The sequence below is a fragment of the Lissotriton helveticus genome, chromosome 2_1, assembly GCF_964261635.1.
Source record: "Lissotriton helveticus chromosome 2_1, aLisHel1.1, whole genome shotgun sequence".
Classification (NCBI taxonomy): domain Eukaryota; kingdom Metazoa; phylum Chordata; class Amphibia; order Caudata; family Salamandridae; genus Lissotriton; species Lissotriton helveticus.
Genome location: NC_136059.1, coordinates 1,999,709,667 through 1,999,781,755, shown reverse-complemented (window position 1 = coordinate 1,999,781,755; position 72,089 = coordinate 1,999,709,667).

Here is a 72,089-nt window from a genome sequence, read left to right as displayed (position 1 = left end):
CACCCTCCATATCTTTTAAGGAGTCAAACCTATTGAAGAGTGATAAAGGGTGCAGTGACCTATGATATGGGTTTGGTCCGTAATGTCCTCTCTGGCGAAAGATGGGGACAGGGTTTTGACATCCGTTGTTCCTGGCCCCTCGGTAGAAATATTCAAGGCCCAGAGATTGGATATCCCCCACTCGGCAAAATCTGGGTTCCCTCGGGATGTGGTCCACGGCCCAGGAATCTCTAAAATTGACCAGAATGCAATCCCCCTCAAGGTCTTTAGGGTTATTGCCCACCCAGTGCACCCTTCTAACTACCAAGATCTCTGTTCTTGAGGATGGGGGAAGGGTCCTATTCCTATCTAGCCAGAAGACCACCTTGTTCCTTAATTCCCTATCTGATTCTGAGTTACCTGCCCCCAGGGATGGCACACCCACTAGGACTATTGTGTATGGTGCTGCCTCTGGCGGGAGGTTTGGGGTGAGGAGATGGTCTTTACTACTTTCCTTAGTCTGTGGAGGATGCCTATTTGGCCTTCTATCTGCCGGTAATCTATTACTAAAAAGGGGCTGAGATGCACGTGCCTGATTCGTTGCCTTCCCACCCTGGCTAGATATACCTTCAAATTGGGTTTGGGGGTGGGTGTGTTTGATTTTTTTTTTGCTTCCAATTTTCTTTTGGGTTCTTCAGCTACCACCCCTACCGTTGTGGTACAAGCACCCGGGTTCTTTTTGATCCCCGATGTTTTGGAGTTAGCATTACCCCTAGCCAGATCAATTAATAGGAGTGAGTTTTCGCCTACCTGCTTTTCAATCCGGTCTAACTTGGAGCTGATCATCCTAGTTCTCTCTAGTAGTGGTAGCATGAGGGATTTCATTAAGAACTCAATTTTCCCCATGAGATCAACTTCGGGGACTGTTAAGCAAAGTGAGGGGATAGGAGAAACTGTATCAGGTTCGGGGAAGATAGAAGGTGGGAAAGCGTCATTTAGTGCTAGATCTGACGACTTCTTTTGCTGTTTAGGATGGTGACCAACCAAAGAGCTACCCCTTCTTTTTCTAGTATTGATTTTTACTCTATCAGGGGAACCCTGGGGTGACATGCAAGCCGCTTGGGTTTGAGGCCCAGAAGAGTTATGCAAACCAGCGATGTCAGTGCTGGGGGACAAACTCAGTGAGGATAAATTCAGGCTGGAACTATCAGATACATCCCCAACATCCACCAGCCTAATTTCATGCAGTACATTGTTAGCTGGCACGGGAGAAACCGTCGTAGCTATACGGCCTAAAGAAGAACGTTTCCCCATAATTAAATCCAAGGAGAGTCGTTTTTCTGCAAAGGCAATCTCCTTCTCTAGTATGGTGGTTGCTCTCTTAAAAAAATGGTCCAAGGTGCCAGTAACCACCCCACCAGAAGTGGGGATTGCACATGGCGGTTCTTCCCAGAGCGCAAGGACATGCTTTCAATAGTAACAACCCGCCCACAGTTTTACAAGGTAGTCACACACTCGCAGCAGTGATCCTTCACAGTCTATACTGCCCGTGAATAACTACCAATACCAGATAATTAGACAAAAAGAATGGGGCGGGCCCGGCCTTGTTCGTCCTTGGGCGGCCTTAGCCTTAGACGGCCCGCCCTTTGCCCGGGCTTCGCCCGGCGCCCACCCGCGCGCGTCCCGCGGTAGCGTTATGGATATTCCTTATATGGAAGAGGAGGAGGGGCGGGAAGAGGCACCAGGTGCGCGCGATGTCAGAAGCGCAAAGAAGCCTGGGCCTCGCAGTCCCGCTCCCCAGTGTCCAAAAGAAATTACCAGCGTCAGTGCAGGGTCCGGTTTTCAATTCACCAGCAATCCCACAGATGAAAGGAAGAGCTTTAAAACGCCTGGTACAGGGAGATCCTTCACAGCGACTTCGAGCGGCTCCCGCGGAGCGGGGGCCGCGAGTTATATTTCAAGTCCAGCAGGTCAGCAGGGAGGAGGGGCAGGAAGAGGCACCAGGTGCGCGCGATGTCAGAAGCGCAAAGAAGCCTGGGCCTCGCAGTCCCGCTCCCCAGTGTCCAAAAGAAATTACCAGCGTCAGTGCAGGGTCCGGTTTTCAATTCACCAGCAGTCCCACAGATCAAAGGAAGAGCTTTAAAACACCTGGTACAGGGAGATCCTTCACAGCGACTTCGAGTGGCACCCTCTTCTATTGAAACAGTCTCTGTGCAGGAATATAATAAACGATTTTCTCAACCTTAACGGTATCCAGTTTTTTTTCCCCCTCTTTTGCATGTGTTGTATGTGACTCTGCGCACAGTCTAACCCAATGCTGCCAAAGTCCCTGCTGAAGTCCAACGTCAACCCTCCTCACCTCGTATTAACTTGCCTTAACTCCTCGCCTCCAAGCCTCTAACTCCTTCCAGAATCCATTTGCTGCTCTCTGCTTGCAGCATTACTCCTTGCTATCCACAATAAATGCCTTAATGAGGAGGCTCCATGTAGAGGCAGGCGGGCGAGCAGGCTCAGCTCGGCACTCCCCCAAACGGCTGATCGTGACAGCACAACCAGGGGCACCACACACACACCCGAGCAGCCTCGCCTCAGGGCTGTGAGCAGCGCTGCTCCAATCGCCAAATCACCAAATCCGCTTTGTCTGCGAAGCGGGACCCGCCGCGATCAGCATGAAGAACTCCACCTCCTGCATTAGCTCCGCCGGAGACCAAACGCCGTCGCTCAGCTAAGTTCATGCTGCCATTACACGCACCATTTTTCTCATTACAGACAGAAGCTTCCCTTCTAAGAACAGGAGCAAGATCAGATCCTCATCACTTGGACGGAGTCAGCAATGATTCAGCACCACAAACAAGACTTGAAGTTCCAACCCGGTGAGGGCTCGCCAACAATTAATGTGTGAAATCACTAAGCACTTTTCATGTTTCGATCCACCATTTATGTTTATGTTGTATGATGAACTTGATTTTAATAAATGTTTTTACTTTTAATAAAGCTTTAAAACTTTGAAAGACTCTGTGGTTTTTGGTCATGAGTGAGTGAGCAAAAAGGTTTGCAATTTGCAAGCATGAGGCCGTGGCTCTGAGAGGTCGGGGCTCTGACTCTGTACTCTTATGTCCTGGGTTGTATAATCATTGGGGATTAATCATCGATGAATTTGGTAGCTAAATGACCCTGACACACTAGCTATTCAGTAAGGAGATTGGGGGTTTAAATTCTGTTATGACTGAGGTATGTGGAAAGTCTAACTGCGCCTATTATAATTGATAAACAATGCACTATTTCGTGTCCATAGTTCTGTTTGTGCAGAATAGTCCCTGCAACTGTAGTAGTATGGATTGTCCTCCTATCCAATCAGAAAGTAAATTAGTATCTTATTCTTTCTTGGTGGCCATTGACATTTTATTGTTGGTAATTGTCAAAGCATAAACATTTAGAAGACTTCCAAAGACATTGTGGACAACCCAGAGGACTGCACTCAGTACATAGAGCTATTGCTGAATAGAATGGGAGTTTTGGTTAACACCTTTTGCCAACTGTGCAAGCTTAGTTAGCTACACAGACAGACTAATATTAATCTAGTAGTACCACAGGGAGTCATAGTAGAGGCAGGATAAGAATTTAGAAACAGTCTACAAGAAGATCAAAGACGATTTAGAAAAAATCGAATGAGGAACGTTAGGAAAAAATAGGTGCTGTAAAAGATAGGGAAGTATAATTATTAATATTAACAGGAAAACGTACTGGGGCCAGCAGAGGAGCTCTCGCCGGACCGATCCTGGCCTTCCTGATCTTGTCCCTTCTGCCGGCGCCGCTTCCTCCTCCTGTGTCTCTTTGCCCCTGGGGGGTGCTGATGTACAACATGAAAGAAAGACACAAACATGGATGATTGTTGTCAACCAAATCAAACATTTAAAAAAAACAATAACAAATTATTTCGGGGAAATGGATAACAATTGCACTAAATTTATTGACCTATCTGATGTGGTCCACTAGGATATTAGTATTGCTGAATTCGCGGACCGTCTACTTGGAAAGTTATGTAACTCACTAAACCAACTACAAAAAGGTTCGACTAGGACTGGCAGGCAGCACTCCGCAGCACGCGAAGTGACAGACACAGTCCATAGTGATTGCAGACCAGTGAGAACACTAAAAAGTTTCCTACTAAATAACCAGTCATAATATACTCAAACTTTCAATCCACCACCACTATCTCTTCTTAGTGGCAGGAGTACAAAGGAAGGAATGGACTTGAGTCTCTAGGGGCACATTTACAAGCCCCTTGCGGCTCTTTTGCTCCGTCGTTGTGTGACTTTTGTGACGCAGCGGCAGCGCAAAAGAGGCGCCATGGTGCGGGGTATATTAACAACGTGACGCATCTGGAAGATGCATCACGTTGTAAAGCCCTGCGCCATCAGGGGGCGTTCCGGCGCAAGGGAGGGCACCTCCTAAAAGTGACTGAGTGAAATCTACAAGATTTCACTCAGTCACTTTTAGGCCAAAGCTGCGTCAAAACCCTGCGCCTGCTTGAAGCAGACGTACGGCTTGACGCAGCATTGGGGAGATAGGGCACCCCAGAGCATTGCTGGAGCTGCGTCGTGCTTGCGACGCAACTCCAGCAATGCGCCGCCTTTACAGCAGAGATGCGTGACGCATCTGTGTCGTTTTTACCCCATGGTGCGCCGCATTGTAAATGCTGCGCACCACGGGTGGTGGAGGCGTGGCGCACAATTACTGGCGCATCCCTGCTAATTTGCAGGGATGCGCCAGTAATTGTAAATCTGCCCCTTAGTGCCTAGCATTACGCAGTTCTGTAAAGTACACTCATACATAATCACTCAGGCCAATGAAATGAGCACAAAATCAAAAACAAGTAAGCATCGTAGCACCGCCACTGAGCAGGCGAGCAGTGCACCTGCAATGCAATCACAGAAGATTTTGAAACATAATTTACCTACAATGTAATCAGCAGCATTATTGCTCTTCGGAAAAAACAAACATTTGCAATATGATAACACAGAGCAGGAGAAAACAGAGTAGTGATTAAATAGCTACTACTACTCACCAAGCCCAGGGATCTCTATGCCTAGCAGGTGGAGCAGGTCGTGTTCACGGTCCAGGATATCGGACCACCGGTGTGTGGCCTGGCTGTAGGTGCGCCGGACCCGAGACTGCCGATACATGGCCCGGCACACCTTCCCCCACAGCTGCCGACGCTCCCGGAGCCTGTACCCGCCAGCGATCCTGCCGCCTGCCGCTGGACATAAAAAAATCAGTGCGGCCACCTCCTCCACGCTAAAGATCTCCTGGGCCACGACTTGTCCCCCCCTTAAATGGCCCGCATGGGAGCCGGGTGCAGAGTGCGGGACACTTGCCCTTGCTATTCCCGGCTCCCTTTGGCATGGTCTGGACAGCTGAAGAAAAAAAAATAGAAAAGAATAGGGAAAAAGTAAAGAAAAGAGTTTAAAAAAGTAACGAAAAGTTGAAAAAAACACAAAATATAGATGTAGAAAAATAAAGGGATAGATAATGAGTAAAAAAGATCAAAAACAAGTTCAAAGAAGCAAAGGATTGGAAACATTAGGAGAGGATAGGAAAAGCATGCCCAGAACCATATCAATGAATGAAAAACAAGATGGCTGCGCCCATTGAGGACCGCGTGGGTAAGTTTGCGCGATATTTCCCCCACGAGCACGCACTTACACACGCAAACTCGTAATAGCGCGCCGCACACAACGCGAGATTGCCAATAGCGCCGGGAAATGGAAATACGCAACGCGCACAAGATGGCCGCGCCCATGTATGACCGCATGGGTAACTTTGCGGTCGGTGCGCTGCAAGCGGCCCGCGAATACGCAAAAAATCCCTTCAAACTCGCAAAAAAATCCACAAATTCGCACAAATTCACAAATTTTGCCGATTGCGAATTCGATTTCGCGCAAATTCGTGGACCGCGAATTCGCAAATTTCGCCCATACTTAGTTTCTAGGCAGATTTAAATACAAGACCACAATAACGTTTTTAAATGAGGCCACAGTACTTTGGTATAAAAGAGTTCTTTCAAAATGCTTAGTTTGGGGTCCTGTGCGCTTCGCACTGACTGGCCACCCGTTCGTGGCAGTTCGTTCTTTAAAATGAGCTTAATCAAACATTGCAGACCCTGGGGGCCGAGGCGCACACAGACTCAGTTTGAGTCGTACAGTACCATTAGGGATGGAGTTCGTCATGTACAGATGCGGCCACAGGTGAAGGCGTGCCCGGGACGGGGTCGGCGGCTTTCCACTGGCAGTCCGGCTCGTAGGAGGCCTTGAGGTGCGAGGCGTGTGAGCGGGACTGTGGGGAGAGGTGCGGATGATCCGGGGCTGTAGGAGTTCACGGGGCGAGGCATCTGTTAGGCGTACGAGGCGTACTTCTTTAGTACGCATTGATGGTTGAGCCGTCCCTTAGGGTCTACAGGGGCGCGGCGTTCAAAGGCAGGCAGGCGCGGCACGGGCTTCTAGTACGGACCGTACTGGAGGCTCTTCAGTGTGCGGCGCGGCCCTTCAGATGCAGGAGTGCGAAGCGGGGCGGCTGGGTATGTCTCGAACGTACGGGCCGTCCGGGGCTTCAGTCAGCACTTTGATCCGATTCCGGCGGGAGGGGTGAGGTGAGCACAGTGCGCTCCAAAAGCGGGCGAGGTGACAGAGTGCGGGCGGCCCAGTGAGGGGTAGGGAGAGGGGCTCGAACTCGAGCGGGGCTCACACAAGGCAGGGACGGCCAGGCACCAACGTCACGGCCCAAGGAGGGGGCGAGGCGTACCAGAGATCATGGCTCCGGCGAGGGAGGAACACAGCAGACCAGCAGCAGACAGCGAAGGCAGGATAAGAGCCCAATGGTCCTGGGGCTCAGTTCAGGGGGCAAGCTCGCTTCCAAGCCCTTGGAGACCGTTTCTTTGAAAAGGGTTTCTTCTCCTTTGGCAGCAAGGCAACCACTGCAGGCCAGTCCCCCAGGATAGGGACAGCCTTCCTCCTTCAGCTTTCTTGGTTCCTTCTCCTCAGGCAGAGGGTTCTTCTTGGTTCAAAGCAGGATCTGATTTCTTAGGAGCAGGGCTCCTACATTTATACCACAAATCCTTTGTTCTTGCAGGCCAGGGGGGCCTTTGCCTAATCCAGTCCAGGCCCTGAGCACTTCGTTTTGCATACTCTGGCTTCTCCTTTCAGGGAGCAGGGCAGGGACATCAGCCGCTCGGCAGGAGGAGGAGCTAGCATTGTGGTGAAAAGTACAGTCCAAGAGTACTCTGTTGACAGACTTCCCGTCTCTCTTCACAAGGTGCAGGGCAGAGACATCCGACGCTCCCCAGGGGGCGGAGCCAGCATTGAGGTGGCAGAGCACAGCCCTATTCAGAGTCAAGGGGCACTCCCCCCAACCATCCTGATGTAATCCCTTTATTCACCACCTGTCAGCCCCAGCCCTATCACTCACAGAAACCAGACAGTAGATACACATCCTAGCAGAGGCGGGCTGAAATGGTTAGGCAAGCAAATACTAACTTTCTAAAAGTAGAATTTGCAAACACAGGATATTAAAATAAACTTTACTAAAGGAAGTATTTTATTATTCTGAATTCAGGCATACTAAACTTGACTTCCTACCATGTTCCCTGAGCCTGCTGGGATTATAGAGTGTAATAATTCCAGCAGCCCATTCTGGCCTATGAGAACAGGTAGCCTTACAATAGTGAAAAACGAAAATGGCTGTAATTCACTATTATGACATGCCACACACACCAGGGCTTGTCCTACCTTATGCTTACAATGCACCCTGCCCTTGGGCCTACCATAGGGGTGACTAATATGAACTTAAGGGAAGGTTTAGGACTGGCAAGTAGGTGCACTTGCGCAGCCAGCATGACAGTACCAGACTGCACGCAGGTTCTGCAATGGCAGACCTTAGACACATTTTAAAGGGCTGCTTCTGTGGGTGGCACAACCAGTGCTGCAGGCCCACTAGCAGCGCATTTGTATTTACAAGCCCTGGCACTCCTGGTGCACTTTACTGGGGTCTGACAGTAAACCAAAATAAGCCAAACATGGAATCCAATCAATAAATACATTTTAATAGGGAGCACTTGCACTGTGGCACTGATTGGCAGTGGCACAGTGCCCTGAGCAGCTAACACCAGCAAAACATATGAGGCACATCAGCAAAAAGTGGAAGGGAGACTCACGCCAAGGTGCCAGGTCTAACACGTGTCCCCTCCAGCTGAAATGTGGGAAGAACTACCCTACCCCAGGGAGTTCCTCATCACTAAGGCGGAAAAACCTGGACAGACCGTCAGCATTGGCGTGATCTGTGCCAGGGCGATGCTCCACCGTGAAGTCCAGACCCGGTAGGGAAATGGACCACCTCAACAGCTTTGGGTTCTCACCCTTCATTTGCATCAACCATCTGAGGGGCCTGTGGTCTGTCTGAACCCGGAAGTGAGACCCAAACAAGTAGGGTCTTAGCTTCTTCAAAGCCCAGACCACAGCAAATGCTTCTCGCTCAATTGCACTCCACCTCTGTTCCTGTGGAAGTAACCTCCTACTGATGAAGGCTACAGGTTGGTCCCAGCCCTCCTCAGTCATCTGTGAGAGAACAGCCCCTACACCATGCTCTGAAGCATCTGTTTTCACTAGGAACTCTTTGGAGAAGTCAGGAGCCAGGAGCACGGGCGCTGTGCACATGGCAGTCTTCAGGGTGTCAAAAGCTTTCTGACAGGTGTCAGTCCAGATCACTTTCCTTGACTGCTTCTTGGAAGTCAGCTCTGTCAAGGGTGCAACAATGTTGCCATACCTTTTGACAAACCTCCTGTAGTACCCAGTGAGTCCTAAAAAGGCCCTCACCTCTGTCTGGGTCTTTGGGGGCTCCCAAGTCAGGATGGTTTCAATCTTGGGTTGGAGAGGCGCCACCTGGCCGCTCCCCTCTTGGTGTCACAAGTACACCACGGAACCCTACCTGATCTGGCACTTACTCACCTTGATCGTGAGGCCTGCCTTGCATAGTGCCATCAACACTTCCCAGAGGTGATGCAGATGTTCTTCCCATGTGACACTGAACACTGCTATGTCCTCCAGGTAGGCGGCACTGAATTCCTCCAGCCCAACCAACACCTGGTTGACCAACCTCTGGAAGGTGGCAGGGGCATTCTTCATCCCAAATGGCATAACCCGGAATTGGAAATGCCCATCTGGTGTGGAGAATGCTGACCTCTCTTTGGCCCCATCAGTCAAGGCGATCTGCCAGTACCCAGGCGTTAGATCAAATGTGCTGAGGTACCGGGCAACCCCTAACCGATCAATGAGCTCATCAGCTCTAGGGATGGGGTGCGCGTCAGTCTTGGTGACTGAATTGAGTCCTCTGTAGTCCACACAGAACCAGAGTTCGGGTGCGGCACCCGGCGCGGCAGCCTTTGGGACCAAGACCACTGGGCTGGCCCAAGGACTGCTGGAAGACTCAATCACCCCAAGAGCAAGCATCTTTGAGACCTCCTCTTTGATGCAGGCCCTGACCCTGTCAGTCACCCTGTAAGCCCTGTGCTTCACAGGTGAACTGTCCCCTGTATCCACATCATGGATGCACCAATCAGTGATACTAGGGACCAGGGAAAACAGGTCAGAGAACTGTCCCAGCAACTGGCGGCAGTCATTCTGTTGTTCAGGGGTCAGGGTGGGTGAGAGGGTAACTCCATCCACTGACCCATCTTGATCTGTGGCTACCAGGAGGTCAGGAAGAGGCTCTGTCTCCTCCTCCATTCCATCATCTGTTGCCAAGAGCATGCCCACTTCGGACCTCTCCAAGTGGGGCCTAAGGCGGTTGACATGTAGGACCCTCAAGGGGTTCCTGGGAGACTGCAAGTCCACCAAGTTGGTGACAGGACTCTTGCGCTCCACAACCTCAAAGGGGCCTGTCCACTTATCCTGAAGTGCACGAGGCTCCACTGGGGCCAAGACCCACACCTTCTGACCAGGCTGAAGCTCAACCAGAGTGGCATTCTGGTCATACCACCGCTTCATTTTCTCCCGGCTGGCTTCCAGGTTTGCCTCAGCAAGTTTCCTGAAACGACTAGTCTGGTTCCTAAAGGCCAGCATGTAGCTATGTACATTCTGGGGAGGTTTCCTGGGAGATTGCTCCCAGCCTTCTTTGACCAGACTTAGAGGTCCTCTCACTGGGTGGCCATAAGGGAGCTCAAAGGGACTGAACCCTAGAGACTTCTGTGGCACCTCACGGTATGCAAAGAGAAGGCATGGTAAGAGGACGTCCCACTTATGCCTCATGGGTTCCTCAAGACCCATAATCATGCCTTTTAGGGTTCGGTTGAATCTCTTAACCAACCCATTGCCTTCTGGGTGGTAAGGTGTGGTGAATTTGTAGGTTACACCACATTCTTGCCAAAGGGATTTCATATATTTTGATATGAAATTGGTGCCCCTGTCAGACACCACCTCTAGAGGGAATCCCACTCTGAAGAAAATTCCCATCAGTGCCTGTCCCACCACGGGGGCCGTCACTGTCCTCAGAGGGATGGCTTCAGGGTACCGGGTGGCATGATACACCAGGACCAGGATAAACCTGTTGCCCATGGCTGTCCTGGGGTCCAGTGGCCCCATAATATCAATTCCCACTTGCTGGAAGGGGGTACTGACCACAGAGAATGACTGGAGAGGAGCCTTCTGCTTCCTCCCACTCTTACCACTTGCCTGGCAAGTCTGGCAGGTCCTACAGTGAGCATATGAGTTTCTGTGCATTTGAGGCCAATAGAAGTGGGTGACAAGCATTTCATAGGTCTTGTCCTGCCCCAAATGCCCTGCTAATGGCACAACCAAAGGAAATGATGGACGGAGCTTTGACAATACAAGCACTCACCCCTAGTCAACTGATCTGGGTTCAATCCATCACCATTCTTTAGCCCACTCTGTCACCCCCGTCCATCACCACCCCCTTTTGTACCACTCTGCTAATGGCACATCATGAACCAGCCCTAGTAGGAAGGCTCTGAACTTCTGGGGTACCACCAGCGCACGGGCTGGCCCTGGTTCAGCAACCTTAGGCTCTGAATACAGGAGGTCATTCTCCCAGTAAATGAAATGTGACCCTGACTGATCACCATTGGCCTGGTCTGCAGCCTGCTGCCGCAGACCCATGAGAGAAGGGCATTCGTTCTGCTCCCTGCAGAATTCTTCCCTGGAGGGGCCTCCTTCCTGCTGCCAATGGGTCAGCTCAGGCAGGTCCCCCACTTCAGCTATCTGTTCCCCGGTAGGCTCCAGGGCATCTCCCTCAAGGTCTGCTTCCTCCTGGGCCGTGGGAACTTCAGGGGCTGGTTTCCCGCACCTCCTGTGCCTTCTCCCTAAGGCCAGTTCCTGGGCCTCTCTCTCAGGCTCCAGGACCTCTTGGGCACCCCTACTGGCTGCCATTGACCGGGTGGTCATGCATGCCCAGTCAGGTAAACCCACCATCCTCCGGTGAGTTGTCTTCTCCACCTTTTCCCAAGGGGAGCTCTCCAAGTCATTCCCTAGCAAACAGTCTACAGGCATGGAAGTTCTCACAGCAACCTGAAGAGTACCAGAGACCCCCCCCTCTCAAAGGGAACCTGAGCCATTGGACACTGGCTCTCAGAGTTGTCAGCGTTGACAACCCGGCAGTATGCATGGGTTACAACCTGCTCTTGAGACACCAGGTGCTGCCAGACTGCAGTCACACTGGCTCCTGTGTCTCTAAGAGCCTCCACCTTCTTTTCATTGATGGTCACCACCTGCCCATATTTCTTAGTGTTTGAGGGCAGGTAGTTCTCAGGGACCATCGCACTGTCTCCTAGAGAGACCAAGGTCATCTGAACGGGTCCCACCCACCTTGGACTTCTACCTCCTCCCCAAAGGCTACACTAGCCATCTGCCGGGGCGGAGCACCAGTGGGTGCTGGTTTACCAAACAGGCGACACGTGAGATCATTGGCAAAATGACCCAGTTCACCACACTTGTAACACTTGATGGGCCCTCTTTGAACAGGGGTACCTGTCGGGGCCCCGGTCTGTTTCTGGGGTGGGGGAGGCTGAGAACCTTTCCCTCGGTTCCCTTGGGGACTACTTTGGGGCCTCTTCTGAAACTCCCTCTGTTTATCCTTGTCCCCCCACCCTTCTGCTGGGGACCCTGCCCACCCTTGGCAGTCTCCCACTTGACCCTTGTGGACCCTGGTGCTGACCCAGTGGTCCGCCTCCTCAGCAAGCTTCCTAGAGTTAGTCAGCTTGCTATCAATCAGGTGCTGGCGTAGCTCAGGAAAACAATTACTAGACAAGTGCTCCCATGCAATTAAATCAAAGAGACCTTGAAAATCATTCACTTAGCTACCCTTCACCCAACCATCCTGTGCTCTGCAAAAAAAGTCACATATTCAACATAGGTGCTCCCAGGAATCTTTGTACACCCCCTGAACCTCTGTCTGTACAATTCAGGAGTTAACCCATACCTGGTCATCAAAGCTTCCTTAATGTGGGGATAAGAGGTATAAACTTCAGAGGGAAAACCTAGCAGTGTGTCCCGCCCCTCACTAAGGAACCGCCCCCACAACCCCGCTCCCCAATCTCACTCAGTGACCCGGTGGGAAGACATGGCTACCTCATAGGCCTTGAACCACTGCCCTATGTCATCATTTTTAAAATACTCCTTCACCACATCCTTGGGCAGGTACACCCTTGACTCTACCTGCACTGGCGTTGTGCTGCCACCACAGGGAGTAGGTACTCTCAGATCCATCTCCCTCATTTTCATCTCATGCTCCATCTGAATTCTTCTTTCTTCCAGAGCCATCTTTTTACTTTCCAGCTCCAATTGCCCATTGATTTTCAATCTTGACAACTCCATTTTGTGTGCCCTGGCTTCCTTTCTGTCTGCCAAAATCAACAATGCTCTCTGGTGGTTCTACTTCCACCGCGTTCTCTGGTGCCCTTGATTCTTTCCAGGCCCTCGGCGCCTTTATGAAATGGACCTTAATTTTATATCCTGATTGGGAGATTCTGAACTTTGAGCAGAAACCTTTCAACTGCTCCGCCTTGTAGCTCTCAAGTCCTTCTTCTCCCCAATCTTTGTTATCCATTCCAGAGATTACAGAGGCTGCCTTTTCCGCAGGGAGTGAACCAGGCATGATTTCTTAGCAAATAAAATGGAGCTCTCTCAGTAAAAATAAAAAAAATCAATGTCTGTGGCTGTGTTATTGGTCTGAACTCACTACGTGGTGATCAATAATTACTGTGCATCAATCATAAATGCAAATTCGAAATCTTCACTGCTGCCTCCAATGTTAGATTTGGGGGTCTCTGGTTGGCACAGGTATGCACTTGTGACAAACAGGGACCCTCTCCTCTAGTCAGGGCAAGGGACTTACTCTAGAGCAGGGGTCTCCAACCAGTCGATCGCGAGCTACTGGTAGCTCGCCTATAGCCTTTGAGTAGCTCACGATCCGACTTCTCCTTTTAGCCAGCCAGGTTTTATCCCATCTTTATTGTTTTGCTTAATTTAAGGCCTCTTTTCAGTGCTTGTCCGCCCTCGCTCAAACCAGCTGCGAAGATCGGCTGACCTGAAGTTAGGCGGGGTGAAGCAGGTGACGTCATTGCCAAAAGCCCAACACAAGCAGCATTAGACTTCCCACCAGAAACCAAGCTCTCAGCCTTCTGCAGCTAGGAACGGAACTTTCATCCTTCACGGCCTGTCTGGATGGAGCAGCAGAAAGGCGGAGTGGCAGCTTTGACACCGGAGCCTTATTACAAGGCCCAGGACTTTGGTTTGAATAGCATGTAGGTGGTGCGGTTCTCAACACAAGAGCACAACCAGTGTAAACCTGGCAATGCCATAACTTCCTACACATGAGAGGTACTCATTAGAAAGAAAATATTTGCGTAAAACGCTGGGAGAAATGTAAAATGGGAGAGGATTTTTTTTTTAAGTGTAACGCTGCTTTCATTTAATCATTGTGGTTAGTACGGCCTAGTCTCAATGATTAAATTAAAGTAGTGTGAGTAGGCCCTTCACTGAAATCTTCATCTTGCTCATGTATTTGCTCCTCACTAATTGTTGAGTTGCCTTTTTTAATATATTCTATTGGAATGAATCACCAGTGCCACGTCGGAGCTTTTTATTTAATGTATAGTTTTAGTTGTACCAGTTGTATAGGCGTATTGAGCATGGAACAGCCTGACTTTTCTTTCTTTTTTTATATATTTCTTTTTATTAAAACAAGGCATCAATAAATACACCAGTGCATGGTACAGGAGAGGGTCAATCATCGTCAACATTCAATACAAAAATTCTTGGTCGGGGGGGGGGGAGCCATACATCAATATCATAAACGCTTAATCAATCGGGTCATGGAGAAGTTGGATCATCAAGAACTACACTTGCAGGTGGTTCACCAATATTCCCTCTGTATTCATTCCAGGGGCCCCAGATATTATTCCACTTCCGAGGACGACCCCTTGCCAGGTAAACAGTTTTTTCACGGAACATACACCAATCCATACTTTCTTTCCATCCCTCTATCGTTGGCGGCCTATCAGAACCCCACAGTTGTGCTACATTTCACTTAGCGATCATGGTCCCTAACGTAACCCACTGGGTCTGTGCAGTATTTAAATCCAAGGGCTCCCAGATATTTACCAGGCATCTCCTAACCTCCGGCAAAAGAGCCACCCCTATAACTTCATTCATAACATTGTAAACAGAGTCCCAATAATTCACCATGTGTCGACATTCCCAGATGATATGAAGGAACGTCCCCAAGAGGCAGTATCCCCGCTTACATAAACCCTCCTCCGCTAGGCCCATTTTAATCAAACGTGGACCCGTGACATAAACTCTGTGGAGTATCTTAAACTGGACAAGTCTCAATCTTGCCGGGATTGCGACCTCCTTTGGAGAGGAGATCGCCGATTGCCAGTCCTCATCATCAATTTCAAGGCCATCTCGGGTCCACTTCTCCCTCAGATCTACCAAAAGATCAACTCTGTGATTGATCCGTTTTTTAGACACCAGGGAAATGTTGCTATCGGGCATATGTCCATCTAGTATACGGTCCTCCAAGGGGGATGCCTCCGGTATCCTCTCCCCCTCGAGGAAGACCGATCGCAGTGCATGTCTGACCTGCGCATGACGAAAATACTCTGTACCACTCAGCTCATATTCCTTTTGTAGGTCAGCAAATGACTTAACTTTCCCTTCACCCAGAGATCACCTACAGTGGTTATTCCAATCAGTTCCCACTTATCAAAACCCTTCGTGTTCCATAGTTTGCCAAATCTATCAGAACCAAAGAGTGGGGCAGCCAAAGTCAAGCGGTCTTTCCAACCAAGCGAAGTAGTAACATCATGCCATATGCGCACCGCCACCCTAGTCGGCCCCGTCAGGGTTTTATCAACTGATTTAGTGTACAGTGCTCTGTTATAGTTGCCACCTGGAAGCACCCACCTATCCATGGCATAGCCGGGATCAGTCGCAGATCCATACGTACCATGATTTATAGCCCCTAGCTGCGACGCCCAATAATATCTCTTAATGTCGGGGAGGGCAATTCCTCCGTCATACCACGGAAGCGTTAGTTTGGCCAACGCTATACGTGGCCTGCCGTCCCAGAGTAGTTTACGCTGCAAACCCTCCACTTCGCGGAAATAGCTTGCCGGTGCCACATCTAAGGTGTTTTGGAGGGCATAAAGGAAACGCGTCAGGGACATCATTTTAAAAAGGGCCACTCATCCCAACATCGTAAGTGGAAGTCTCTGCCACCCAACCACATCACTTTTCAGCCGAGCTAATGGAGGAAGAAGGTTTCGCTCAAACCGGATCATAGGATCCATGGAAATATAAACACCAAGATATTTGAACCCTTCCTTTACGATTTGAATGGGGCAGTTCCGAGGCAAAAGTGGGGCGTCAACATGTAAAACATACAAATACGATTTCGTCCAATTTATAATCAATCCCGAATTTCTGCCATACGACGCCAACACATCACAGAGGACAATTAGAGACTTCCTCGGAGAGGACAGATAAAGCAAGATATCGTCAGCGTATAAAGAGATCCGATCCTCAAACTGTGGAGACCAACGAATACCCCTAATCGAGGGCTCCCAGCGGAGCCAAGCCGCTAATGGCTCGAGAGCCACGAAAACAGAAGTGGGGAGAGCGGGCAGCCCTGCCTAGTGCCCCGCCCAAGACAAAATGGTGCCGAGACACGACCATTAACGACTACCTGCGCGAGTGGCTCAGTATACAATAGACGTACCCAGCTAATGAACTCCGGGCCAAAACCAAACTTAGCTAAAACAGCCCACAAATACGGCCATTCCACCGTATCAAAAGCCATTGTCACATCGAGTGACGCCACAATAGCAGGCTCATGCAGGGTATGGGCCCTCGCAAGAACCCCATGCAGTCGCCTCAAATTCAAGGCAGTATTCCGATGTGGGATAAATCCAGATTGATCGGGATGGATGAGTTCACCAATGACTTTTATCAACCTATTGGACAGTATCTTAGCCAGTATCTTAGGGATATATGACGTTAAAACGCATGTTTTTACAACGCATACCGTTACAACGGGACTTTTACAACGCCAATACTATTACCACGCATGTATTTACAATGCATTTTTTTACAACGCAGGTACCTTTACAACGCATACCATTACAACGTAAGTATTGGTAAGTATATATATTTTTTTTAATTGTATATTATTTAAAATTAATATAATGTAATGTAATTGTATTTAATTTAATTTAATTTAATTTAATTTCATTTAATTAATTTAATTTAAATTTAATTTTATTTTATTTTTACCCTGTACCCCTTTACCCAAAAACCCAAAACTGACCCTGAACCCTAAAAATACCCCTTTACCCAAAAACCCAAAACTGACCCTGAACCCTAAAAATACCCCTTTACCCAAAAACCCAAAACTGACCCTAAACCCTAAAAATACCCCTTTACCCAAAAACTGAAAACTGACCCTAAACCCTAAAAATACCCCTTTACCCAAAAACTGAAAACTGACCCTGAACCCTAAAAATACCCCTTTACCCAAAAACTGAAAACTGACCCTGAACCCTAAAAATACCCCTTTACCCAAAAACTGAAAACTGACCCTGAACCCTAAAAATACCCCTTTACCAAAAAACTGAAAACTGACCCTGAACCCTAAAAATACCCCTTTACCCAAAAACTGAAAACTGACCCTGAACCCTAAAAATACCCCTTTACCCAAAAACAGAAAACTGACCCTGAACCCTAAAAATACCCCTTTACCCAAAAACCCAAAACTGACCCTGAACCCTAAAAATACCCCATTACCCAAAAACCCAAAACTGACCCTGAACCCTAAAAATACCCCTTTACCCAAAAACCTAAAACTGACCCTGAACCCTAAAAATACCCCTTTACCCAAAAACCCAAAACTGACCCTGAACCCTAAAAATACCCCATTACCCAAAAACCCAAAACTGACCCTGAACCCTAAAAATACCCCTTTACCCAAAAACCTAAAACTGACCCTGAACCCTAAAAATACCCCTTTACCCAAAAACCCAAAACTGACCCTAAACCCTAAAAATACCCCTTTACCCAAAAACCCAAAACTGACCCTAAACCCTAAAAATACCCCTTTAAAAAAAACCTAACATATAACATTTTAAATATAATTATATACTTACCAATACTTACGTTGTAATGGTATGCGTTGTAAAAGTACCTGCGTTGTAAAAACATGCGTTGTAAATAAATGCGTGGTAATGGTATTTGCGTTGTAAAAGTTCCGTTGTAATGGTAGTGCGTTGTAAAAAATGCGTTGTAATGTGTGTTTACCGTATCTTAGGCTCTGCGTTCAACAATGAGATCGGTCTGTACGAAGCACAGCTAGTTCTAGACTTCCCTTCATTATGGATCACCACGATCGATGCCCGTCTCTGATCACGGGGGAGAACACCACACTCTCGGGACTCCAAAAACATATCTCTCAAATAGGGGGCGACTCTATCGGGACGGAGCTTGTATAATTGGATAGGGAGACCATTGGGACCCATCGCTTTTCCGGTATTCAAGGATCGCACTGCCAAAGCTACCTCATCGGCGGTAAGTTTACCGTCCATAAGGTCTCGATCCTCCGCCGACAGACACGGAAGCTTAATATCCCTCAATAGTAGACACGAATCTTCCTCCGGTCTATCTGAGACGGACGTATAAATGTTTTGGAAGTATTCCGCAAAGCGGTTTACTATCTCCTGCGGGTCGGTCAGACAAGTCCCATCCGTAGCTTCAACTTCTGGGACAACCCGATCTGCTCTATCTTTCTTGTCTAGCCAGGCTATCAACTTACCGGCCTTATCACCTAGATCATACAGACGCCCCTGTTGCTCACGACCGAGAGCCCTCGCGCTATCAGTGACCAACGTCCTATACTCAAGCTGCTTAAGCTGTAAAACATGCAATCTGGCACGGGTCACCTCCTGCTCCAATTCTGCTTCTATATTAGTTATTTCGGACTCAATTCTCACTATGTCCTCCTCCTTCCGTCTTTTAACACCCGCGATCAGGGATAAAGCCTGACCCCTGACTACAGTTTTGAACGCCTCCCACAACTAAATCGACGACGAGACCGATCCCTCATTATCTCGAAAATAATGCTCAAACGCTATTGTCAAATCTTTCCGAATTTTGGGATCACGCAAATACCAGGAGTTAATGGGGCCACTCTACCATTGGAACCGGTAGCAAAGTCGAAACTAAGCCAATGAGGAGAATGATCAGATATACCTCTGGCCAAATGTCATACTTCAACAATAGATGAGGCCTAGGCCGCAGGCACCAGACCATAGTCAATCCTAGAAAGACTCCCATGAGCACCAGAATGAAAAGTGTATTGCCGTTGAGTAGGATGAAATAATCTCCAACTATCCACCAACTCCAGTGTCTCCACGAAGCCTGGAAGCCATCTTTGAGCTCGCCTCAAATCCCGTGACGGAAATCTATCCAAGGTGCCAGAGACTACCGTATTAAAGTCTCCCCCCAAAATCAACAATCCACTAGGAAGGTCCAGTACAACCTTACCCAGCTCAAGAAAGGTTGTGTTCTGCAGACCCGGGGGGACATAAACCGAGACCAAAGAGAGGGTACGCCCCTCCCAACGTCCCGAAACCGCAGAATATCGTCCCCTTTCATCCGCGACGACCGAGTCAACAACAATTGGGAGAGAATCCCTAAGCAGGATCCCAACACCCCCGGACCCAGAAGTAAAACCCGCATGCGCCAGAAGCCGATATCCCTTCCTATTCATTGCCTTACACACATTGCCAACCAAGTGAGTTTCCTGCAGGAGGACCACATCTGGGGAGTGTCTCTTAAGGAATTGTATGACCACATTACGCTTGATCTTGTCCCCCAACCCATTGACATTCCAACTCATTACCCTCAACCCTCTACCCCCATCATAAAACAAAAAGGAGACCCAACCCTCCTCTGAGCCCAGCACCGCACAGGAGTACGCTTGAAATACCATGCCTTGTGAAAACTCAAACAGAACACCAAAAAACAACAGTTCCCCCTCACCTCCCCCCAAACATCCCGTTACGCTACCCCCCACCCTGTACCCCTGCTTATGACTTTCAAGCCTCCCCAACTCGCAGTGTGCCTCTCGCCCCCACATCTAGACTAAACTACAAAGTCAGAGGAGGAAAGAGGCCTACCGATAGCCCGTTTAACCCCTTAATGTATCATGCTAGGTGTGAAACAAAACAGTACAGACAAAAGGAAACCTTTCCCCCAGTGTCCCCGGGTCCCAGAACCACAGTCATCATTCTTGTTCTTGCGCACTCCCATCTTCTCCTCCACTCTGCTTCTGGGGTTCCTGCCGGGCCTTCAAAGTGTTTAACCAGTCTGCAGCCATCTCCGGCTCATCAAAAAAATAAGTTCTATCTTCATGTTCAATCCTCAGTTTAGCCGGGTAAAGCATAGAGTATTTAAGTCCCATATCTCGAAGCCTTCTCTTCACCCCCATAAAGTTCAGTCTTTGCTTCTGGACTGTTTGTGTAAAGTCAGGAAAGAAACTGATGGACGAGTTTTCATACTTCAAGGATCCTCCCGATCTGGAAGCCTGAAGGATAGCGTCTCTGTCTCTGAAGTTGAAGATTCTGGCTATCAAGGGCCAAGGCGGGGCACCGACACGCGGTCGTTCTCCCGGAATTCTGTGGGCCCGTTCGACGGTAACAAATTTGCTCAAGCCTTTAGGGCCAAGATGGTTGGTTATGAGACCCTCCATGAAGAGATCAGCTGCCTGTCCTTCCGCATTTTCCGGGACCCAATAATACGAACATTATTCCTCTGTGCTCTCCCTTCAAAATCCTCCAGTCGACTGACAACACGGTCATTAGAGGCTTTCAGATTCCGCACTTCGGATTGTAGCTCCGTAACATCGTCCGTGAGACTAGCCTTTTTAATGTCCAAGGATTTCACTTTCTCACTAGCCTTTGTGAGATCAGCCCGAATGAAGTTGACCTCGATGGACACCGTATCCAGTTTATGAGCCAGGGTCTCCATCTTCTGTCCAAGCGAGGACTACAGGGGCACAGGATCAAGTTTTGCAATGGTGACACAAGACCTTGTGGACCCTGGACAGATCATACTTGGTGAACTTTACCAAGGGACCAATGCTAGCAATGTCAGGACCAACCATGCCCTGACAGTTGTTGGTTTCTCCTGGGAGGGGTAACTGGATACCCTCTGGGCGCAAGTTTGTAAATTACGTCTGCAATTAATATTTTTTCTTCATGTGTATCCAAAAATATTTTTGAGACAGTTCCTTTGTGATCCCTAGTATGTCGACTGGTGGGTCCCCACAAAGGTAACTCTTCTGTTTCTTGGGCTTCTCTGGTTGCTCCAGATGTGCCCTGACTCCCCACCGAGTGGTGAGTCCCTTAGACCTTGCTGGTCTGCACCAAAGCCAATCTTTGCTTTCTGCGTGGGTTGCTTTTGCCAAGGCTTGTTGGGTCCACTCCGGATACCGACAAAGCAGCACTCGACATCCTTTGTGGGACAGCTTGACTCCAGCTCCTGGTTGTCGTTGACACCTCCTGGTCCTCGTGGCTGAAGAGCCAAGCTTCACTTTCTTCATCTGAAAGCACCCTACATCGGTGGGCATCCGCTCATCGCCTTCCCGGTCAATGGCAAGTGACACAGACTCTGTCCCATCTGCTTTCAGGTTCTTCAGATCTCCGATCCACCCATGGATCCACCCGGACACTTTAGACTTGGTCTCCAGCAGCACTTTGCAGCAGATCGCCATTGAAATCGATGGCGAAACCCGACACCAAAAGACACCTATGCACCTGGCTTTCCTGGGTGAGGTAACTCGAGTACTCCGGAGCTCCCGTGGGTATTGACTCTAGAACTGCCTAGTTCTAAAGGGGTTTGCTCCAGGTCCTCTTCTAAGTGTCCTTAAAATGTTTAATTCCAACCGCGACATAGAAGTTAATGGTGATTAGCGGCTGTGTTTAGACACTGCACGCATCCCCGTGGGTCCCCTGTGTCACTACCTTGGGTGGTTCCTGGTGGCCCCAGTGGTTCTAAAGGCTCTAGGCCTTGTATCTATGTCAGTAGTGGTTCTTATACCACTTTCCTAATATATGGTTTGGTACGCCCTTAGGGCTCAACGTATATTGTGCTAATTTACTGTGTGTTAAATAGGTTTACTAAGTGTACATTTGCCTCTAGCCTCATAAAAAGACTGGAGGGATGTGTTTAATGCCTTAATGGTGGCTGCGATTTTGCGGAAGTGCGGCACTTCCGCAAAACTGGCGGGCGGCGTCGGCCATTGGCCGACGGCAGCACTCGGGAGGTAGTGCTGCCGTCGGCCAATGGCCGACGGCAGCACGGAATGGGTTAAAATAAATGCATATATTTTATGTATGTATACCTTGTGTGGTTATCCTTTCATTTGGTTATTCATGAGATTATAGACTGGTAAAACAAGCTGCTTTACATTCCTTCAAGACTTAGCTTGAAGGCTGCTCTCCACAGCTACCACTAGCATAGCTTTCTATATAGGTTGTCTTTAAAGATACCATCAATAAGGGTCGTTTGGACTGGTGCAAGGTGCCCACTAGAATAGTGGACAGCATATGCCAGGCCAAGGTCTCACAATAGGGATCTTTTATGACCTCTTGCCCATGAGAACAAACTGGTGTCAGTTAGGAAGGTAGGATGAGAAGAAGTTGAGGGCATTACCAGTTAATCCGATTTGAGACTCCAGGGTGCATATGAGGTTGGGATGGTTTACCGTATTAAAGGGAGCTGAGAGGTTTAGCAATATGGGTGATGGGTGTGGTCGAGGGCATTCTCTGTGATGTGTATGGTAGCAGTCTTCATGCTGCCACATGATCCGAAGACAAAATGGTAGTTTTGAAGTGGATGGTTAGCATTGATGTGGTCTACATTTTGGGAAGGCAGGGTGATTAGACTTTAGCCATTGCCTGGAAGTGTCCAAATTTTCTGTCACAGGAACCAGGGACAAAAAGCCTTTGTGAGAAAAAGTGCAGAGGTCCATCAAGTCTCACCACTCTGGATTTCCCTTAGTCAATAGGCAACAGAAATGCAGAGGATTGACAGGGTTCCCTTGTTGTTTGCTGACCCAGAACCCAAATAGAGCAACTATTAACCCTGCATGTGAGGGGAAATTGGGATTTCTTTGGGGATTGTTTTGAACTATGAGCTAGCACAGAGGGGGTGAGCCTTCCATTTTGCCTCCCCCCTGAGGGCAGACATACTATCTATTGTTAAGGGGTGGAGTCTGATACCAGGATGGTCCAGCAAGCCACCTCATTTCTTTTGTTACTTTTTTCTCTGGTAGTTTGGGGGACTTACAGCCTTCCTGGATGAGCAGATAAGAGTGTTTACCACTTATATGCTCATCGGCGGGTGTCAGAAAGCCCATCAGATCATAAGGAAACAAAATGGACAACACAATGCAATGCCGGGTCGCCCATCCTTGACCTGCATTGCATCCCCAACCCCCAAGCACCAGACAGTGTTTCTACCACCCAGGGGAAGCAGTGTGTTTTGGCTTGTGGATGGATTCACTCGATTTTATTTACGTTGTATGAGATTGATTAAAAAATGATTTGTATTATTACACTTTTGAGCTCTATTTTGTACACATTTTTAATGGAATAAGTGTTTCCTTGGATGTCCTACTGCCTATGGAGAACTTCTCCTTCAAAATCATGAGTAATTTTATCTTTTATTTATGTATTTGTTTGTTAGGAATTTGTATTGCATTGTGTTTGTTTATATTTTGCTATTTTGTTATCATGTGTTGTCATGTATTCCTATAGGTTCTGAATCGATCCCCCTATTCCTGGCCCTATTCTGGTTAAACTAACTATCAAGTTAACTAACAGTCAGCCCATGAGGCAAGAAAAGCCCCCATGATGCAGATACCGTTATCTGACGCAGTCACACTACGGCACAGGAACGTGTTATCTGATTAGGTCATAACGCTTGAGATCTAATTAGACAAGCGACATTCCTCCAGCCCCTGATAAGGCATACGACGTTCTCATAACAAATCAAACCTATGACAACCTGGAAAATCCGTGCGGCCATTGTTTTGATTTCACAGAGAACTTCAGTAAAAGAATGTGCTAACGAGCAAGTCGTATGACATCTTTATTGACGTATCTATGTCCATCCTTACGTCAATCTCGGCACCTTTAAGGTATAAATATTGCCGATCTTGCCCTATGCAAACACACGCGTGGTGACGAGACGGAGCAGCCATACTTGCCGAAGCCAAGAGCAGAGCAGACCCCGCTGGCAGCAGCCCCGCCTTCCTGACGCGCTGAGAGACGCGCTGCTATCTCCTGCCGAGAGACCCAGCACCGGCGCTTTCGGGCAGCCCTCGCAGGCGGCCTGGAATATCGAGAGCAGAGAAAGAGATACCATTCCTCATTTCATCCTAACTTCCAGGTACAGAACTGAATAACCCCTCACAGAGAATTCTTTAGTTATTCACTTGGCAAAAACAAACTTAACTTAAACTGTAACTTTCTATTCCCGCCCACGCATTAGACTTAGGTCAGGTACACGGGGTAGGCGTATTTAGAAACACCAGTTGAGTACGTTTAGTCAAATGTATATGTGTATGTAACATATTTTAATCATTTTAAACATCATATGGCTCAGAAACCATATCAATGTTTTTACAGTATTATTTTATACTATTGCTTTTAATGTATGCACTTTACTTAACTATAAGTATTGCAATAATATCGATCCATTTCTCTTGTACGAGAAAAGAGACTGATCAATAAATAACACCTTTTTATTGAACACGCCCGTCTCTTCCTTTTCTCTACAATCTGATGAGACTAAGAATGCACGTACTGACTGAGTAAAATAATTGCCTTGTGCTCACACGACTCTGGAGATACACTCTTGATTAGGGGAGAGCAAAGTTGTCATGTTCTATGGTTGTCAGAAACTAAATCCCTTCTTGTCTAATCAGGGGAGTTAATTCTTTCCTGAACATTCGAGAAAGTTTCTAGCGAACTCTGAGCTACGCTGGCAAACCCAAAACTTAAGTCTAGTATCGACAGTAGTAGACCTAGTTAACGTCTGGCCTAGGCCTTTACTGCTGTAGGTATTATTCCAATGCGCAGAGCCTATTGGGAAGATAGGAACTACACTACATGGCGCCCAACGCGTTTGGAAAGGGCGATAAAACTAACGTAAGACATTTAGAGTAACTCAGTCGTGCTTTCTCACTCAGACCCCTTTTCCCAAATTCTCCAAAGACGTCTGGAGTGGGTGAAAGGTAATATCCTCCAAAACCTCGCAGGAGGGAACTCCTATGTATGGTTCTTGGTACAGTCAACGTTGAAGGATACACTGTTCCGAAATATTGTGCATCTAATCTTTGTTCCATTAGAAACCTGATCTGCAAACAAACATAATACCATCCTGTCGGTAAAATGGGAGACAGTGATGAAGAAAGAGAGGCAGTTAGATTAGCAGCTGAAATAGCAGCAGCAGATACTGCACTAAAGGATGCAGACGCGGATATAATACTCATTCCGGTCAGCAAAAGGAGATCTATAACCTTAAAACTTATAGAAAATGGACTGACACCTAGAGGTGGCACAGTCATATTCGTAATTGAGGCACACGAATATCGGCAGACAGAGGTATACTATACATGGATACATTTTCCAGCAGCAAATGCTGTAACAAAGTACTTCCACTATTACAAAATAGAGGTACCACCTGACATTTACACTCCTTTCGAGGAGGTGGAAGTACCACTCAAATTCCAAGAGCATTTGCTCTTATTTGATGGCGCCCTAATACATAACAATCACATTACAAGGCTCGGTCCTTTAGGTAGACCAGGAGCAACGTGGCCGGTCTTAGCCGGATACACACCACACCCAGACATCGAAGGGATGTCTACTGGAGAGCTGTTAATACAGCTAAAACAATTACTAAAAATTCATAGACAATTAGTCCAGTATGTAATGCGGACTTCAACAATTCAGCCAGCGATTAAACTTCCACAGCTGACCCCTCACCAGGGGAACACAAATAAAATTACACCACAGAACATCCAATCCTGCCTAGGTAAAGTTCCGGTCTAAACGGGAACAGATACCATTCTGGTTGGCACAGAAAATCACCCAAATAGAGGCGGTGTTTCCTGACACCACCCCGCTAGAAAAACACAGGATTCTGACTATATGTCTCCCAATGGGAATCGCACCACACATAGAGGACTGTGACACTTGGGGTACAGTCTTTGCTTCAATCTACACAAAAACGCACGGTGTTCCATCCATTTCGGTAATACCAGATGTGCTAAAACAAATTCAAGATGAATACGGTCCAGAACCAGCTTTAACTCTTGGTATGAAATTACTGAAAGACTTCAAGCAGGTCTCGGCTATATTATTAGCCAATATAAAAGGTGAAGCAGCAAACGTGGCGATCCGCCAAAGGTTAAAAGAGACAGATATAGCAGACCAACCAGCTGAAATTGCCAGAATCATAGAAAAATGCTATGAGGAACTAGGTAGAGATAGTTTAGGGGGAATACCAGTAAAACCGCAACTGACTGAAAGTCCAGAAAAAATATTTTTTAATAATTCACCAAAAAAGAACTGGGATGGAAACAAACAATCCAATCCAAAAGAAAAGAAATTCCAGTCCCGAGGAAGGTCTCCTAGGCGAAGGGAGAAATCTCCGAACCAGAGACACAGGTCACCCCAGAGTGACCCCTCTGGGAAAAGATATAACCTTAGAAATAGGGATAATATTAAAAAACCTGATAGATATCAAGACATTGATACACGTCCCTCTCAATCTTTTCAGAATTCCTCACAGAAATCGGAAAGAAGAGGACGATCAGAACAAAGAGAAGAGCACGCCAAGTCCAAAGACAAGGAACCTGCTCAGCTAAAAAAGAAATTACAATTTCCAAAAAAGAAGGTAGCCAGTATCAAGGTAGTTAACAATGCCGAGAATACTGAGGACACAACTGAAAAACGGAGAGTGGGCTCAGACAATGCTAGACAGCGCAGCAGAAGTGAGCATAGCTCGCAAAGTCCTTATGAATCATCTGGAGACAGTGGACACAAATGAATATCTTCAAGTGGAAACTGCAGACACCAGAGTTAGCAAACCCCACAAGATATACGAGATAACATTACGTATAGAGGGAGATAAGACTAGGAAAATAAGGGGACTATTTTGGGATAATCTCTCTAAGGGCTATGATATCCTTCTAGCTGAAAAAGACTGGCCACCAGAGTTTGTTAGGGAGTGCCCTCATGGCGAAGAAATAATTATGCCTGCCTTCTCGAATCAAATCCCGATTCATAAAAAATATACACTTGCCAGAAAGTGGGCAGTGGCTCTAGCACCTGCTTTATATAAAAATCATGTAGGATGGGATGAGGACTCCCCTCCTCACAAAATCCAGTTAAAATCACAACCTACTGCACAAAGGCAGTACCCAATTAAGCAAGAAGCTAAAAAACAGGTAAATGAAATACTAGATCAGCTAGAATACCAGGGGGTGATTGAAACTTGCACCTCACAAATGAACAATCCTTTGTTTCCGGTCTCCAAACCAGACAATACATATCGTCTAGTTTTGGATTACCGACACCTTAACACATGTTGCAAAACCTTTGCAGTGCAAAACTCACACAGTGCTGCACTAATGAATAACATAGTGCGCAAAAAATACAAAACAACCTTGGACATCTCCAATGGATTCTTTTGTCAAAACATAGCACCAGAGAGCAGATATTTAACTGCATTCTCGGTAAATGGCACTCAAAAACAATTCTGTCGGTTAGCCCAGGGGTACAAGAACAGCCCGGGGGTATTCTCAGCGAGAGTAACAGAATTACTACAACTATATGATGATGAAGCATTATCTTATGTCGATGACATTTACTTAACAGATGATGACTTGGAGACTCACTTGAAAAGAGTGAACACCATAAGACTTGGGTTCGCAGCAGAGGGTTACAAATTCAACTTTAAAAAATCCAGAATTGCCCATCTGACAGTCCTATTCTTAGGATATGAATTATCAAGTGAAGGCAAAAGCCTGGCTGACAATTTCCTAGAGAAATGTGCCGTAATCCAAGCTCCTAAAACACTAAAAAACCTACAGTCAATTCTAGGCTTCCTAAATTTCGGAAGAACATACATTGCAAATTACGCAGAAAGGGTCAAACCCCTTTATGATCTAATTAAACCAGACTTTAAAAGATCCAATTGGACTCAAACACACACAGAAATTTTGAGATCCTTACAAACAGACATGCTAATTAAAACAAAATTAGAAACACGTGATAACACACGCAATCTTGTGATTCGAGTCATCCCAGGGAGATGCGGATTCACATACCTGACCTCTAATGAGGGAGAAAAGGTACCAATTGCATTCAAATCACACTTGTACACAGAAGCTGAACAGAAATTCAGTAATACAGGAAAAATCATTCGTGCAGTTCAAACCGCAATAGCTAGAGAAAAAGACATAGCTGACGGTAGACATATCACAGTCAGAACAGCAGAATCAGCCTTTGAGGCACTAACAACACCGTGTAATTTACCAACAACAACATTGAATCCGGAATGGATACAATGGGTGAATTCAATCACAACGGACAAAGTATACTACTACTTTGATCCAGAACTAGAAGTAGTAAAAAATCTAAAGTATGAAAAGACGTATCCTCTGCCAATCGACATTCTGCCTCTACGACATTACGCCTGTGTAATCTATACAGACGGACATGCTCAACCCCCCGTTTGGGGAGAACAAGCATACAACCCCACATGTGAGATTACAAAAGAAGTGTGGCGCGGAGGTAAACTAAAACCTCTATTAACAAAATCACACTCAGTAGAAACTAATTCAGAACAACAAACTGAAATAATAGCATTGAAAATGGCGCTAGATAATGCGGATCGCGAATTCCCGACACTTATAGTGTCAGATTCATATTACTGCATCAAATCATATAACAGCGATTTGCAGGCATGGATTCAAAACGGTTACAAAGATGACACAGATGCACCAATAAAGCAGAAACTGCTCTGGGAACAAATAGCTCTTTTACAAAAAGAACTACCAAAGACTCACGTGACACACTCACTGAGTCATCAGCGTGATGGCGTTCACGTTGTAGGGAATTCATTGGCTGAAGCAGCCGCAGCGGCAGCCACTAAATCGGCTCCCGTAGTTCGAAAAAAGCGCACATTAAAATACATTGACGGTGAAACAGTGCTGGCGGTGAAAACGTCATCAAAAGGCGACTGCTCAGCGTTGCCGATCAACTATCCACTCAATTATACATACATAATCGATGCAAACTCCGTCCCTTTTGCTCGAATCCCTGGAGTGGGGGATAGAGTGATTCCAAACATGGACAGGAGAAACTTGTTAATCGCAGACGCACATATGGGCGAGGGTCTCAGACACCTTAAATTAAAAGATTCTCTGGAAGAATTACAATCACGGTACTGGTGGCCAGGCATGAGCCTGCATCACACCATGTTGGTAAAAAACTGCCCAAACTGCAACAGAGATCGCAGTGGGGAGAGAAACAGTTAAATACTTCGTCGTATCAAGGCAGATAATATCACCAGTAAAAAGCAGGGCTTGCGATTAACATATACAGGCTAGTTTCCACTTATAATGTCGATCCTCAGCACTCGGCTGACGTCCGGACTGTTATACAAAGATTTGCGAGTCTAAATGGCATATACGCTAAGAGCATGTTACGTTTGACCATTGTCTTCACTCTAGCCCTCCGGCCGGGGGGGAAACATGGCCAAATGAGCACAGCCCAGCGGGAATCTTCTCACTTCCTTCCTGAGGGTACGGGATGGTGTAAAGAAAAAACCAAGGCAGAAAGCAATCTATAATGGAAAGGATATTAGGTTCGGGAGCTGGGTGGGTCAAACATCTAATAAGTGTCCAACGTAGTCTAAATAACTTGCCAAGAAATTCTCTGAAGGGATTCAGTCCGTACGAATTATTATTTGGAACTAGAATGATTATCTCTGACCTCGACAGTCAGACTTCAGTGGTTAAAGAAAAAAGCTTTGATGTCAAAGACCGTTTGGCTATTTTGCAGGACTTAAACAAAACAAGAAAAGACCTGAGCAACATACAGTTGAAACAACAGCCAACAACCACTGAAGAATCACCACCTGTCCCAGCAAGACCTGTCTGGATTCCAAAAGTCGGGGATCTAGTCAGGGAGAAGATCGCGGTAAAGAAGGAATTTGGGCCTTCTTACAGAAAAGCAGTTCCTGTCTTGTCTGTCAACGGGACAAGATCAGTTGTACTACCGCCACTTGCTGGTAAAAAGGAGAACCGAGTTGTATCCATCGACCTGGTAAAACCACAACATGTGGCCGATAACAAACAGTAGGCCAAGTGGACTCCCAATAAGTAGCAGAACACCAAGGTTTGCTACCAGTACAGAGGTCCTAACGAAGAGGCTCATCACATTCGAAACGCCTACAGAAGAACAACAAGGACTATGCAACAATGCAATAGAACTAAGACCTCTGAAAACCCAAATAAAAACATTTAGCAGAGACACACCAATCTATAATGAAGTACCAAGTGAAAATGCAAGAAACAAAAATCCTGAAGCAATTGGAACAATTGACAGAACTGCATCCGGCTACTTCATAAACTTCGATGATTCCTCTGAAAGCCTCAGTGAATCAAAGACACAGCCATCATCAAAAACCTTTAAAGAAAAAGCTAATGAACTTTTGAACCAACTGAAAGAAACATATCTGATTTCTCCATGGATTGAATTTTGGGTGGGTTTTGGTGCATTTATCCTCATACTTTGGCTCATCATGGTATTAACTTTGGGACGCTTCATTGAGGGAAAATATGCTAAAATGGACACAGCAAGTCAGAACATCAACTTGATCCTCAAACCACACACATCTTCACACGTCGAGAAAAGAGAACTTTCTTCAGCCAACTTCACAGCCAATCCGATACCTGGTGGGGTAGCCTGGGACAACACTGACTATGAAATTTATGGTCCGGTCGAAATCCTGAAATATCCACACCAAATTAAGATCTCCTTGAGTGACTTTGTAAAACCAAACTCATTTGCTGATGATTGGGACTTCGAAAGCATTAATAACATGATGTCTGATTTAGTAATGTCTGCTAAATTTACCAAACATGATTATTTGCAGGGTTCTACAAATTATGACAGTATGTATTGCTATAACCACTATGGTAATCACTTTTTACATAGATCTGCACAACCTAGAAATGTGTTAAATTATAATCAATGGGAACATTGTGCGACACCTCCAAAAGGGAGCTCAAGAACCATTTACGACAAATATTCATATTTTTCAGGTTTTAACACAAGTAATGCTGAAACATTTTATTTTAAATTATCAAACAAGACAGGGATGAAAACCATGATAACCAACACAAAATTGTTATATTCAGACTCATTTTTTGAACAAATGAATACTTTTGGATTTGATTATTGGGACAAAAATGTTGATTTGAAAAGTGTTTGGGGTACAAAAGAATGGCAAGTACAGGGTTTAGAAGCTTTGTTTAGAGCTTGCATGATCCCAGAACAAATGATATTTTTAAATGACACTGTTCAACAAACCACCTGTCTTGGCCTAGCCAAAATCAAAGATTTAAATAAACCGTCTATTCCAAAGCCAACAATGTTTAGCAATAGCTCTGATACGGATGAAGAGATAGACGTAAACCATATATTAAACCAAAACAGAACACATCCTGATTGGAAACAATGGTTGATCTGGCCCACAGATACAAATAACTGTCAAGACAGATTCCTGAATAAAACACAGGGGTTCAAAATGACCAGGCCAGACCCTAGATATCCCCAAAGACATCACCCAGGGATAATAACAACCTACAGTGTGGGCAAATTATGCCTTCAATGGCTACAAACTTCCACACTGCCTGAAATTAAGCAACACCTAACTTTACTTACTGATGGTGCTGACTTGCGTGATTTCATTTTGGGACCACGCAAACAGCGTCAGAAGCGTTTCATAGCAGCCTCTGTATATGCAGCATACAATGAGGCCTGGAAGGTTAATCAAATTGAAACAGCAGAGAGAATACGGGAAATTGACCGTATTTTTTGGGAAAAATCACTTTCTGTAGTGGACAATGGGTTAATGACTCTGTCCTCCAGAATTTTTTCATTGGACAGCATTGTGTCTTCAGCAATCGATATATTATCGCAAGACTTACTGTTATTACAACATGGTCAGTCACAATTGCGTTCTATTGTACAGCTTGGCTGGACGTTACAAAATCTTCGTTCAGGCTATGTGCCTTGGCGTTTAATCAACACAACGTCACTATTCGAAATCTTTAACCTTACTGATAGACAAATCGGTATGGCGCAAAAGGGTGCTGATTATACAATCTTGAGCATTGAAAAACTAGAAAGATTACCAATGACAATGTCAGAACGACCTGTCAGTGAATGGATAATACACGGAATCATAAATATTCCAATCTCAACCTTCAGGTTTCAATACTGCCAAAAATATATACAGGCTGGCATGTACGAGAGATTGGGAAAGGGGTACCTTAAAACAACTTGGAACCTGCCCTATTCACATGCATGTGTCAGTAATAAAGGACAGAAAGTGTTTCTTAGTGGCAACAATTGTGCTATGTCACTAAGCGGCACGCTTCTGTGTAACGGAATTAGTTTGCATGGAGCCTGTGAAGGGAATTCATACAACCTTTCATGTCACCAGCAAGGCGCACCTGCAACTGAAATAGAACCATTCTTTCAAAGACTCTATAATGGGAGTTACGTTCTTATTGTAGACCGCAGATGTTGTAGTCTTACGCCCGGGACTCCTTATCTAGTAACTACGACTGCGAAGGTCAAGTGCTGTGGACGTTCTTTGTTCCCCAGCTCCTTTCCAGACAGGGAGGCAAGGGCATGGCCCAATTTGAAAATTACTTCTATTCGAATAGATACTTTAAGCAGAATGAAAACAGTGCTTCTTCAGACGCCTACAAGGCTCACGTCATCAAAAGAAACGTATGATCTACAAGTCGCAAGGACGACTGCAGAGATACATACATTATTATCAACTAATTCACCCGTACATTTCGTGGAAATCCTGAGCGAAATCTTAAATATTTCTGATACCACTGGGGTCTCAAAGGTATTTAAGACAGTATTTTCGATGGCATTAACACCATTCAAAGCCATACTGGGTATTTTTCCAGATTTCGTCCATTCGATTTTTGGCGGACTTCCCCTGATCCTGGGACTAATTGCAGGAATCCTATTTTTAGTCCTTATTTTTCGTTATGGCAACCCATGTCACAGATCAAACTCTCGCGACAATGGAAGATACAATCCTAGCCATTGGATACCGGGACCGGATATCAAAAATCCTGGGACTCTCCCGGCTTAGAGACCTGAACATGACTTGGTTTCTATCATTTCGACCAATGTGGTAAAGGTGTGTTTTACCTGTATTAAGGTGTCTGCTATGCGGAGAAGAATGCGTGTTAGACACCTGTCTGACGCTACAATCGGATGCGCCAGTGGATGCAGATACATTGTTGGTTCCTACCAAGGTTCACGCTTTGTGCTGCCCTCAAAGGCTGCCAATCCTGATGACGGCATTCGTGGAGTCTTCACCACTACGATTGAAGAGTAGTGAAGTTCAAGGTGAAAGCAGCATCGATCAGGTACGACCTTCTGTCAGCAATGCGAATCAGAATGTCAATGGAGACAATCATGCGCACGAATGCATGGTTACACCTATTTCCGACTTAGTGGAACTTTCCCATGAAGCTGTTGACAGAAAGCCTTAATGATATGATGTTCTCTCCAGAACAGAAATAGAGACTTTTGAGCAAGCTCGCACACGGCGTTCCCTGAATTCGGCCTTCAACTTTGAAAATAAAGTCACATGAACAATTTTTCCCACCAGTTCACGGACAGCAATTTTTTTAGCAGCCCCAAATTAATTTATACAAAAAATTTCGGGACACTTATCTTCTGCTTAAAGTAAGAAACTATTCCTAGAGAACTAAGATTTCTATTTTTAGATACTTTATAAACTTTAGTTGCCCGCTGGTATGTTCACAAATATTTTATTATGTGATGAAATGGTCTCGAACTTTCTTTCTGTATAGCCGTATTAAGAGCCATTTCATGTGTATTTCTCATATACCATATAAGCAATAATGTATACAAATGCGTGTTTACTTTGGCATTTAATTCATAGCTTGAGTGCATACGATACATATGACTGCAATTTTTCAGTATATTTGAACGTTTCAAAATGCATTTATGTATTTTGGGGTGGTAAGGTATACACTATACTCTATAGTATGTTGTACTATGTTATACTATGCATAGATTAGTAAATATGACCATAGTTAGCGTGGAGTGGGTGTCATGTATTCCTATAGGTTCTGAATCGATCCCCCTATTCCTGGCCCTATTCTGGTTAAACTAACTATCAAGTTAACTAACAGTCAGCCCATGAGGCAAGAAAAGCCCCCATGATGCAGATACCGTTATCTGACGCAGTCACACTACGGCACAGGAACGTGTTATCTGATTAGGTCATAACGCTTGAGATCTAATTAGACAAGCGACATTCCTCCAGCCCCTGATAAGGCATACGACGTTCTCATAACAAATCAAACCTATGACAACCTGGAAAATCCGTGCGGCCATTGTTTTGATTTCACAGAGAACTTCAGTAAAAGAATGTGCTAACGAGCAAGTCGTATGACATCTTTATTGACGTATCTATGTCCATCCTTACGTCAATCTCGGCACCTTTAAGGTATAAATATTGCCGATCTTGCCCTATGCAAACACACGCGTGGTGACGAGACGGAGCAGCCATACTTGCCGAAGCCAAGAGCAGAGCAGACCCCGCTGGCAGCAGCCCCGCCTTCCTGACGCGCTGAGAGACGCGCTGCTATCTCCTGCCGAGAGACCCAGCACCGGCGCTTTCGGGCAGCCCTCGCAGGCAGCCTGGAATATCGAGAGCAGAGAAAGAGATACCATTCCTCATTTCATCCTAACTTCCAGGTACAGAACTGAATAACCCCTCACAGAGAATTCTTTAGTTATTCACTTGGCAAAAACAAACTTAACTTAAACTGTAACTTTCTATTCCCGCCCACGCATTAGACTTAGGTCAGGTACACGGGGTAGGCGTATTTAGAAACACCAGTTGAGTACGTTTAGTCAAATGTATATGTGTATGTAACATATTTTAATCATTTTAAACATCATATGGCTCAGAAACCATATCAATGTTTTTACAGTATTATTTTATACTATTGCTTTTAATGTATGCACTTTACTTAACTATAAGTATTGCAATAATATCGATCCATTTCTCTTGTACGAGAAAAGAGACTGATCAATAAATAACACCTTTTTATTGAACACGCCCGTCTCTTCCTTTTCTCTACAATCTGATGAGACTAAGAATGCACGTACTGACTGAGTAAAATAATTGCCTTGTGCTCACACGACTCTGGAGATACACTCTTGATTAGGGGAGAGCAAAGTTGTCATGTTCTATGGTTGTCAGAAACTAAATCCCTTCTTGTCTAATCAGGGGAGTTAATTCTTTCCTGAACATTCGAGAAAGTTTCTAGCGAACTCTGAGCTACGCTGGCAAACCCAAAACTTAAGTCTAGTATCGACAGTAGTAGACCTAGTTAACGTCTGGCCTAGGCCTTTACTGCTTTAGGTATTATTCCAATGCGCAGAGCCTATTGGGAAGATAGGAACTACACTACAGTGTAATATTATTTTGTTATATTATGTACTGTTTTAGATCCATTGCTGCCTAATCTTATTGTCAGTTAGTTTTTAAATTTTTAGAAAGTAGTTTCATAAATAATCATTATTAAGATTTTTTAATAATTCTGAAAGATTTATTGTATTATGTATTCAGCATGATAAAAATGTATAAGATTGTATACACTTGGTTGTTTAATTTTTTAAGTGAGGTTTTATTTTGATTTCATTTCTGGTGATTTTTTGCAGTAGTGTTTTCGTTATTATTTACAGGTAGTTACTTGTAAGGATTTGTGCCACCCTTCCTCTGCTTTATTAGTTTTTTCTCCTTGAGAGATGGTGCTGTAGTGGACAGTCTGTAGACATTCTGCCATGCAATGTGAAATGTCGGTTGGCACCTGCATTTAACCAACATTTAAAGGGTTTATTAGTAATGAGAGTTTGTTTTATTTCATGTATGTGAGTATTGGCTTACTTCTGTGAATGGGAAGTAGGCTGGTGCTATTAATTTATTTACTTTATATGCAAATTCTGCATTTGTGACATATTCCATACTAAGGGGCCGATTCCGATTCCGGAAAAAATGCCCTCCTAATGCTATTCATAGGCTTACCTTCCAACCGAATCGTATTCGGAGCTTTTTCCTACAAACTAGAAAGTACGATGCGTTTTCATGGAAAATTCTGACCGAATCGTCGGGTCTGATTCGTGCACTATGTCAGAACCTAACAGGCTCAGGGAACATGGAAATCGAGTCGTACGGAGGCTCAGCCTACAAAATTTCCAGACATGCAAGTACGATGCATTTTTCATACGCGTCGTACAGGGCAAAAGTTCCAGCGCCTCACAGCATTCGGACAAAGCGTATTTAAGCTCCGAATTGCACCATAATGCGTTCAAGGGAGACAAGACGGAGTCTGCCGCATCGTGTATGTGCCAGGCTGTGTAGAATCGTTCGTGTTCGTGTCTAATGGGTTGTGTTAATGCTGGACTATGTGGCATCGTTCACATCGGAGTTTGTCATGTCGTGTTGATGCTTGGCTACATGGAGTAATTTGAGTACGAGTCTATCGCGTCAGGCTCCTTTCCGGCCTTCAATATTTTTTACGAACGATTCGGTTGGCAATTACATGATTTGCATCGTACTTGCTCATTCGGTTGGCGGGTGTACGATTCGGTCAGAAAAAATGACGGGTACGAGTTGGGTGACACGATTTCCTGCCTGAATCGGAATCGGCCCCTAAGTGTAGATTTTTGTAGGTCCGTCCATATACTTTGATTGAAGTGGTAATAGCCCCTTTGTATTGCTGTGCGTGTTCATAAACGTTTAGGATAGTTGAAAACGTAGCTTGTGCAAAATCAATATTATATTTTTATGCATTGTAATTGTTTGGTTTTTGTATGATTATCATTTAGAGTTCATTATAGTTTGTACTTTGCTTGTCTGGCAGCAATGCATATAGTAAAGGGACATGTGTATTATGGTATCTAATGTTCTGTATAGTATATAATTATGTAAATGTTGGTGGGCAAAAATGTAAATCTTCCACTAATCATTCAAGTGTTGCACTGTGTTAGGAATCTCAGTTAGAGTATGTCCTTGGTGCTCTTGGTATTTCTCTAATAATTATGTATTAGTTGTCTTAGATGTTCTATGGGAGGAAGTTGGCAACTCATTTCTTTAGGAACTGGGAATCATAGTTTTTAGTATAGGTTCTATGGGTTCTTGTGACACGCATGCTTAAACATACACACGCTCTCTCTCCCATAAACATACTGTCTCTCACAAGCATACATTACAACATGCATTTAAAATCATTTTTACGTAAATCAGCTGCCAGTAAGGCCCCATTCCAGCTCCTTGTGCTCCATTTTTAAATTTTGAATTAAATATACTTAATTGTACTGAAAATGAACTTATTTCACTAATAAAAGACAAATCGAATTAAAAAAACTTGAAGGCGTATGCAGAACTGCTGGGACTTCCTGTGTGGGACTACAGGATGGGTCAGATGAGGGTGTTATTTTGTCTGACACCCTCACTGCAAAACAGCAATCTGACTAAAGGCACGTTCTGAGTTAGTTTACTTAGCTCTTTTCCTTGACCTCTGGTCTGACAACATGCTGTACCTCTGATGTGGGCAATGGTGACCAGCTCTCTGTCAAAAATAAGATTTTCATGTTTTCAGACCAAGTTAAGGCTTGAATTAAGACTGAGGGCAGAAGGAGGTTAGAGCTTGGGGTTAGTGAACAATCTTACAGTACCGGGACCAGCTCAGTGGTACTTGTTCTCAAGCCTCATTCCAAAGGTGGCAAACATGAAAATAAGTTTTGTGTGGATTACAGGGCCTTAAATGCAGTTACCAAAACTGATACTCACTCCATTCCAAAAGCAGATAAATTAATTAACAAGTTGGGTGTAGCCAAGTTGTTGAGTACCTTTGACCTAACATCAGGGTGCTGGTAGATTGGCCTCACCTAGGGAGCAAAGGAGAAATCAGCGTTTTCGTCCACTGAAGGCCACTATCAATTCAAAGTGATGCCTTTTGGATCAAAAAATGCACGTACCATCTTCCAGTGGTTGGTGAATTGAGTCCTTTCAGCCCTGGATGACTTTCGTGCAGCATATCAGATGAAATAGCTGTCTTTAGCTCCACCTGGGAGGATCACCTGGCCCACCTCAAAGAAGTGTTACAGAACCTGCATCAGGGAGACCTAACTATTAAGGTCAGTAAGTGCCAGATAGGACAGAGATTCAAGCTATCCTGGCTGATGAGGAGTGAAACCCTAAATAAACGGCCCTAGGAGGTTTGTTTCCGGTCCAGGAAAGACCTGGCTTGGCAGTTGGGCTGGACTTTTCCCATGAGGCACAGGGTCAAGACTGATTTGCATATGGCCAGGTCTAAACTGGGGTGGCATGGTGATCAAAAGAATGATGGATTTGACCCAGATCTCTTGATTGGGGGTGACTGTTTTGATTTGTTCTGCATTCCGTCCATCAATTGTGTGTCTTATACATGTAATGGTGACACATATGGCAAAAGGTATGTCCTGAGCAAAAAGTACATACTACACAGGCTCTCATTCACCCATACACATATATCCTAGTCTGGCAACCGAACCCTTTACTCGATGCTGCATCAAGAGGAAACTCCACCCAACCTTCGACTTACGTCAGCAACCACACTATTGTTCTCTTTTTACATCTTTTTCTACTACAGCACCATTTCAGTGATAAAAGCAGCTCCCCCAGAACTCTCGTACAGTGAAAGGATAGCCAGCACAACTCTGTACCTGGGTTACGTGGACCAGGTCAAATTTAACTGACTGTCATGGCTTGGTCCTGGGACCCACATCACCTTTACCGTGCAATGGTACAACCCAACTCTACCTGCAAGTGACCATTGTCACTAGTGGTTTTACCATTGACCGAAATGTAAGATTATCACTAAATTATTTTGCACGGATTTTCTATTATTTCACAAATCTTTAAGTCTGTGTTGACTTACACTATTCCATTCATTTTGGTGTATAAATTCAGATAACAATGCACTCTGTTTTTATAAATTGGTGTTGGATTTCTCTCAATTAGTGTCAATTAGTTATTGTCTAAGTTGATACTCTGAAATACTCAACACATGTTCCTCTAGTAAAGCCTGACTGCACTTTGCCAAGCTACCAGGACTGAGCTAAGGATTTATTGTGTGAATCCAAGGACCATCTTTGGGGTATCATGATAGTATTACATAGTGAGGACTAACCCCAACACCACATAATACTCCACTTTCCTACACCGTGCCTCTAGAACTTTGATTTTGGGTTTCCCTTTGCATATATCCAACATTATTTTGGTTTGGCTTGAGACAGTGTTGGTGGTAATTGTTATGATGAGGATTTTTACCAATTTTTTTTCATGTCTCTCTTTGAATAGCTATTTGTCAACCAGGTATCATAGAGATCTAGATATGTTGATAGACCTGACAGATTTGACATGGTAGTACTTGGATCCATCAGTCGAGGAGACAGAGTCATGGATGATCATTTCCATGACCTTGTAAGCATGAAAAGGTCATCATGTATCCGGTAAACATTGCTCAGTAGAAAATAGGTACAAATTGCAACTGTCCTGTAATAATAAGAGTAATTTTCCAAAAGCATGATTTCAAAAGGGCACATAATCGTGGCGCTTTTTCCACATGTATAACTACTGTCCTATAAATAAGTCTAAACGGGTAGCAGTCACCATTCTTAAATGTGTCTATTATCATAATATTTGTGAACCACTCATACTAAACACTGTGACATGGCTGCCCTAATTTAGAGGATGCCTCCACATATCATGCACCTCACCCAAAACCTGCTAGGTAGGTCACTCTACATACAATCAACACCAAGATCAACCGCTTATTCTGAAGGGGGCACCCAGGACCCTGGTCCCAATCAGAGAACCTTTTGCCCCCATGGACTAGTGCTGATTTGCATATGTTTGGGCACTTTTCGTAATAGCACGAGGAAGCTACAAAATGACAGAATTGACTGTGGTCCATGATAATTACCAGTGTCGGTGATTAATTCATGCGTTTCATTCATCACTTTTCTGCTGTCAATGATAAAAATCAGCAGAAATTTTAGGAACTGAGCGAGTGGAGGTGATGTGAGAATGTTGTACTGGGATTTCAGGGCAGCCGTTTCAGTATGGAAATCAGCAGCAGAGTCCAAATCACCTGACTGCTAGTCTGAGGATAACAGTGCACCTGCCTGCTTCAAGATGAAGTTATGGGGAAGGAAATAAGGAGATGGTCTCAGCCCCTGGAGGCTGTCAAATTTCAGACTTCTTAGGGGCATGTAAACCCACTCTGCTGCTTTGTACTAGGTCATTTTAAAATCTTCTGACTCTCTGGCACTATTAGCATTCCACCTATTTAAATTATTCACAGAGCACAAGCATGGTAATTTAAATGTCAAGTATGGTTCCGACTATATAATGACTACTTTGATGCGCACATTACACAAGTTTGTTCCATTGGGGCCAAATGGAATCACAGCTATAGGGTTGGCACTGACAGTTGATATGTCATATAATGCATATTTGTAGAATGCACAGTCATATCGGAGGGTATCCTAGAGTTGGGCAGGTGTGTGTCTAGCCACACCTAAGGTCTATTGAGACTACTCGAAAAGCCAGATCTTCAGCCTCTTGTGAAATTCAAGAAGTGAGCGGGAGGTTTTATGTGTAGCTGCAGATTATTACGTGCTTTAGGAGCAATGTAGCAGAAGACTAGACCACAAGATTTGAATTTCAATATACGTAGGAGTTATACAAGTAGAAGTCCAGACAACCGGAGGTGTCTGGAAGGTTTGTGAAAGCAGATGCAATTTTGAAGGTATGTTGGGCCAGTTTTAAATAGTGCCTTCCCAATTTGGGTGAGAAGGTTCAATTGTGCTTGTTTGTGAAGGAGGATCCACAGGATACACAGCTCCACATGAACATCATCCAATGGAGCAATAGACCTGATCCCAGTCATTGCAGCATCTGATCACAGAGTACAACAGTACACCACAATAAGATAAACACTTCATGAGACCATAGGAAAGTGCCCAATAACCTACAGGATGGTACAAAAGGAAAGTGGTCACAGTGAAAATTACTTCAGCTTGAAATACAACCATTGAGCGAGGACAGGTGATGTATCTCATTCCGAAGTCATTTTCACTGTGACCACTTTCCTTTTGTACCGTACCTCACCCAGGTCCAGTGGATTTTTGGGTCCCCCCATTGTTTTGTAACTCCAATAACCTGCAGGAAGCAGCCCAAAACCGAAGCTTCCAGAAAATGGGTGTGGTCAAAACTCCCAATTCAAGTAGGAAAAACCTACATTTATCCTCAGGATAAGTTACAATTACCCACAACCCCCAAATTGTGACGCAAAGTAGCCCTTCACAGCGCATTGCGCATGTGTATGTCAAAAGATACCATCCGCATCGATATAACTACACACACACGCAAACACATGTTTAGGGGAAGTAGAGTATTAAAGGGCCAACAACACCCATAAAATTATATTTAGGAAAAAAGAGTCATCCACACACCCATGAAGACCACCCCACTAAAACACTCACCTCTGTCATGGCAAGGGGGGAGGACCAAGTGACTCACAAAAATAAAACTCAGTTGCTCTATGACTAAATGTTTACTGTTTCCGAAAATGACTCCCCAACTGGGGCCAACTTCCACTATCCCAATAAAAGTTTGCACAAAATGAATGAGCCAAATGTTCCTCAAAAAGGACAGGCACAGAAATTTCAAGACCGAATAATGATGTATGTTGTTCTAGAAGCTAACCTACAACCCACAAATCTTATCCAACAGGTCCGCAATGGAGCCTCACGTGCACCACTTTTGCTGATTCCCGCCATCTCTTCAGGAGCAACATCAGAAAATCCAAAAGAGGTCCGCTGGTTCAAGCCAAAAAAAGACCACAGACTATTTTTTACAGACTTTTTTTATGACCGGACTTTCTACTCTGTGCTAAGCAACGACACTCCCCGGATGTCAGAAAGCTGCAGACAAGCCCTCTAGACACCACCCCAAGACCTGCAATGTACCAAAAGATATGCGTTATTGCACCTTTGTACACCATCTGATTAGTATGGGTGTGGCGCATCCATGCTTAGCGAGAAATCTGCCTAGTCACATGGAGCCTACCTCAACATTTCTACAGTGCTTGCTTAGACACCTCTCCCACCTCACTTACACTTACACTGAACACAACTCTAGTATTCCACACGCACTACACAGTGCACTCTTAACCAACACATGGTATTAGCACATTATCAGCGCGGGTGTCCAGACATTGGCTAGGTTGTGCTATGTCTGCTCAGTGATAACCCAAGCAGTGGGTGCAGACGGACTTTATCTTTCACAAGAAATAGCTCCCGAAAAAGCAAAATGTCTCATCCACCTATACCTATCCAGGATTAGGGCCAACGTACAACCTAGTAGAGTAGATCCCTACAGAGTAGTAGCAAAAGGCACCCAGTGCGAGACAAACCTCACTGCACTGTACCTTGTCACCATACTTAGCGATATTCAAACAGAACTAGACCGAATGCGCAGGCTGTGCACCATAAGTAAGGACACTGTTTGCCGCCGGGAGTTTCCAGAAAAGAGGTTCTTGGAGGTAGCAAAACCACCTCTCCAGTGCACAAACATGAACACTCCTGCCTCCGTATGTGGTCCCAGGGTGACTGTTAATGTGTCTGGGGCAGTCTTCTTTAATAACAAATGGACCGTAGGCATAGAGTTCCAGTGCAGAACCATTCACCTCATAGACACAAGGGGAAATGACTCTATGATAGAGAGGTTGAATGCCAGCATAGATACCCCGTGTTAGGTAATCTGGGATACTGAGATAGATAGGTACATATGGCTAGAAGGGAAGGGGCAACCCCTAATTGTACAGACACTTACACTGTAGTCCTTGTGTTTCAGAGGCAAAGTAAGAATCCAATCTGGCACCAATGAAATTTGGGGAGCAATGCTGCACATACCAGACATGCAATGGGGCACCTCTGCACTGATGGATATATATTGCCCGTGTGGCGAGTTTGCCTATGACCAACTCATCCTTGGATGGTGGACCTCCCGCGCCCTCGTAACCATACACACCCCAACCCTGGCCATCCCTGGAGAAGATCTGTCCGAGTTGATCCAACATCCACTACAGAAGAAAACAATTCTCTTATATCAGATTAAAGAAAAAAGAACTGCTGATTACTTATTCTGGGCTCAGTACAAGGATATTCCAGAAGAATTCAGACTGTGTTCTGACACTCAAGTAAATGTGGAAGGGTCCGTACCGTTTTTCACCCTGCAAACAAAGGTGAACACCTGCTGGTTACAAATAACCAGGTGGGAACTACTAAAGATGATCAACAATACTTAGCTTGACCTGAATGCTATCAAGAATGTACTTGGAGGGGGGCGTGGCTTGGATCACGATCATGGCAGACGCTTAACAGTAATGCTCCGTACTGGTCCCGCATTAATCCCGCCCAAACTGAGTGTGGGGGACCCCCGATGTGAGAAGTTGGCCTGGTATATGCTGTCCACTAATTAAAGTGGGCACCTTGCACCAGTCTAAATGACACTTATGGATGATTAGGTCAAAGACAACCTTTAAAGAAAGCTATCCTAGTGGTAGCTATGGAAAGCAGCTTCAGGTTAAGTCTCTAAGGAATGTAAAGCAGCTTGTTTTACCACATTAGAACCTCCTGAGTAATCAAATGAAAGGAGAACCACACAAGAGATATACAACATATGCATTTATTACTAAACACTCACTACAAATGTTTTTATGAGATTAGAGCACAAAGCACATAATATTAAATCACTAGAACAACAGTAAATAGCACTATACACAGTGGGCTCCAGGGTGAGACCAAACCATGTACTAAGAAAGTGGTATAACAACCATGACTTAACTAGACACAGTGCCTAGAGCACGTAGAATCACTGGCACCCCAAGCAACCACACAAAGTAGTGACACAGGGGACCCAAGGAGGACGGGTGCAATGTGAGAACACAGACGTGAGCTCCGTACAACTCTATGGGAAAGTTGCGGTTGGAAAATTAAAGAATAAGGACACTTCGGAGAGGACTTCAAGCAAACCCTTTGGAACATAGAAGGTTCTAAGACCAGCACCCATGTGAGTACTGAAGTACCCGTGTTACCTATCCCAGGGGAGTAGGGTGCATAGGTGCCAAGTGATGTCAGAAACCCTCGTCATTTTTAATTGCGTGACTCAAAGAAGTGCTGCTTCCGGGAAGATGAAAAGTGTCTGGTGGAATCCAAGCCTGGATCAAAGGTGAGAAGAACCTGAAAGCAGAGGGGACAGAGTCTGGGTCACTTCAGGGTGACCAGGGGCTCGATGGACGAATGCCCACTGATGCCGGGTGCTTCAGGTGAGATGACGGGAAGCTTGACTCTGCAGCCACTGGGACCAGAAGACATCGACAATGACCAAAGCCTGAAGGTGAGCTGTCCCACAAAGGACGTCGAGTGCTGAGGGGTCAGTGTCCATATTAACTACCAACAAGACTTGGCAAATGCAACCCACGCGGGTAGAGGAAAGCAGGCCTGATGTAAACCAACAAGGTCCAGGAGACTCTCCAAGCTATGGGGAGTCAGGGCACATCTGGAGCAACCAGGAAAGCCCAAGAGAAGTCAAAGTTATTTTCATAGGGACCCACAGGCCAACGGACCATGTATAGCCAAGGGACCTCAAGCTGAATCACAAAATACCAGTCCACGGAACACTTGTGGAGTGTAGGCTGGAAATCTTCAATGCAATTACTGCTTGGGCTCAGGACTACATGTAGCCCAAAGCACAGCCTCGGGGATTGCAAAAAAGCATATGCTGCTGCAAAAGTACACAGTGCACAGGGGTTCGGAGTGCTCCGGAGCCCAGGAGATGCGAACCAGTCAGATGCATTAAAGGTGCCAAGACTCTTGTATTTTTTTGTTATTCTGCCAGTTGTGATCCTGAAAAGCTGGTTTAAGACCCTGGATACATTATGGAGAGGCTTGGTGTGGGATTGGGGACGTAATTGAGTATCCTTACAAACACTGCGACTGCCACTTGCCGGGGAGGGCTGGGTGCTCCTGACTTTGAAGCCTACTATTTGGCGGCATAGCTTTAGTGGATGACCAGATGGCTAGATAGAAGGGGACTTGAGACGTTGTCACTTCCAGCTTTCACTGCACAGGGGGCTTTGTTCCCAGAATGCTCAACCCTCGTCAGAAGATCAAACACATAGGGACACTACTTTCAGTGACGGTAACGTGTTGGGATAGATGCATGGTGAGAACTAGAGATGCGCCGCTTTACACACAAAATTTACTACTCATGAGACTACCTCAAGCAGGAATGGGCCCCCCTCTTTCACAGCGGCAATTACAGGGTTTGGAAGAGACAGGCGTGTTATTGGCCGGGGATTGCTATCGGGATGGCGGACTGCTCCCTTTAAATGACTTTTCAGACTACCATGACTTGCCGTCAGGACAGTTCCTAAATTATCATAAGATAAGCGGGCTTTGACGGCGCTGTGGGGAGTTGACACAAACAAATCTCCCACTCATACGGCCTTCCAGGCGATGATGACTTAGGGCTTGGCGGGACACATGGTAAAATGGTTGTACCTTGCCATAACTGAAATGACCCGTCGACCTTTGCCCCGACTACATGAGAGATGAGAGGGCACGGTGACTAGGCAGCTGAATGAGAGGGAATGGAAGAAAGTCCTGGGAAGCCCCAAAAATGTGCCCAGGAACGCTGCCTTTAAACTCATACAATACAACATACTCCATAGAACTTACCTCACCCCTCATAGGCTGAATGTAGTATATGGTAAAGAAGACCAGGCCTGCACCAGGTGCTCGCAAATAGATGCTGACTTTGATCACATAGTATGGGCTTGTCCGGGGCTCTGAAATTACTGGACCAAAATTGTGGATACAGTAAATGAATTTTTGGCTCGAAAACTGGCATGCACCTTGGAGGCGTGCCTGCAAGGCCTTTTCCCAAGACCCAAATCCAAAAGAATGGGTAATCGGTTTGTAGACCTGGCTTTCCTCCTGGTTAAAAGGAGAATAGCGCCCAGATGGAAGGCAAAGACGAACCCTTTAATAGTAGACTGGGAAAATGATGATTCCTGTTGGGCCAGGGCAGAGGAAAAAGCTCTGATCCGGGAGAATAAGATCACGAAATGGTGCAAACCCCTGGCGGAACTATGGCTGACATACTGAGGGCTTGGGACACACGTGGTACACCTGCCCGAGGCTCACAGTGGAGCTCATCGGACTTTGAGGGAATAGAAGAGACATGTGCCCATTAAATACATAACGGTTATTGCAGAACACTTGTAACACTCTGGGATCCTGGGAGGAGGGTAGGCCTAGCCCCCAGGCACCACAACACCTAGATGACACCATCGTTTTTTTTGGTTTATTTGGTACTGGTCCTTGCCCCAGCATTCTGTGGGCCCTCATTGTTTGCCCCTCTCTTCTCCACCATTGGGGCCCCGGCCTGATAGAAGAACCAGTCGAGCAGTTTCAGACATACTGATTGACAGAGGACCCCTGGTGGATTTAAATACATTTTAGTGGAGTGTCTAAATTGTATTTTAGATGCACTAAGTTTTTTTTTCTCCTTTTCTTTCTATTTCCTATTGAGTTATTGTAAGGCAGTTATACAAACATTGTTCAGAGCATGTAAATACCTAACAATCAAGGCTGACAGTGGACCTTGATACTCCATACAATGCACCCCCCTGCAGTAGGGAATTAATATGCATTAGTATAAACCTGTAGGATAACTAACACTACACTGGCGAGAACTACAGGTGAACATGATCTTGAAATCACTACTGTTTAATTTGTACTGATATAATATGTACTTGAGACTGACATATGACATGGTTGTTTTAAGAATTGTATTACTACTGTGGTTTTGAACTTACATTGATTGCATTGAAGACAATATCATAAATGCCAATAAAACAGATAATTTTCTGAAAAAAAGGAAGAACTGGGAGCCATCTTCCTCATGCTGATGCAAAATCATTATGTTTTGGACTTGAGGGCAGCGATTGAGGATGGGGTGTGTACCAAGATTGGTGCATCCTGCTGTACTTTTATTCATGGAAACTACTTGGACAATGGGAACCTGACTCTTGCTATCTAAGCACTGCATTGTCTACTGATGGAGCGAGATAGAAAACAGAAATCTGTTTAAACTTGTGAAGTCACACTTCCATAAATAAATTAATAATACTAACAATTTGTGCTGTGTGTGTGCTAATTCAATCTAGTTTAAAGTTGCATTTTCACAGAACACGCGGGAAACTAACATGTGTGCTCATAAATGTGCATTATGTTGCATTCTCATGTATGTGGAAAATAATAAATTAATTTGTCTATTGTCATGTCATAACTAATAGCAGCTGTTTTTAAAATAATGGCATGTGCTTATTTTGCTTCCCTTGTCTATGTGGTGTCACTATATTCTTTATGGGTGCATAAAGAACCCTGCTGGATTCAATGAAGAATGGTAGATATAAAATGCTGCTTTATTTGTGCTTTACTGCTAGGTAATTTAGACTAACGGGTTAATTATTAGTAATGATGGGAGGCAACAGAACAAACTGTATTTCTTTCATTAATTATTCTTTGTGTTTGTTTATGTAATAGTTTTACAAGTGAAGCTTAGAGAAGGCTGCAGGAAAATAGTACACTTTTAAAAGTGGCGCAGGAGAGGTGGCGCAGAAAATTGACGCTCTTTGAAAAGAGGCCTATTGATGAAAATGGCTCAAGTGAAAATAATTCTGAAAGGATGGAAAAAGCCTCTGAGCTTTTATTTTGAAAGGTTTTGGAAAAAACTGCTAAAAAGATGACTCTTTGGAGAAATTTGCTAACGTTTGCTAACGTGCCACGGGAGTTCAGAGCGGACAGGCTCAAGGTTGAAAGGAAGAATCGTGCTTTCGCTACAAAATGTAGCAGCCTAAGGAAGAGCTGCCAAGACTTCTACATGAACAATGAACTAGTGAATTTGCCCGGGCATGTAAGAAGGAGGTGTCACAGTTTACTGTGGTACGAGGTGGCTCAGCCAATGGAGAACTAGAATTCGTCTGCTGGAATGTGAAAAATAGTTAGCTCAGCTTAATTTAGGGTATAAGAATGGGTTCAGAGAACACATAGTTGGCTTACGCTCGAGAAATTCTGGAGGACGTGTTATGCTGATGGACTTTACACGTGAGGAAAGGAGTTTTCTATTAATTACTTTATTACTAGGTGATGAGGGTAGAGACAGAGAGATAGTTAGGATTTTGGAAATGCTTCATTTTACTTATTCCTGCTAATGAATAATAATTCTTGATTTATGCTCTTTTTATTAATACTGAATAAATCTTTCTTTATGACATTTTCTAATGCTTGCTTAATAAAATACCAAAACCTAAGTTTTTCTAGATGTGTTTAAATAAACTTTCTAAAATGACAAGCTGGTCTTGATTATTGTGAATAGTTTAAACAACATATTTAGATCTTATCGCCTCATGATTCAGTCGCTCTAATGTTGATATGGGCCTAGTGTTGTATTGTAAGTTTGGTGGTAGTAGATAGTGTCATTTGTGCAATATTTTAATGAGAGCGCTGGATCAATTTCATGGTAGCCATCGGACGGTTTATATATGTTGTTTTTGACATACATGTTACATGCATGATACATATATGTTGGTAAATTCATAGGATTAAATTTTAACACATGTTGAGTTTGTTTGTTTTGTGCTATATATGAGTTGTACCGGTACAGATTGTGTGATGAGAAGGTAGTCACGCAAGACATCTGATCTGTTTGTGATATCGTCGTGTATCACAAGTGATATCGCCGTGTATCACGTGTTGTGGTCGTGCAACACAGTGTTGTGGTCGTGCAACACATGTTAGGGCTAGGTGTGAATGTTGTATAGCGAGAGTTATCTAAGAAATTTGAACAGCATGAGAATAGGGACAAAGCGCCTGTTGTAAAACTCACTGTGATAAGAGTATTAGTTATATTCGAGCTTGAGTGAAGGGTAGGGTAATGTCGGTGCATGATTATCTATAAACAGGTGAGAGTCCTGTAGGGGTACATGTTTTATATCTATAAACAGGTGAGAGTCCTGTACGGATAACGTCGTTATTTTGCTAACGGTACATGATTTCTATAAACAGGTGAGAGTCCTGTACTGATTTCATGTGTGTTTGAAGTTAGGGATTTTTCCGTGTGAAAGTGCGTGATTGTTTTGTAAGGTATGTTCAAGTGGAACTTTCGAACAGTCACTTAGTTGTGCGTTCTTAGGGAAATGAGTTCATATATTACTTGTTAGAAGGGTAGAGTAAGAGTTGCTCTACTGGCAAATGGAAAATATTCTTAATGAGAATAGCGCCGACTATTCCGAGGTGTGAATACTTGAATGTATGAAAACTATCCTATTTAGAGAAACAGACAGATGAGTTCGTTTTATGTATTCACTAAAATTGTACCAAAAGTAATTTTAAGGTACTTAGGAATGTTCTAGGTAAAGTCTGTACCATTCTAAGACTTTTTAAAAATGTTGAGCGTTGTTTAAATACACTTAAAAGCACTGCGCGCTATTTAAATCCTTTTAAAAGTGCCCCGATCGAAAATTGTAAGGGAGGGGCTGATTTAGGAGTAAAACCGTGTGAGGAGAGACTGAAGCTGCAGCAGCTGCATGCGTCAGAGTTGCCGCGCTCTGATTGGGTAAGGCGTCCGGAGCGTCATAGTAAAGCTAGGCTCCGATTGGTTGAAAGCCTAAAGCCTCACAACAAAGAAGTGAGAGCATTATATTAATCTAAGTGATCTTGCAATGATTGGTTGTGCTAACACAATTATCCAAATTGCTTATAAATTGAAGTGTCCTCGTTTTTAGAATTGTAAATTGAAAGCAATTACCCAAGTAAATAATGCCAGTATTATAGTTAAATAAATTATTCCAATTTTAAAAGTGTGCCCGATTTGTTCTTTCCTTCGTTTTGACAGTGTTAAAACAATTGAACACGAAGGAAAAAGATTAAACTAAAAACGGAGTTGAGAGCGAAGGAGCCGTCTTTCTATTGGCTCAGGTCCCGACTCGTCATAAAATAGCCGTGCACCCATTGGCTGGTGACGCGTAGCGTCATAAGGTAGCCGCGACCGGATTGGTTGTGGCTCGAGTGAGCTTTATAATGGCCGATTAGAGCCTCCACTGGCTGCTGAGATTTTTATTAATTAAGCAAGTGTCCCAAACGTTAATTCCGTGTTAAGGAGTATGTCCTAGTGTTGATCCTTGGTATATAGAGAAAACACACTCAAATAAAAAACTAAGGCCCACATGCATCATTGTGTCTTTTTGCATTTCTTAATTTGCGAAAAATAAGGAATCGCAAATTAAGAAATGCAAAATGATATGCATCAATATTTTCGGTATTCTTGTGGGATTCGGTAAAAATCGCATTTTTTACCGAATCCCAAAGAAATACCGATTTCTTAACTACATTTTCGCAATTTCCATTGATTCCTATGGGCCAAAAGGCCCATAGGAGTCAATGGAAATTGCGAGTGGCACTTAGAAAATTTCATGGGTGCAGGGGGGGGTCCAAAGGACCCCCCCATGCACCCCTGAAATGTACTTTTCAGCATAAGTTACATACACACATGTCCTAAGGACATGTGTGTGTGTAACTTTACAGTTTAAAAAATGCATTTTTGTGCATATTTAATCAATTTCGCAATTTACCACGAAGTTGAACTTCGTGGTAATTTGCACTTCCAATTTTAAAAAAAGCATATTTTTCTATAATGATGCATAGCATTTAAGAAATCGCACAATTGCGATTTCTTAAATGCTAATGCAATTTTAGAAATCGTAAAAAAGATGCGACTTCTAAAATGGCATGATGCATCCCAACAAGCACTTTTGCATTCGCAAACGGCCGATTTTAAGGAATCGCACCGTCTGCGACTGCAAAAATGCTTGATGCATGTGGGCCTAAGTCCCCGTTTTGGTCTTGCTACAATTGCGCTGTTATTTTAAACGGAAGGAGCGTGTCAAGGCCGATGCGTATGGCGAGCACGCTGTATTAAGAGCAGTTGTAAAGGAGGGGCTGCTGCTGTTTGAAGCGCAAGGGGAGAGCTGCCAGCTGCAGCGGCTGATTACGTCAGCCGCCGCGCTCCCATTGGTCCAAACGCCGACGCGTCATAGGCAGGGCCGCGCTCTGATTGGGCGAGGCTCCGTGAGCTGCGCTCTGATTGGGCGAGGCTTTGTGACTGTGTGTAGGTGTCTTGTAATTTAATATAGAATTGAAACACCACTTTAGCCCCCTTTTTCTCGACGCTTTAAAGTTTTAATGGGAGAAGGGTATAATAATTGATGTGGTTGAGCGAGTTAACACAAAATTAAAATTTGCATAAACAAAATAAATTAAAAGCGACTACGCGCTGTGTTCAAATTAGATTTCCTAAAAGAGAGGCAGAGCGCAGGGAACTTAGAACAGCAATAGCAGTGTTTGTCAGAGCGACCGCGCTCTGATTTGTTGGAGCACCGGAGTGTCAGGTAAAGCTGTGCTCCGATTGATTGCGGTGTCTGGAGTATCGGGGCGAGGGAGCGCTCTGATTGGCTGGAAGGTCCAGCGAATGACAGCGAAGCCGCCCTGTAATTGGTCGGAACATCGCCAATGGCGCTGTAATTGGCTGAGGCAGGTTACCAATTAAAATATTTGCAAGAGTCTTCTACGGCTGTGTTGTTAATGTCACAACTAATGTGTGACAGGCGTTGCGTGTAATTTATAAAGGAAAGAGGCTGCTGTTTGGAGCGCGAAGACATAGAAAGAAAGTAGGAGCGTGTAAAATACAGTAATAGCCGCGCTGTGATTAGTTGAGCGTCGCGAAAGCAGCGCTCTGATTGGCTGGAGCATTTTGCAGCCCAGTGCTCTGATTGGTTGAGAAATTTGTGACGCTGTAATTAGTTGAAGCGTTGTTTACTTTTGCAGAGAGTATTAAGACTTTAATTTCCCTAATGCTAGTACCCAGAAGTTCATTTTAAAATACAAGTGCCTCGTTTATAATGATAAGACTAAGCCTTTAAGGCTATCATTTTCTCAGTTTCTGACTTATTGGCAGCAGAGTAAGAATTTTCAATTACTAAATTTGACAGAGTGTATTAGGTAGGTTACCTGTGTTTAAGGTGATTATGCTTGCAATGGAATTATTTTAAAATTACTCAATTCTGTCCTTAATTTTGATTTATTGATTAGATTACTTCTATTAGTGTTTTTAGTTAATTTACATTTTTACTGCCCAAATTTAAAAGCAAATAGATTAGGTTTTCTTTTCCCACAGGTATATGTTGCAGAAGGCGTGTAAGTGAAAAATAAGTACATTTAAAACACATGTGATTATATGTTGGTATTTATTGTTATAAATAAATATTTTGTGTTGCTACTGTTTTTGCAAATTAATGTTTTTCTTTTCAGGTTAATTATTTTAGTGATATAGGTAAATTAGGAGAAATATTAAATTGACTGAGTTTTAAGGTTTTCTATACCTAATAGTGTTAAATTAATTAATTAATTGATCAGCAAGCGCTGCAAGGCAAATTTAAAGAGTATATTTACCAAATTAATTAAAGAAAATGTCTTCCTTGTATAAGAAAATGAAAAGGGTTGTTGCTAAATGCGAGAGTAAATTAATGATTCCCAAATTAGTGAAAATAAATAATAAACATGACAGAGTAGAAAGTATTAATCAGTCCAAAATTAATGTTGTAAATATGGATCAGAACAGAAATGCAAGAAGACCCCCAGAGCAGATTGATGTAACGTCAAAAGTCCCAGATCAGATTGATAGAATGTCGGCTCAGACTTCTACTAAAATTGATGCGACAGAAAAACATGATGAAATGCCTGGTATATCTGGAATTAATATTCCTGATTATGTAAATTCATCAAATGATTTGATACAGTCCATGAAATATATGGAAACAGTGACAGTCCCTGTGCTTGGAAAGGATGAAATTAGTTCCGCAGTTTTAAAGGTCCCATTAACTGAAAAGGTTTATTCTATTGTACTTGAAATTGAACTAGTAGGGATCAAAACTCAGCGAGAAACAGAGATGACTTCAGTACTAGCAGGTGAGAAGTCTGATACTGATCTAATTGAATCGACACAGTCTGATGAGTCAAAATTATGGTCAAAGGAAAAGGAGATTGAGATAAATGAGCTAAATAAAGAGCTACGAATGCAGCGACAGGTAATGATTCAGCAGATTGAGATGGCTTCATTGCCATTGCAAATTTTTGTTAATGAACAGACAGAGAAAACAGATACAGGATTAAATAAAGAACAAGAAAACAGTCCAAAAGGATTAAATGTACTTCCAGAATATTGGAATAAAATTGATGATCTTTTGAGTAAAGACATCAAAGTAAAGGATACAATTGATCAACAGATTGAAACATTGACTTCTGCAGGTTCATTTATCAGAAATGCAAATTTAATTAAAGGATTGATTGATGACATTCAATTGGCAGAAAGGTTTGCTGTCGTGATATGTGCAGCATACAAAATGAATGATGAACATGCTTTGAGTTCACTAATACTAACATCTGTAGTTGAAACATGGCAGGGAGTCAAAGACTTACAAGATGAAGCAACTCATGAGGAGAAAAACACATGGTTGAAAAACACATGGTTGAGAACAGATTGTAGACAGCGAGATGAGGATGAAATTTTGACACACAAAGATGGCAGAGTAGTTTTGCTAAATAGCATGATTACTGACATGGACAGAATGTACCATAAAATTGTAGAATTTCTTTACCAGAGGTGTCTGACTTGCCAGCAAGTGAACACAATTAAGAGAACAGTTGTGAGATTGGGAACAGAATTACAGGAGAGTGATTCATTCATTGGATTACAAATGGATTTCTGTGAGATGTCACTGCATGACAAACTGTGTTACATTTTTGTGATTTTCTGTTTGATTTCAAAATGGGTTGAAACATTTCAGATGCGACATAATGATGAAATTACTGTTGAAAATGTATCAGATGACAGGAAACATATTGAAAACAGACTGCTCCATTGTACAGATAGAATAGAAATTTCAGGTGTTGAGGAGCATAAGAATGTTACTATAAAAGTCAGAGATGCAAAAATGTGCCTAGCTGCAGGTACAAAGTGGACAGATATCCTTCCACTTGTTTTGATGTTTCTGAGAAGTACTACTGATAAAAAGACAGAATTAAGTCCACGTGATATTATGATGGACAAGGTCATGAGACAGACATTCATACCAGAGAAAAGGATGATGCCTATCAATGATAGCATCAATTTGGAGAACTGCAGGAATTTATCAGATGAAATGATTTCTGTGTCTGATGAAGATGAAACTGAAGTGCAAACAAGAGAAAAAGAGCAAGCACTTGATCTGTTACCAGGTAAAAGGATCAGGAAAAAGGTTCGTCTAAAAAGAAATTCTCTAGTGCCAAGGTGGCAGAAAAGGAGGTCAGTCAGTCTTGTCACAACAAATGCAGAGAAGTGCAAAAGACTGAAGAGGTGGATTGACACTGGCCATACTTTTCGTGTATCTACACCTGAAAATCCTGATGAGGATAGTGTCACAACTGCTGATTCAGATTCTGAAGAAGAGCCTGAAAAGAATCCAGATCTTGAAGATCGACAAGTTGGTCGATATCTGGAGAACACGAAAAGAAAACAAGCCTTGATTGAAGAAGACTTGAAAGTTGTGACTGAAGACTCAGAAAATGATGGAAATCTGTCAGAAAAAGAAGCAGAAGAAGAATGTGATCAGATTGTGATTCAAGACCAGGAGAGTATTGAAAAGCAGAAAAGAAGCTCTGAAAGCAGGAACAGGAATTCTGAAACTGGGAAGTTGAAGGTAATTGAAGAAGAAGATGAATTGCCAAGTACCAGCTACAAAGATGATGTTCCTAACGGAGTGAAGTTGCCGAGTAAAGAAGTACCTGAGTCTGAAGTTGAAATTTCTGACACTGAAACTGATGAGAGTGATGAAGATTCTCAAATAAGAAAATTCAGAAAAGGAGCTTGGAGAACAGAATGTAAAGTGACCAAGCAAAAGAAGAAATTACCAAGAAAAAGTGATAACTGGCCAGAAGAAAATGAAGGCCTAAAATTCAAATTGAGATACAGATCAAAGGAACAGATTGATGAGAAATCAAGTCAAAAAGATTCTGAAAAGAAAAGTGAGGCAGGAAAGAAAATAGAAGTGATACCTGTAATGGAGGTAAATAGTTGCAGTCAGGAAAAGATTGAAGAGAATAGTGACAATGATTGAGGTATATACCTGTTAAATTTTAGGTTTCTGTTTTTGGCATAAGGCTGAAGAAATCTTGTTAGATGACACAAGGTCGAAGAAATTCTGTTAGCTGAAAAATTAATTTGTGACATTAGGTCGAAGAAAAACTGTTAGAAGGTTTAAAGAGTATAAAAAAATTTTTTTTAAAAATTGAAAAAGGGGGGTGTTAGAAATTTTTAGAAAATGTAGGTAAAATTTTTAAAAATTTTGTTTTATTTTTCTTTGCAAGCTTAATGAAAATACATTCAACAAGCTCAAGATGCTTAATTTTAAATAAATGTTGTAAGATGTCTCTGATATATATGCTCCTAATAATTCTGCTTTGGTTAATTTAGGTTGTTATTTTTTTTTCTTTTAGAAATTAACAAGGAAAAGTTTAAGGTCAATATGACAAGTAAAGCTTCAGCTAGTCAAGACAAACATAGTGTAATACTGACACCTTTATTAGTTATAGTTTTTGCAACACATTTATTGAAGCTCAGTTGTATGTTACACAAGAGAAAGAAATAGAACTAGAGGGGTTTCTTAAAACTCAATATGAGAATTGTAGATAAACTGATGAGATAAGTCTTTAGAACTACTAACATAGGTGAAATTGAATCATGTTCATCTTAGATAAAAATTTTGCTAAAAATTTGGGTGGTGGTGTGGTGATTTGTTAATCACCAGATGAGGGAGTTGATGGAGCGAGATAGAAAACAGAAATCTGTTTAAACTTGTGAAGTCACACTTCCATAAATAAATTAATAATACTAACAATTTGTGCTGTGTGTGTGCTAATTCAATCTAGTTTAAAGTTGCATTTTCACAGAACACGCGGGAAACTAACATGTGTGCTCATAAATGTGCATTATGTTGCATTCTCATGTATGTGGAAAATAATAAATTAATTTGTCTATTGTCATGTCATAACTAATAGCAGCTGTTTTTAAAATAATGGCATGTGCTTATTTTGCTTCCCTTGTCTATGTGGTGTCACTATATTCTTTATGGGTGCATAAAGAACCCTGCTGGATTCAATGAAGAATGGTAGATATACAATGCTGCTTTATTTGTGCTTTACTGCTAGGTAATTTAGACTAACGGGTTAATTATTAGCAATGATGGGAGGCAACAGAACAAACTGTATTTCTTTCATTAATTATTCTTTGTGTTTGTTTATATAATAGTTTTACAAGTGAAGCTTAGAGAAGGCTGCAGGAAAATAGTACACTTTTAAAAGTGGCGCAGGAGAGGTGGCGCAGAAAATTGACGCTCTTTGAAAAGAGGCCTATTGATGAAAATGGCTCAAGTGAAAATAATTCTGAAAGGATGGAAAAAGCCTCTGAGCTTTTATTTTGAAAGGTTTTGGAAAGAACTGCTAAAAAGATGACTCTTTGGAGAAATTTGCTAACGTTTGCTAACGTGCCACGTGAGTTCAGAGCGGACAGGCTCAAGGTTGAAAGGAAGAATCGTGCTTTTGCTACAAAATGTAGCAGCCTAAGGAAGAGCTGCCAAGACTTCTACATGAACAATGAACTAGTGAATTTGCCCGGGCATGTAAGAAGGAGGTGTCACAGTTTACTGTGGTACGAGGTGGCTCAGCCAATGGAGAACTAGAATTCGTCTGCTGGAATGTGAAAAATAGTTAGCTCAGCTTAATTTAGGGTATAAGAATGGGTTCAGAGAACACATAGTTGGCTTACGCTCGAGAAATTCTGGAGGACGTGTTATGCTGATGGACTTTACACGTGAGGAAAGGAGTTTTTTATTAATTACTTTATTACTAGGTGATGAGGGTAGAGACAGAGAGATAGTTAGGATTTTGGAAATGCTTCATTTTACTTATTCCTGCTAATGAATAATAATTCTTGATTTATGCTCTTTTTATTAATACTGAATAAATCTTTCTTTATGACATTTTCTAATGCTTGCTTAATAAAATACCAAAACCTAAGTTTTTCTAGATGTGTTTAAATAAACTTTCTAAAATGACAAGCTGGTCTTGATTATTGTGAATAGTTTAAACAACATATTTAGATCTTATCGCCTCATGATTCAGTCGCTCTAATGTTGATATGGGCCTAGTGTTGTATTGTAAGTTTGGTGGTAGTAGATAGTGTCATTTGTGCAATATTTTAATGAGAGCGCTGGATCACTACAAGCTAACATGAAGAAGGAGGGCGGTGCCCCTAAGCAGGACTGTCTTTTTTGATTTGTTTTCTTGGCTCCCCCAGTGGGTCACTAGAAAATAGGAAGGTAGTAACAGATAAAACAGAAACATACCAAACTACAAACAATGTGACTGTCATGAAATGTGGGGCAACTGGTGTAGTTGAAAATTCAGCTAGAGGGGGGAATGTTAACATTGATAAATATAATTTCGATGTACACCATGATATACTTACGCATAATAACAAACTTGCATGTCCATTGTTAATTCAGCCGCTATGACCGCCCCTTTAACCTCAGAAATATGTGATCAGGCAGGCCCTGTGACCTAGGCCTGAAGCAACTGATTGACAGATCACAGGTCGGAGGGGAAATTTTACCCTTTCACAAGCGCTTGAACAGAAACAGCAGATCGATCTCACACATAGGCAGCGACACTACAATGGTCTCAGGAGATTGGCCCAAATACATCTCGTTTGGTCGGTGGGGCGTGCGTTCCCAAAAACACCATAATGTCTGATGCCACACTAAGTTAGGCACACACAGCCAATCGGAACACTGCATGCTCACTACCCATAGTGATCACGGACCCCCATGCCGGACATCTGGACATGTACCCACTGTCCCTGCATTGTGGCTGAACAAAGTCGAGGCCCACCTGCGTATCTTATCAAAAGATCAGATTTATGACCCCATGACTAGGCCCATATTTCTGTCTCCAAAGCAATGTACAAATCATTATATGGTACATTATGTACTGTATAAAATGACGGCCGAAACCAATGTATTTTGTGACGGTCTTCAGACCCTGACTCTGTTGTCTGTTCTACCGCCCGCTGCGTTTAATTTACAAAACTGCTCCTGTTTTGCCAAATACCACTTGTCTTTCATTTTTTCAAAGTAAATCCACATCTGAGCATTAATTAAATAAGTCCCACAGGCAATTGTGGTCCCCTTGGCCATAGAGGATTGCTGTTATCTTACACATCCTTCTCTATAAGACACATATTAGGGCACAAACAGGTCTTTTGTTTTTCTACTACCTCATCACAAGCACAGATGTTGATTGCACCCGCTAGGCAGATGGCTTTGACTTTGATCATATCCTGTGCCAAGGCGCCCCAGCCTATTTCTTTTGGCTACTTTCGATGCCCTGTGCATTACCTGCTGTATGTGCCTGCTTATCTGTACAGACTTCAATTGATGAACTGGGAATGTATTTACTAAGGTTCAACATTTGGTCTAAACCTCCTTTAATTCTTAGCCACTCACATCACATAAATACATAATTTAAGCAAGCGCGGCAGATGCTCAAACATTAATTCCTCCAGCAACACCAAAGTGTCTTTTCTTGGAAAAATATTAGTTGTTATAATAATATTTGAATCTAAATCTGAGCTTTACGCCTGGATCTGTGTGGAAAGAAACTCGGCATCGTCCGAAAATAATTGCCCAGCAGAGGTTCAGAAAAAAAGCAGCGACAGGAATCGCCTTCTTTAGAATATATAGCGCCAAACACTTGTTGGTGCAGGTTAATCATTATCTCTCGAGGCAGTGTGACAAACAGTTTTGTCTCACTGTGTGAATTACTCATGCCGCGTCTTCTCAGGCCTGTTCAAGTGACACCGTGATGAGGAATCTGAGACTGACTGCTGAGATGCTAACGCTGAGAGTTCGAGGCACAATTGACCCCCAGGGAATTCATTTAAAAACCAGGCACACTGTCCGATGCCTCGTCACATCAGCTCACATCAAAGGATGTGTGTTTCTGTAAACAAGATTCCATACTATCCTCCCTGCTAGTATCTCATGAAAAGAATTCAGCTAGCTATCAGAACGAGCAGGATTGCCTGCAAGCAGGGCTTTGGGTAGGAACTGAGGGGCGTGGAACTGAGATGCGTGGCCTAAACATGTAAACTATAAATCTGCGCTTCCCATAGTATGGCGTCTGACTGGAATTTTGCTGCTTTGTTCTACTTTCTGTTATTCCATCCAAATATATAACACACCTAGCACAAGCCAAGACTAGTGGCTTTCTCAATGGTTGTTAGCTGTATAAGATAAATGAGTAGCAGCAATGATTTTGTGTTAAATCTTATTGAAAATGTTTCACTTATGAAATGTTGAGATTATTGCTGTATTAAACAGTATAAATAAATAAATTCAAAATATTGTTAAATAAATATATACAAATAGTACATATTTACTATTTAATTAAACATTATTTAATAACCTAATAAGTTATTAGGTGAACCAATTGTATATTGGCTAACTAATAAGGCTACTGAGTGCTCACTTTAAAGCAGTGTGAGTTTCTAAAAAGTGACTGTTATACATGCTCATTTAATCTATGGCCTATCTGTAGAGCACACACAGCAATTGTCACGTTTGCAAGATGCAACTGTGATTCTATGCAAATATGTGTCTAGGAGATAAAAAGTGATCAAAATATTGGGAAAGCGTAAGTAAAAGAAAATGCATTAGTTACAGGTGAGTGGTTGCGTTGAGTGTTTGGAGGTGGTGACGTGAAGGTAATGCAAGGAAGTGTACACAGGGAAGAGTGAAAAGATGGTGCTGAAAAGGAAGGAAGTGAGGTGTGAGATATGCAGATGGAAGATTTCCGAAAGATGTGTAGAAAAAAGGGCACAGGCAGTGGTGTAGCCAGTGTGCCGTGCGCAATAGAGCAGTCAACGCGTTTTGGTGGGACCAACTTGATAATGCCACCTTTTTCAGGACTTGAATAAATACTGTTCCTTCCTTAAGTACAATACGTATATCTTAGTTTGATTCCTGTCATATATTGAAGTCAAGACGGTCTAATGCTTCAAAGCCGACTGTACGTTAACAAGGGCGCATACTTCAACATAAGTGCACAATTTCTTTTGTGTTGAATAACACCCCTGGTGTCCAGATAAATTGAGTGACTTTCTTATTCTGTCATTCTTGGTAATGAATCAATAATCTTATATCTGTGGCGCTTTTAAACTTGTCAGCCGCGTATAGATCATTCAAATATTGGCTGTTGTTGGCGCTCCTCTTATTAAAGGGAAATGCTGGGCTCGAAATAGCTCCCGCAGTGCTATGATCCACCTTCCTACAACGTGTATCTTCGCTGGAGAACAACAGCCAATATTTGAATGATCTATACGCGGCTTATGTTGAGGTATGCGTCCTTGTTAACATACAGTCAGCTTTAAAGAAGGTGGCATTATCAAGTTGGTCCCACCGAAACGCGTTGACGCTTAATATTCCTGTTAAATTCAAATTGGGACATGAAACACAGAGGCTAGATTTCACTGCCCCGTGCCATGTTTACAACTATCTCGAATTAACCTAGCAAAGGCACAGTTGATTTGCCTTCTCTATGATCCTTCCATGCAATATTTAAGTCTCTGTATATTCATGTATTGTTCCATGTAGGATATATGTATTGAAATATCTGTTAGCTTTTCACAACTAGAGTGAAATTGGTGAAATGTTTTTATGATGTATTTTATTTAATGATTTGAGATTATGATTTTTTACTTCGATATTTCATTAAATGTATATTTTTTAATCATTGTTTCTCTGCATTACTTATGGAGGTGTTCCAAGTATAAAATATATTGGAGTGACTGCATTATGAGTGAATGGAGTAAATTGAAACTGGTGAGTCCAAAGGGAATCTTTTTATGTGCTTGACAAATCAGTAAACGCCGGTCTGTCTCTCACTTTGCTGCCATTAAGGGGAAAAGAGCTCGCGTTACCTACTTACCTGAATGATCCGTGTGATTGCTCGGATGCAGCGGCAAGTCTGGATCTCCGCCAGGCGTGGTTTGGCTGACGCCGGACGTTCCTCTCTCAGCTGGTTTTCCTGGGGCTGTGCATCCGCTCTGGCCCCACTCCACGGGATGGCTCCTCCGAAGTCGACTGCTTAGAGGGGTGTATATCCTGGATCACGTTCTGCTACAACGATGGTTGAGGCTGCTGGCTTTTACGGGGAGGAGGGGGACACATTACCTTCTGATGGGAGGGGCAATACAGTATTATCTAGGCCCTCCATAGTCAGACATTCAATTATGGCAATTATGAAGGTACTACAATCTGCTAAAATTACTGAGCAGATTAATCCTGGGGGCACGGCGGTTCCCCCACAGGGAACTGAGTTGGTGGATGCTATTTTAGGGGCTGTACTTTCAGGGATAATGCAACACAAAATGCTCAAACTGCTGCCAATCTGCGAATTCTTCAACCAATTCCCCTGGGGGAGGATGGCAACACTGAGCTTTCGCAAGGGCTGCTACTTAAGTTTACCTGTGGACTTTGTTGATGGAGGTAATACATTGAATGGGGGGGGGTGATGGAACAGCCCAGCAGCTGGGCAGCCATTAACAAATCAAACCCCACATACCCAGCAAGGGGGGACAATTACTTTCTAACAAACCCACAATTTCTTATTAAGACAGGCGGTCTCAATCAAGGCTCAACTCACTTCTCCTATTCGTCTGGACTCCTCTGTTTTTGTTAGATCTGACTTTTGTAAAAGTAATATGGGAAGACAATGGAAATGATGTCAGAATATTGATCCATTAAAGGCTGAAGGGACACAGACTTTTTTACAGGAACCTGGCCGTCTAAAAATTATTAAGGATGGGCAAAAACAGCTGGCATATATGAAGCAAGATGCCCAACAGGTCTTGGCCAGATGGCGACAGGGGGCCTCTAAATAACTAACTAACTATATCTTAGCGGGCCTGCCTGCCTACTTCTTTTTTTTTCTTTTCTTTTCCTTTCAAATTTGTTTTTTTCTATTGGGGGTTTTTCTTGCTGTGCTTATTTCTTACATCATCCCACTAGATAAGTGGCTGGGTTGCTCTCTGGGTATGATCTTTCTCCAAGGCTGTCCTTCAGTGACAGCAATGAGCGGGTAATTCCTATTCATAGACACAGGTTGGGTGTAGGTAGGGGTTTGGGGGTGGGAGGGGGCATGCTGGGTAAAAGCAAGGGGCGCATAAGATTTGAAGGTCAAAATACTGAGGAGGAGAATCAGTTTATAGGAGTTTCTACATCAATTGCAGACTGCATTATTAAAAGTGATTAAAGCTAGCTATTTGTACCACAGGCAATTCAGTGGCGTGCGAAATATGTTTTGTACTAATATGGGGTTAATTAAATGTTTTAGTTGGAATGTGGCTGGGTGAAATGCTGGACGTAAACACAAATTGGAACGTGAGGAGCTTTAAATGTACCAGCCTTATTTGATATTTCTAACAGAAACTCATTTGACTTATAAGGAATGGGTGTTGCTTAACCAGCTTAGATACCAAACAGATGTGTGTACATCTCAGGGTGCATCAATTAGGGGTGTTGTCATTCTAGCTTCTAAAACCCTCACATATAAAACTCATCAGGTCTTAGCAGACCATAAGGGAGATGAGTCATAACTCAACTAGAAATTTTGGGGATTAAATATGTTTTTGTGGGTGTTTATGGGCCCAATATTGATGATCCTGAGATGTTTAACGCCCTAATGCTAACTATATTGGAATGGCAAGGAGTCTTAATAATTATGAGTGATTTTAATTTGTTATGAATTATTCTACGGCTCCTACTACTCGGCGAACAACTACAACAATGCCTAAAGTACGGGCATCTATTCTCGAATTAGCACATTTACATCATCTAAAGGATATATGGAGAACCTTACAACCAAATCTCTCGGGGTTACACATTACTCTTAAGCATATAAGCAATACTAAAGGATAGATTTGGCCTGGACTAATGCCACTGTACTTCAAACAACCAAGATTGAGGTCTGCCCTAAAATTACATCAGATTATAACCCCATTATGCTTTCCTTTCTAACACAACTGAGAAGTAAACCAAGGCGCCCTTTTTCTTTTCCACGCTACTTAATGACTAATGGCGATTACATCTCACATATGGGAGATTATTATCAGTATTCATTCACTTTAATATTAACACTGCTTCATCATGCATTGTTTGGGATTCAATGAAGGTGTTCATAAGGAGTATTACGCAACAATTCATATTACAAGGGAACAAAACTAGAGAAGCTCCTATTAGGGTGACTCATTTAGCGGTAGTCAATTCAGAAATATGCCATGCCACAGCTATGCGGCAGAACGATCGCAACCAGTTGCAACTCTATATGAATCTTGTAGAAGCACTAGAAACATTAGCGGGTATACCAAAGGAAAGAGGGGCTGCTGCTTGTAATGAACACTGATCTATCCAATATGAATATGGCGAACAAGTGGGAAGGATCTTAGCATGTCAACTGGCTGATAATAAGGCTAAAAACCTAATAAAGGCTATTAAAGGAGTGGGTAATCTACTCTTTACAGAAACGTATACAATACTTACACAATTTGTATCCTTCTATGAAAGTCTTTATGTTCCATCGGATCCAATAGTGGCAGAGGAGCTTTCTTATTATTTAATGAGAGCAGTGCTTCCATCCTTACAAGCAGAAGATGCTGACCAACGTAGTTCAGAGATTTTACTAGAAGCCATCAAGCTGCTCTATCTTCGCTGCCTGCTGGTAAGGCAACTGGTGAAGACTTAATACCTATTGAGTTTTATAAAACATTTAGAAACATTATAGCTCCACTCTTTGCTAATGTTGCTCAAGAGATAGGTGATACTGGCACAGTCCCATCAACTTGGGATGTTACTAATATAGTGTTTTTTTCCCAAAAAAAAGGAAAACCACCGGAGGAGTGTGGCTCATATTGACCGATATCCCTTATTAATGCCGACGTCAAGATATATGCTAAATGTTTGGCTAACCGTTGAGCTCCTCTGATGCCAAGACTTGTCTCTAAACAACAGCATGGCTTTATAATTGGCCGAGATACTTCGGCACACATTAATACTGCTATAATGGCATACAACTTTGCTAAACAATCTGCTAGCAGTTTGGGAATTATACTATTAGATGCCGAAAAAGCTTTTGATCAGGTGTCATGGGGGTGATTATGGACTACCCTTACTTCATTTGGAATGACGGGCCGATTCCTCACGTGGATACTAGCTTTATATCCTGTACCACAGGCTAGACTGAGTTATGCGGGTTCTCAATCTGTACTCTTTTGTGTATATAGAGGTACTCGCCAGGGCTGCCGTCTCTCTCCATTATTGTTCACTTTATATATTGAACCTTTTATATGGGTTTTACTCGCTAATAAAAACATACCATTAGATGTCCCGGACCCAAAGAATTGAAACTCAATGCTTATGCAGATGACATCGCTATCTTCAATACATACCCGGGTAATTATTTGGAACTAATTATATACCAGGCAAGAATATTCGGTTCTTTTCTGGATATAAATTAAATTCTAATAAAACTCACGTTCTTTTAAATTTTACACCAGATAGCCCAGGTATGGGGGTATGCCCCGAAGTTACTTATTTAGGCATTTGTATCTAGTCTCAGATCGAACGTATAATTCAATTAAATTATGAGGTTCTGCTCCACAATGTTAGTAAAAAGCTAGGAAATTGTAATAAATTACCCATAAGTATAATTGGCAGATGTAACATTATAAAGATGATGTTTCTTCCAAAATTCTTATTCTTGTTTTGCTCAATCCCCTTGAGAGTTACTTACCATTTTTTTACCAAAAACTTGAAGGTGCAATAAGTAGTTTTATATGGGGGTACAAATGTGCACGCCAAGCAATCAAACTAATAAAATACCCATATAGTCAAGGTGGCCTTCAGCTCCCCTAAATTAAATTATATTATTGGGCTTCCTGTATGTGCCGGCTCCATAGTCTTTTTTCAAATAGTGGCCAAGATGTTAATCATGAAATTTTACTAGGTCAAGATTGTTGGAGATTTCCATATCGAATCCACGATCCAAATTATTTCAGAAGAATACGTTTTAAGAGTCTTCTGGATTTAGTCTGTTTTTGACGTGGAATTCAAGCCACATACTCTCTTCCGACATACTATGATAAATTTCCTCTCTGGGGCAATCCATTACACCCAGGCATTTTTCATGATGGTGTTTCAAAATGAATGGCTAAGCTTCGCATTGATCGGCTCGGAGACCTTTATGATTGCAATGGCTTTCGAACATTTCAAAACTTGCAAGATACTTTTTTAATTCCACATCAACATTATTATAAATATTTACAATTCAGAGATTTTTTTTGATAACACAGGGTCTCAACTCGGTAGAGATATGCGAACTACTGATACTAGTACATAATGCTCCTCGGAAGCATGCAATCCAGGTAGCATATAACTATCTCTGCCAGGATAGAGCTGACTCCTGTTTACAGCTAGCTTTAAAATGGAGTAACATTCTGGAGATTGAAGTCACCCCTACAATGGTAACTGAGGCACTTACAATATTAAAAGATGCGGTGTGGACAACTAATTTAAAGCTACAACAATTTAGGACAGTATGTATACTATATCATACTCCTGAAAACATTGCTAGCTGGGGGCGACAAGGAGGTCAATACTCAAGCAGTAAGGTCAATTGCCCAAAATGCGGACAACATGTAGCAAATATAGTACATATGTTTGCTACGTGCCCACTCCTACTGACATTTTGGCAGGAAGTTATACAAGTCTGTAAAGACCGTCTAGGCTTAGATCTGGTTTTTCTACACAGGAGATTAGGCTCAGCTATAAGGGAGAGTCTAGCTATGCATGATGCGCACTGTTTTTCATTATTCTAGTTACTGCTAGGTTAGCTATTTCAAGGGGCTGGATTTCTTCTAGGCCCAGCAATGTTGTTGAGTGGTGGGCTATAGTTGTGGAGGTCTTTGAGAGGGAAAGGGTCTTGGCTAAAACTATAGGTTTAAGTTCAATGTTGAAATCTAAGGCAGTCTGGCATAGAATGATAGAAGACTGACAAAATATATTGTGATACCCCGTAATAATGTCATGGTTGTTGTATTATCTTATATGTTTTTTCCCTTCTTTTTGTTTATAATCTGAACTCTTACATTTGTATTGGAATCAGCACAAGTTAATGCTCATGTACTTTGATTGCATCCCTTGCTTTAAATACAAATACAAATGTATTTATAAAAGTAATTCTCTGCACTCTTCCACACAATTGGGTGCCTCAAGAGCAAATCGGCCCATTTGCACATAGACAAGTCGATTGAGCCCTTCGTACTCCGCCAAAGGTGGAGCAAGAGCTCAAGTAACTAGAGGATGCAGGAATCACTGGGAAGGTTGCAGTGCTCACACATTGGGTGTCCCCCATTGCCATCGCGAAAAAGCCCATACAACCAGATGCCATTAGGTTATGTGTTGACATGAGAATACCTAACCTTGCAATCAAAAAAGGAACAACACCTGATCACCACTGTTGACTACATCATCAGTGAGCTAGCAGGATCTAGGTGGTTTCTGAAGCCGGACCTGCGAGGAGGAAACCACCACATAACGCTTCACCCCGACACACATAGGATTACGTCACTACAAAAGGCTACGTTGCGGCTCAGGTCTTCAAAAATATCCTTCGAGAGCTGCTCGCCGGTCTTCCAGGTGTACTGAATGTCAGCGATAACATCTTAGTCCATTCCCCCACCATTGAGACCCACTTGACCCGACTTTGGTCAGTATTTACCCAACTGCAAAACCATGGCCTCACCCTCCACACGGAGAAATGCGAATTTCTCAGGGAAGAAATAAGCTTTTTGAAGGATGGTGTTACACCAGACCAGTAAATAGTGAGAGACATACAAGAAGCACCTGCCCCCACATCTGTATCAGGAGTAAGAAGTGTCCTGGGGATGGTAACATGCTTCGGCCGCTTCATTCAGAACCTTGCAGACCTCACAAAACCACTGAGAGAACTAACCAAAAGATTGACGCCCTGGATTTGAGAAGAAGCTCAGGAGTCGGTATTCCAGAAAACAAATGAAGCACTGTAGGCGCAACTACGCTCACCTATTTTGATCCTAAGAAGGCCTCCGAGTCATGGGTAGATGCCAACACATCCGGTTTTGGTGCTGTTCTATCACAGTGCCAAGTCAGAAGAGAGTAGGCCCCAGTTGCTTACGCCAGCTGTGCCCTGACCCCCACAGACAAGATACTCACAGTTAGAAAAATAGGCCATTGCAGTACACTGGGTTGCCGCCACTTCCATTTATCCTTCTATAGGCACCCGTCCTCAGTCTGCATGGACCACAAACTGCACATTCCACTCTTCAAAGGCTCAGGGTCCAAACCACCGCCACGCATTGAGAAGGGGATTTTACATTTTCAAGATTACAACTTCAACATTGTGTATTGGCCAGGTTCCTGCAACCCTACAAATTTCCTATCAAGTTATGCCCAACCTGCTATCCCCCGCAGAGAAAACACTAGCAAAGGAGACAGAGGAGTACATGAGACTAGTGCTGGAGTCTAAGACAACAAGCTGTCCACTTGACTCATGGGTCTCACCATGGGATTGTGAAGACAAAGAACAGGCTGAGGGACAAGATCTAGTTCCAGCGACTCAACCAGATGGTGGAAACAATAGTGCAATGGTGTGCTGCATACCAAACAACTGCCCACCCCCCTGCAACCACCAGCCCGGGTAGTCACCAAAGAAGTGAAGGACGTGGCCCTCTAAGGGCCCCGCAGGTTATTTTCACAACCACCTGCTCTGCCTTCCCAAATTAAGAGTCGGTCAGACAGTAGAGAATGCAAACTTACTTTATTGAATATATGCTCTGCAGAGGAGCCCCAGATCGGGCCTTCACCCTAAGATGGTTGCCGAGAGGGACTGACTCCCCAAGGTGTCCTAATACCCTTCTGGGGACTTCAGCCACGCCTTTTGTGAAAAAGTACCGGTCTGAGCCGGGCATGAACACCGAAGGTACAGACAGATGAGCTAACACCTGCCAGAAGGGTGCATTATCAGTGCTCCAAGGCCAGTGTGCTGAGCCACAGTGGCTAACTGCCAGCACTGATTTAGTCAGCCTCCCAAATGAGACTTACATGCTCAGATTTTTTTAAATGTCCCGAAGTTCAGAGAGTGCCCTCCACCTCTGCCACAGGTGAAATTACAAAAATGGAAAGAAAAATCATGGCCACTCATGACCTAATTGGTGAAATTCGAACTGATAATGGGCCCCCATTCAATAGCAGTGAATCAGCTGAATATTTATGAATATTAATCACACAGCCCATATGCATCACGCTTATGTGGTTCCAAGTCAATGGGGAAGCAGAGCTTTTTTCAGAATTTTAACGAAAGTGTTTCTCTTAGCAGAGGCTGAGAAAGATAACATAGCAAACGCTATCTACCCTTTTCTGCACGAATACCATGCCGCACCCCATGCCACCAGCGGGTTATCCCTCAGCAGGCTCTGCACGGCGCGATTAGTCATTGATACCATTCCCCACCTTCCCCAGTGGTTTGGAAGATGGGAGGATCTGCAGCAGGCGTCTAGTCGCAGACAACTCCGCAATGAATATGCCAGCAGAAAGAGGCGGGCTCAGAATCGGAAACTGCTGCCAGGGGACAAAGTGTTGATCAGGGACCGCCACCCGGAGGGAAAATTCAGGTTGCTGGTTGAGACCCTAATACAGAATGCTTTTACATTATGTTTTTCTGCATGCCAGACAGGGTCACACTGTCAAAGGGGGGACCACTATATTGGTTAAGTTACACATGTTTTTCTCATTATTGATTGTCTGTGTTATATAGAAGCAGAATAGCAGTTGAAGAGCTTATTCTTCCTTTAGGTTAAAGTTAAGGAGGAATGTAGTGTTTGCCGTTATGGCCCTCCCCATGTGTCCCCAAATGAGGGAGGGGATTGGCAGCCCTCACCTGTGGGCGTCCGTGCTGTGCATTTGCACAGCACGGACGTGTGCATTTGCAAAAAGAATAAAAGGGGCCCTGTCAAGTGGGACTGGCAGCAAATGAGCCCACCAAAGAATCTGCCTTGTCAGTGTGGCGCTTGTTATAAGCCGATCACTACAGTACCCACTTCGTAAGAAAAAAAAGGCAATATTAGTCTCTTGGCAAATTATAATTCTTGATGGTGAGATGTGTTTCATTTGTATTATGTGTCTCATTGAAACAAAATGTAGCACCGTTTTAAAATGCGCAAAATACTGCTTGCGCGTGATTAGACAGGCCAGACAGTGATGGCAGTTCTGCTTTTTTGTCAAGTGCAATTAATCCTGCTTCCAGCAGTAAAATCTTCAAGCTACAAGAAGAAAAGCACTCCAAGCTTTGTTGACATAGCTGACCTTTATGAAATGCCCAGCATTACAGTTTTAAATCAAGTACATTTTCATATGTTTGCCATGAGAAAATTCATATATTGCTTTAACTCCCAGATCTCATCGTTCAAGTGTTCTGTTTTTCCTTAAGACTTGGGTAAATCGTGTATCTCATTAAATGCAACTTTCATTTATTTTTAATGAGTGGCAAAAAAATATGCAGTGCTTTTATTTATTATTTATTTATAGCGCTTTATATAGGGCGGACATGACCCAGAGGTATCAGAGCGCTTTACAGTTGCATGATGTAGATCTTTTAAAGAACAATGGGTACAGCAGTAATATACATATGGTTCCGGTATGTGTCTCTCGTATCAGTTTCCACAATAACAATTAGGATCAATTAGGTGTACAAGGTATAACAGTAGTATTATACAAAAGGTTCCGATGTATGCCTTCATATCATTATTATCCACCATATTACAAAATGATCCATTAGTTGTATTAGTGTACAGTCTACAGTGTCTTTGCAGCTAACTGGTGAGTTTAACCTTATATGCATTATTGATCACGATGCAGATGGTGATCAATCATTGTTTAGGGTAGGAACTTACTCATCAGGAATATCTTTGCCTCCCTTTTGAAAGTTGATGTGTTTGGGATTTTTCTATTATTTGGAGGGAGTGAGTTCCAGATTCTGGGGGTCGCTCCGGAGAATGCTCTGTCGTATGGTTTGTTACTCTGCAAGATGGGAGGTTTCAACAACAGGTTTCTGGCATTCCTGGATGGTCTGCTTCCACCTGATAATTACATTTTCTGGGCTCGGTACATTGGTGTTTTGTAGTGGAGTGCTTTGTGGGTAATACATGCCAGTTTTAGTTGAATCCTGGCTTCATATGGTAGCCAGTTTAATGCCTTCAGGTGTGGGGTGATGTGGTCATATTTTCTTGAACATGTGATGAGTCTTGTGGCCGCATTGAGACAGGCTTTTATTGGTGCTGTGGATATTTTTGATAGACCTGTTAATTTTGTACAGCCATATTCAATCCTTGATATGACTAAGGACTGAACTGCCAGTTTAAGGTCCGACATGGTGATAAATGGTTTCACTTTTCTAAGATAGTTCAGGTGAAAACGGACACTTTTTGCCATTGCTTTGATGTGGGCTTTCATGTCTAGGTTCTTATCCAGTGTGATTCCTAGTGATTTGGTCGAGTCAACTAGGATAGGGGTGCAGTTTAGCGCTGTGATCAGTTTGGTCCATTCCTTCACATCTGCAGAGCTTTTTGGAGGGGATATTAATAGGAATTCTGTTTTTTGCGCATTTAATTTCAGATGATTGCTAGTTAACCATTGTACTGACACTTTTAAGGCCTCATTCATTGTCTTGATCTCTTCTAGTGAGGAGATCTTGATATAGATCTAAGTATCATCTGCATACATGTGATAGGAGATGTTTGCATGCCGGAGAATTTATGTAAGGGGTGCAACATATAGGTTGAATAGTGAAGGAGATAATGTTGATCCTTGTGGAACTCCAATCGAGTTAGGGCATGGCGGGGATAGCGCTTGATTTACCAAGAATCTGTGTGTTCTGCAGGAAGGATCTAAAACATTTCAGTACAGTCCCAGATAGACCCATCCTGTTTTCAAGCCGGTCTAGTAGTTTTTCATGATTTACCGTGTCAAATGCGGAAGACAGGTCCAGAAGTACTAGTAGACATGTTTCATTGTGATCCGGAGCCTGTAGGGTGTCATCCACTATATGTAAGATCGCTGTTGCGGTACTGTGGCTTGGTCCGAATCCTGATTGGCATTTGTCCATTAGGCTGAAATTGGAGGTGTTGCGGCTCATTTTCTGTTGCACGCAGTGTAGTAAGTCACCAATGAGGCGAGGGAGGCGATGACAAGTAATGCAAAGTATTTATTGATATTACCAAAGTAAAAGGTACAACACACGACCTCAGCCACAGCTGAAACCAAGCCGCAACACAGCTGGTCAGGAGTCACTTTGGCGCTCGCCCTGGAACCCTCGCAGTGGTGACATTCTATATGATGTCACCACGGAGCGTTCCACGGCATGTAATGGGACAGGAGGGTGGTGGTGGCACAGATGGAAGATACCACACATCCCCCTTCCCTACATAACAAAATACATTAGTTAAAATGAACATTATCAGAGACAACCTGCATTATTTAGTCATATATTGCTCCAGATGTCTGGGCGGTCTGACCACTCTCTGGCTGGTTCTGCTGGCATGGTGAGATACTACAACCCGCTCCCTAGGAGGCAGATCTCTTCTCACCTGGGGTTTATCCTCTCTCTCTCCCCCACTGCCAGTGCCTTCATTAGGATAATACCTCACTACTCTTCCCAAGTTCGAAATCTTTCCCTCCTGGGTTTTCACAGCATT